Consider the following 72,089-nt stretch of genomic DNA (forward strand, 5'->3'; position numbering starts at 1 on the left):
GTGTTTTGGAAACAGATGCAACTCGGATGGGGCCAAGTCAGGACTGTATGTGAGATGATCAATGACAGTGAACCAAACGCGTCTGATTTTTGCAGATGTCGCAACACTCGTGTGTGACTGGTATGTCATGGTGAAGGAGAGATTGCTCCATGTATGGACGACTTCGTGTTTTCAGTTTTCTAAGAGCCTTCCAGTAGCTTTTAGAGTTCATGGTGGTGCCTTCCAAACGAATAACACCTTAAACACCCCAAAACACTGTGAGCAGGACTTGGCCTGCTGATGACATGGATCTGAACTTATATCGTTCAGGTGATACCTTGTGGCCCGACTCCATTGATGCTTTCTTGTTTTAGGGGTCAAAATGGTGAACTCAGCTATCATCAGTGGTTACAATGTCGTTAAGAAACCCATCAAACTCTCGCTTAAAACGTAAAGGAAATTGTTGACAAAGGTCCAGTATCATCCGTTTCATGTCGGCAGTGAGAATTGGAAGCATCAACTATGCGCAGTTTCCTGTACCGCAGTTCGGCAATGATGATCTGTACACGCCCTCGTGATATGCCACACTTATCTAAGGGCTGTGTCTGTTCTATCCGAAGGTTTCTCTGATGAGTTCGTCAGTTCTATTCCAATGAGTTACGTCGGCTGTCGTACGTGGTCGCCCACTCCGACCTCTCCCACACACACTGAGGTTAAAACCACCGTTTCCTTCATTACGAGCTTTATCAACCCCCCGTCGCGTTTTATTGCCCGATACAAGCATCGTTGTACACAACTTTCATTCTTCTATTGGAGGCACGATTTCTGCGGTTGTTGTTGTTGTTGTTGTTGTGGTCTTCAGTCCTGAGACTGGTTTGATGCAGCTCTCCATGCTACTCTATCCTGTGCAAGTTTCTTCATCTCCCAGTACCTACTGCAACCTACATCCCTCTGAATCTGCTTAGTGTATTCATCTCTTGGTCTCCCTCTACGATTTTTACCCTCCACTACTAAACTGGTGATCCCTTGATGCCTCAGAACATGTCCTACCAACCGATCCCTTCTTCTAGTCAATTTGTGCCACAACCTCCTCTTCTCCCCAATTCTGTTCAATACCTCCTCATTAGTTATGTGATCTACCCACCTACTTTTCAGCATTCTTCTGTAGCACCACATTTCGATAGCTTCTATTCTCTTCTTGTCCAAACTATTTATCGTACATGGCTACACTCCACACAAATACTTCCAGAAATGACTTCCTGACTCTTAAATCTATACTCGATGTTAAGAAATTTCTCTTCTTCAGAAACGCTTTCCTTGCCATTGCCAGTCTACATTTTATATCCTCTCTACTTCGAGCATCATCAGTTGTTTTGCACCCCAAATAGCAAAACTCGTTTACTACTTTAAGTGTCTCATTTCCTAATTTAATTCCCTCAGCATCACCCGACTTAATTCGACTACATTGCATTATCCTCGTTTTGCTATAGTTGATGTTCATCTTATATCCTCCTTTCAAGACACTATCCATTCCGTTCAACTGCTCTTCCAAGTCCTTTGCTGTCTCTGACAGAATTACAATGTCATCAGCAAACCTTACAGTTTTTATTTCTTCTCCATGGATTTTAATACCTAATCCGAATTTTTCTTTTGTTTCTTTCACTGCATGCTTAATATACAGATTGAATAACATCGGGGAGGGGCTACAACCCTGTCTCACTCCCTTCCCAACCACTGCTTCCCTTTCATCCACCTCGACTCTTATAATTGCCATCTGGCTTCTGTACAAATTGTAAATAGCATTTCGCTCCCTGTATTTTACCCCTGCCACCTTCAGAATTTGAAAGAGAGTATTCCAGTCAACATTGCCAAAAACTTTCTCTAAGTCTACAAATACTAGAAACGTAGGTTTGTCTTTCCTTAATCTAGCTTCTAAGATACGTCGTAGGGTCAGTATTACTTCTCGTGTTCCAATATTTCTACGGCATCCAAACTGATCTTCCCCGAGGTCAGCTTCTACCAGTTTTTCCATTCATCTGTAAAGAATTCGCGTTAATATTTTGCAGCCGTGACTTATTAAGCTGATAGTTCGGTAATTTTCACATCTGTCAACACTTGCTTTTTTGGGATTGAAATTATTATATTCTTCTTGAAATCTGAGGGTATTTCTCCTGTCTCATACATCTTGCTCACCAGATGGTAGAGTTTTGTCAGGACTGGCTCTCCCAAAGCTGTCAGTAGTTCTAATGGAATGTTGTCTACTGCTGGGGCCTTGTTTCGACATAGGTCTTTCAGTGCTCTGTCAAACTCTTCATGCAGTATTATATTTCCTATTTCATCTTCATCTACATTCTCTTCCATTTCCATAATATTGTCCTCAAGTACATCGCCCTTGTATAGACCCTCTATATACTCCTTCGGCCTTTCTGCTTTTCCTTCTTTGCTTAGAACTGGGTTTCCATCTGAGCTCTTGATATTCATGGAAGTGGTTCTCTTTTCTCCAAAGGTCTCTTTAATTTTCCTGTAGGCAGTATCTATCTTACCCCTAGTCATATGCTCCTCTACATCCTTACATTTGTCCACTAGCCATCCCCGCTTAGCCATTTTGCACTTCCTGTCGATCTCATTTTTGAGACGTTTGTATTCCTTTTTGCCTCCTTCATTTACTGCATTTTTATATTTTCTTCTTTCATCAATTAAATTCAGTGTCTCTGTCCACTAGCCATCCCCGCTTAGCCATTTTGCACTTCCTGTCGATCTCATTTTTGAGACGTTTGTATTCCTTTTTGCCTCCTTCATTTACTGCATTTTTATATTTTCTTCTTTCATCAATTAAATTCAGTATCTCTTCTGTTACCCATGGATTTCTATTAGCCCTCGTCTTTTTACCTACTTGATTCTCTGCTGCCTTCACTATGTCATCTCTGAAAGCTACCCATGCTTCTTCTACTCTATTTCTTTCCCCCATTCTGGTCAATCGTTCGCTAATACTTTCCTTGAAGCTCTATACAACCCCTGGTTCTGTCAGTTTATCCAGGTCCCATCTCTTTAAATTCCCACCTTTTTGCAGTTTCTTCAGATTTAATCTACAGTTCATAACCAATAGATTGTGATCAGAGTCCACATCTGCCCCTGGAAATGTCTTAAAGTTTAAAACCTGGTTCCTGAATCTCTATCTTACCATTGTATAATCTATCTGAGACCTTCCAATATCTCCAGGCTTCTTCCATGTATACAACCTTCTTTTATGATTCTTGAACCAAGTGTTAGCTATGATTAAGTTATGCTCTGTGCAAAATTCTACCAGGTGGCTTCGTCTTTCATTCCTTAATCCCATTCCATATTCACCTACTACGTTACTATCTCTTCCTTTTCCTGCTATCGAGTTCCAGTCACCCATGACAATTAAATCTTCGTCTCCCGTCACTATCTGAATAATTTCTTTCATCTCATCATACATTTCATCAATCTCCTTGTCATCTGCGGAGCTAGTTGGTATATTAACGTGTACTACTGTGGTAGACGTGGGCTTCGTATCTATAATGCGTTCACTATGGTGTTTGTAGTAGCTTACCCGCATTCCTATTTTCCTATTCATTATTAAACCCACTCCTGCATTACCCCTATTTGATTTTGTATTTATAACCCTGTATTCACCTGACCAAAAGTCTTGTTCCTCCTGCCACCGAAATTCACCAGTTCCCACTATAACTAACTTTAACCCATCCATTTCAGGTTTTAAATTTTCTAACCTACCTGCCCGATTAGGTGATCTGACATTCAACCTTCCAATACGTAGAACACCAGTTTTCTTTCTCCTGATAACGACGTCCTCCTGAGTAGTACCCGCCCAGAGATCCAAATGGGGGACTATTTTACCTCCGGACGATTATGGATGGCAGTAACTTGTAAGGATTTTCTGGTCCATTTGGACATGCGATTCACTGATTAACATAAAACTAATTACCTTTTTTCAGTCGGAAAGCGAAGTAATGTCAATATGTCTATCATGCCTAACCGCGTATAGGAAAACAAGCACATCCTACACGAATGCAGCCGACGGGTTGCTTAACCATGTGTCATATAGCGATCTCACTAGTAGATGTGCAGTAGCGTGATTGTGGCAGCAACACGTGATCGCGTGACAGAGCAGAGGCAAGACCAGAACACGTACTAGAAGTAACTCACTTAGCAACTCGGGCAACTGCAAATTGGGCCCACACTATGTCGAGTTCGCCACGAATTCTCGCCGCAAGCCGTCTGATTGGCCGTTACAGACCAAGAGCCTCGCGCGAGACACGCCAAGCGTCCACACAGGGCTAAGCTAGGCGGTACCATTTTTGAGGCCTGTGATCATTTGTGGCTCGCTGTCAGGTGTCAAGGACTGACTGTACACCGTGGCAATATGTACCTGAAATTTGATACCTACTAGCTAATCTGTGATGAAAAGTGCAGAAATGCCAACTCATGGTTGAATTTACTTTAACTGACAGCAGGTGAAGTGACCTTCAACTGTATCAGATGTACTGACATGAAGTTGATGGCAATGCTAAGGGTGAATTGAATGCGTTGCAGTGATATGTCACTGTGGTAGAACAGGGCCTGTAGCTCTTACGTTTGTGTTGGGAATAACGAAAATTTGTCGTCGAAGTCTGAGACGGATGAAGACCTTTTCCTGATTCTAGCAGTCTCCAGCATCCCCGGATCTCAGTAGTGTAGTTGCACTATTTCACAACGCATTGTGACACTTCAGATTCGTAAACCATGTCCACGTACTCCTCTATAGCTCAGTAATTTACCAGAATACAATTTTCATTCTGCAGAGGAGTATGCACCGATATGAAACTTCCAGGCAGATTAAACCTTTGTGGTGGACATGGACTCGAACTCGGGACCTTTTCCTCACGGGGGCAAGTGCTCTACCGACTGAGCTACCCAAGCACTACTCACGATCCCCCACCACAGCTGTACTTCCGCCATTACCGCATCTCCTATCTTCCAAACTTCACAGAAGCTCTCCTGCGACACTTGCAGGACTATCACTCCTGGAAAATAGGATACTGCGCAGACATTTATTAACCAGAGCCTGGGGGATGTTTGCAGAAATTTTCGCTCTGCAGCTGAATGTGCACTGATATGAAACTTCCTGGCAGATTAAAACTGTGTGTTGTATCGAGAGTCGAACTCGAGACCTTTGCCTTTCCTTTGCAAGCGCTTGTAATAGAACACTTGCCCGCGACAGGCAAAGGTCCCGAGTTCGAGTTCCGGACCGGCACACAGTTTTAATCTGACAGGAAGTTTCGGTAATTTTCTGTTGCCGCGAACATGTGTTGTGATACGGACTACAAACTTAAAATGTATGTTTGTTACGAAATTATTGTCTCTGTAATTATTGTAAGAGTTTGCGATTCTTTTAATTAACATTACTGAGGAAAATAAAAGTCCACGTTGGAAATATTCGTTGTGTGGAATGAACGTTTAATGTTCGATCTTAAGACGGCGGGACACATTTCATATGCGGACTATATATCATTTATCGTCTATTATAAACTTATAAATGAGGTTAAATGGTTCAATTGGCTCTAAGCACTATGGGACTTAACATCTGAGGTCATGAGTCCACTAGACTTAGAACTACTTAAACCTAACTAACCTAAGAACTTCACACACATCCATGCCCGAGGCAGGATTGGAACCGGCGAGCGTAGCAGCAGCGCGGTTCCAGACCGAAGCGCCTAGAACCGTTCGGCCACAGCGGCCGGCGATTAATAATAAATAACAAACAACTATTAAATCACGATATAGTGATTAGACGTCGTGGGGCACACACTGAAGAACGACATAGTTTCAAAAGTCTAATCACAAACAAAGCCGACTGTATACTTCACAGACTAGCGACATTAATTCGACGCGATGCTGGCTACCACTCACACACATAAGAATGTACCACTGGGCAGTTTTCGAGACGGCATTGAGCTTTGCAGCTAGTACATGGGCACATACACTAGCTCTCGTCATGAACAGGTTCACTAGAGAGGAGTGAGCTAGTTAGACTCTCTGGGGCGTTCAGTACCACATCAGTGGATTCGCTGTATGTGGTACTATACCCGATCAATATAACCATCAGATGTCGGGCTGCAACATACTGGCTGTGGATGGGTAGGCCTGAGAGAGAGTTGCAGGTCACTGGGCAGCACATATAAGATAGGCGCCAGTTAAAAAAAATTGGCACGTGGGTTCTTGGCAAAAGGAGTCGCACTAGAGTGGTAAGGGTCGTCGAGTATTCATTTTTACTCAATGTCAGGGAGCGGTTACGGTTGCGCCATGTCAATCCCGGCCGAGGCATGGTTCATTTTGTGACTGGACATGGCCCTTATCCCATGCATTTACAGCGCATGTTGCTTTCAGAAAGTAGTCGTTTCATGTGCGGGGAAATCAGGTCCGCAGAACACTACATCTTGAAATGCATTACATATAGACACTTGTGTAATAACATAGAACACATAACTGAAACAACACTATACAGGGTGATTCAAAAAGAATACCACAACTTTAAAAATGTGTATTTAATGAAAGAAACATAATATAACCTTCTGTTATACATCATTACAAAGAGTATTTAAAAAGGTTTTTTTTCACTCAAAAACAAGTTCAGAGATGTTCAATATGGCCCCCTCCAGACACTCGAGCAATATCAACTCGATACTCCAACTCGTTCCACACTCTCTGTAGCATATCAGGCGTAACAGTTTGGATAGCTGCTGTTATTTCTCGTTTCAAATCATCAATGGTGGCTGGGAGAGTTGGCCGAAACACCATATCCTTAACATACCCCCATAAGAAAGAATCGCAGGGGGTAGTATCAGGGCTTCTTGGAGGCCAATGATGAAGTGCTCTCGGCCGTCCAGAACTTTTCCCTTTGCACAAACACCCATTCTCTGTAAACTGTTTATACCAACGTTTAATACATCACCTATCAGGAGGTTTAACACCATACTTCGTTCGAAATGCACGCTGAACAACTGTCGTCGATTCACTTCTGCCGTACTCAATAACACAAAAAGCTTTCTGTTGAGCGGTCGCCATCTTAGCATCAACTGACGCTGACGCCTAGTCAACAGCGCCTCAAGCGAACAAATGTACAACTAAATGAAACTTTATAGCTCCCTTAATTCGCCGACAGATAGTGCTTAGCTCTGCCTTTTGTCGTTGCAGAGTTTTAAATTCCTAAAGTTGTGGTATTCTTTTTGAATCACCCTGTACTACGCACTGAGGAACTCAGATACACGGACGCAGCTGAACGCAATCGCCAACAACATCTTAAAAACAGAACATGACGTATACAACCTTAATCATCAATACAGAAGGCGCAGAAGACAAAGAGAGTCGGACACAGATAGCTCGAGTAGCTCCAGTACTGACGATGAAACGAGTGACAGTGACAACAATGACACAACATAGACACACAAAACATACATACAAGGACAAGGCCTGTTTAAATAATTCCGCAATATTCTTAATTTCGCGCCAATACTGTGCTTGAGGGAAATGCGGTTGGTATCCCTGCACACGCCTGTATTTAATGTCTGACAGCCGGAAATTTCATTGTTGTAAGTCTGTTACATACTGTTGAGTTCTGTTTTGAGAAAAACGCTGTGTCGCACAGTTCGCGAATTTCGACATGGCGGAGTTAGAGGAGCTACGGGTCTGCATTAAATTTTGCGTGAAACCCAAGAAAACTTTACACAGACACACCAAATGATGCAAGAAGCTTACGGTGATGAGTGCTTAAGCCGTGCGTAATGTTGCGAATGGTTTACACAGTATAAAAGTGGTCGGACGGATGTTAAAGATGACCCCCGTTCACGACGCCCTTCGACGTCTACCACGACGCTCGTGTCAGAAACGCCATCGAATTTGTGCGTGCCAATCGAAGACGGATTGTCCAAGAGATTGCAGAAGAATGTTATGTTTCAGGCGGATCATATCATGAAATCCTGACGCAGCATCTTCGAATGCATCGTGTTGCCGCACATTCATCCCTTTTTTGCACAAAAAACGTAATATTTGTGCTGCCTCATCCTCTGTACTCTCCTGACCTGGTCCTTGCTAGCGTTTTTTCTATTTCCAGAGTTTTCCAGAGCTGAGAACTCCGTTGAAAGGATGAAAATTTGCGACGATAGACGAGATGAAAGAAAATCGCTGACGACGCTTCGCGCGGTCCAAGAAGAGGCGTACCAAGATTGCTTCCGGAAGTGGAGACGGCGTTGGGAGCTGTGTATCAGTTGTGGAGGGCAGTATTTAGTGCAGTGAGTAAAAGGTAAGTGTAGAAAAAGTTTGTGGATACATTTTTCGATTTTTTTCAACATACCTCGTAACATAAAACACCTTTAACATTCACAACTACTCAACTGAACATTAATCGGAGATTGCAATTTATATAAGTTATGAATGAATCTAATTAAAAGCAGAAGTAATTTGAATAGACCATGGATAGATATTGTTCTAAAATCCACGTTAAACCTATACCCAATATTATTTAGTAGTTCCATAAATGAACACATTATTGTAAATGTAATAACACGAATATAATAGCCGGCCGTAGTGGCCGAGTGGTTCTAGGCACTACAGTCTCGTACCGCGCGACCACAACGGTCGCAGGTTCGAATCCTGCCTCGGGCATGGATGTGTGTGATATGTTAGTTAGGTTCAGTAGTTCTGAGTTCTAGGGGACTGATGACCTCAGACGTGAAGTCCCATAGTGCTCAGAGCCATTTGAACCATTTTGAATATAATACAAATTTAATATGAAGTAACAATGCAATACCAAACAGCGTAAATATACAACAGAAACAGATCATAACTATTATGCAGTTATACAAAATTAATGGGTCCACAACTCAAAAACGTCTCGTTTTATTCTACAAAAATGTTTTTGCAAGATTAATAATAGGTTAGTGATGGTTTGTTATTTCTCCTACAGCTGTGTAGAAACAGTATATAACTTGAAACTTCCTGGCAGATTAAAACTGTGTGCCCGACCGAGACTCGAACTCGGGACCTATGCCTTTCGCGGGCAAGTGCTCTACCAGGAGACGAGGTACTGGCAGAAGTAAAGCTGTGAGGACTGGTCCTGAGTCGTGCTTCGGCAGCTCAGATGGTAGAGAACTTGCCCGCGAAAGGCAAAGGTCCCGAGTTCAAGTCTCGGTCGGGCACACAGTTTTAATCTGCCAGGAAGTTTCATATCAGCGCACACTCCGCTGCGGAGTGAAAGTCTCATTGCAGTATATAACTTAATTATTTTACATTGAGGCAGGACATTTTTCCAGAGAATTTTTCGTTAACTAACGTAGTAGTAGAAGTTGTTATGTAACCTAACAAACATCAACTCACACGGCACTCTGACAAACAACACAGATACAAATTAGTTCCACAGGTATCGATTTTTCTCGGAGAGGGATGTTCGTGTGGATAATACTAAAATGGGCAGCACCACATGTGAACGCTGGACATTAAGTTCAACACCAGATCCCCTTCCCCAGGAGATGTTGGTGAACGGATGTCTGTATCTACTCTTTCCTGTCTTCTTTTACCGTCTTCTTAAATTATACCATAAGTTTACAATTTCCTACTTCCAAATTCCTGTATTTTTCGTTAGAAAATAAGTGTAGCTGTAAGTAAATAAAAGATAACATCAAAGTGCAGACAAAAGAATTCCACGCAATTCCAGGTCTGCGTGGTGCTGCAGCAAGGCCCACAGGCCCGTGGCCTTAACTGCACAGCACAATTTTGCTGCGCGATGGTGGTAATGGGTACTGGCTAAGAGGACAACGACCTTCATAAAGTAAACAGATGGCAGGCCCTAGTAGTCATAATGCATCTTGAAAAGAAAATGCAGCTTATTAAAAGGTTACAATAGGTACTCATGTAAAACGAACTTATATGAAAACGCTGACGTTCCTACAGCAAGAGCAGAAGTGGCCGCTTTTAAACACGTAGCTGCACAAAACTATAAGAGTTTCTGGCAAGGACAACTGAAGCACGTGTTCACAAAGAATGGCTATGGTGATAAAGATACTGAGTGAGCGTTGTCCAAGGAATAGAAGCGCGAACGCTCAATAAGCGGAAGACGATCGACCTTCATTGCTTATTTCATTCCTGTAGGGCTGTCTGGAGTGCGTGGAAATGAAACTGGGAAAATCAGCAGTTCATACAAGAATGGAAAGTTTTGGAATGAGGAGCCTCAGAAGAATGCTGCAGATTAAGTGGGTATGTCGAATAACAAACGAGGATGTACTAAGTCGGAGCATCGGTTAAAATTCTTGTGCCTGCCATTGGTGGGCCATCGTCATAGGCTAATGTTCCCACGCTGATGGAGAAGAAGGGGCGTTATTAAAATTATTGCAGATGAATAGGAAAAAGAATCCTGTAATGTTTGAATACTCCATTAATAGTGTAGCGCTTGACACAGTCACGTCGATTAAATATTTGGGCGTAACATTGCAGAGTGATATGAAGTGGAACAAGCATGTAATGGCAGTTGTGGGGAAGGCGGATGGTCGTCTCCGGTTCATTGGTAGAATTTTGGGAAGATGTGGTTCATCTGTAAAGGAGACCGCTTATAAAACACTAATACGACCTATTCTTGAGTACTGCTCGAGCGTTTGGGATCCCTATCAGGTCGGATTGAGGAAGGACATAAAAGCAATTCAGAGGCAGGCTGCTAGATTTGTTACTGGTAGATTTGATCATCACGCGAGTGTTACGGAAATGCTTCAGGAACTCGGGTGGGAGTCTCTGGAGGAAAGGAGGCGTTCTTTTCGTGAATTGCTACTGAGGAAATTTAGAGAACCAGCATTTGAGGCTGACTGCAGTACAATTTTACTGCCGCCAACATACATTTCGCGGAAAGACCACAAGGATAAGATAAGAGAGATTAGGGCTCGTACAGAGGCATATGGGCAGTCATTTTTCCCTCGTTCTATTTGGGAGTGGAGCAGGGAGAGAAGATGCTAGTTGTGGAACGAGGTACCCTCCGCCACGCACCGTATGGTGGATTGCGTAGTATGTATGTAGATGTAGATGTAGATGCCGTACAGAGCTCTTGCACGTCACTATACTTCAGCCCGGATACTAGCATTGTTACCAAGCTCTACGGCGAGTAATTGCAAAGTCCCGTTCGTTTTTTTACTTCCCCTCGTATTTGAAGAAGAAGAGTAATTCACAGGATAGACTAGACCAATTCATAGGAGCTAGATCAGGCAAAAATACATAGGATCCTGGGCAGACAATCCATATGAAACGTTTTCTAGAAGACAAAAGAAATGTCTCAGCCACTTAATGGCGATCTGGCCTCAGAGCCCCTGGAACTTATCAGATCTCTTACGAGTGTGGAGGCAACTATAGAGGTCAATCAACCTGCACAGTTTCCAGACTCTGTGCTCACCAGTGGCAAACTGTAAATTGTGATTTAGAACGATGAGAGGTTACTTAATATAAAATCGTGTTTAGTGCAAAAGGATCTTGTCCCACGCATATACAGTATTTGATCAACAGTAACCGGACACCCCCAAAACACGTTTTTCATATTAGGTGCATTGTGCTGCCACCTACTGTCAGGTACTCCATATCCGCGACCTCAGTAGTCATTAGACATCGTGAGCGAGCAGAATGCGGCTCTCCGTGGAACTCACGGGCTAAGAACGTGGTCAGGTGATTGGGTGTCACTTGTGACATACGTCTGTACACAAGTTTTCCACACTCCTAAAGATCCCTAGGTCCACTGTTTCCGATGTGATAGTGAAGTGGAAACGTGAAGAGACACGTACAGCACAAAAGCGTAAAGGCCGATCTCGTCTGTTGACTGACAGGGACCGCCGACAGTTCAAGAGGATCGTAAAGTGTAATAGGCAGACAACTATCCAGGCCATCACACAGGAATTCCAAACTGCATGAGAATCCACTGCAAGTATAATGAGAGTAAGGCGGGAGGTGAGAAAACTTGGATTTCATGATCGAGCGGCTGCTCATAAACCACACATCACGCCGATAAATCACGCCGATAAATACCAAACGACGCCTCGCCTGGTGTATGGAGCGTAAACATGGACGATTAAACAGTGGAAAAACGGTGTGTGGAGTGACGAATCACGGTAGATAATGTGGCGGTCCGATGGCAGGGTGTGGGTATGGTGAATGCCTGGTGAACGTCATCTGTCATAGCGTGGCGCTATCAGAGCACATACCTACATTGCCGTTTTAAGCACCTTCCCAATGTTGAACAGCTATTCGGGGATGAAGATTGCATCTTTCGACACGATCGAGCACCTGTTCATAATGCACGGCCTGTGGCGGAGTGGTTATACGGCAATAACATCCCTGTAATGGACTGGCCTGCACAGAGTCCTGACCTGAATCCTGTAGAACACCTTTGAAATGTTTTGGAACGTCGACTTCGTGACAGGTCTCACCGACCGGCATCAATATCTCTCCTCAGTGCAGAACTCCGTGAAGAATGGGCTGCCATTGTCCAAGAAACCTTCCAGCATCGGACTGAACGTATGCCTGCGAGAGTGGAAGCTGTCATCAAGGCTAAGAGTGGGCCAATGGAAATCCAGCATTACCGATGGAGGGCGCCACGAACTTGTAAGTCATTTTCAACCAGGAGTCCAGATACTTTTGATCACATAGTGTATTTATTGGGACTCTTGTCACGAAAGGGGCCGTAGAGATCTAAAGATGCAGTAAAATCTTTAACTGGGTTGGTGACTGTGCTTCATCAATAGGTCTGACAGATTGGCCACAAAATTTACATCCTGCTAGTAGATGGAGAAAGCAGTTTCTCGACGATATATCGAAAATTTAATCTTTACTCTGGAATGCTTTTATGTTTCGAAAAAATGCGTTACTAAAGAGCAACAAATGTTGATGAATAATAATTCGATTGGTAGGATGGAGAAACCTCTTCCCGGACATCAATCTCCACTCCTTTACTGCTCGATCAGAGTACAGATTAGATTATACTAGCGAACGGCTACAAATATGTCTCATTCCCTTCTCAGCCACTATTCCGATTTCATGTCCTCCTGATTCTGCAAAGGACTTGTTTCTCTGGTATTTTATTCCTGCTAGCTCCATAATTTCAATTTTATGTTAACAATTAAATAGCTGAGTACCTGGCGTTACCTAGATGTGTATTTATCCTAGTCTTCTCCGAGACCATCTTCTCCTCTCCGTTCTCTCTGTCCATCTCTTCCGCTAGCCTCACTCTGTCCATATTCTTCTCCCCACTCTCTCTGTCAATTTCCTCCTCATTCCTTTCTCTGTCCATCTGCTTCCTCCCCCTCTGTTTGCCTGCCCCTTTTCCCTGACCCCTCTAAATCCTTAACTTCCCCTCCCTCTCAGTATATCCTCCTCAGCCACTCTTCAGTCCATCTCTTCCTTCCCCTCAGTTCATCTTCTCCTCGCCCCCTCCCCTTTCATTTCCTCCTCCCCATCTCTCTGCCCATCTCTTTCTTCCCCCTCTCTCTGTCTATCTTTTTCTTCCCTATCTCTGTCCACCTCTTTCTGCTCATCTGTCAATCTCCCTCTTTCATTTCTGTCAATCTCCTCCTCTCCCCTCTCTCTGCCCAACTCATCTTCTCTCTGTTCATCTCCTCGCCTTCCCTTTCCGCCATATCCCTCTCTCCTTCTCTCATTCCTTCTCCTCCTCACCTCTGAACGTCTACCTCTCATCATTCCCCCTTTCCGTGTGTTCATCTCCTCCTACTCCTTTCTGTCTCTGTACTATCGCCACTACCTCAATAGAAGGTTGCTGGTTCTTACCCCCACGGCATTCCCAGATGATAACCAAATTTGGTTGAAATCGATCCAGGCGTTTAGGCCGGGCATTTTACACGTGGCTTTGCCATCTATACACCTCACAAATATTTAACGTATTTCACACATATTTGTACACTTAATTCACCCATATTTCTAGCGCATTTCACCCTGCAGTTTCGTTTCATTGCAGCACGAAGACTTTGACGTCATATGATCTGAACTATGTTTCTTACAGTGATATAATTTTGTAGGTGCATCCATCGAAGTATGTGGATACTACCTGCGAAATGCGTTGCGAATAGAGTTAGAAGCAAAGAAGTAATAAATTTAATCATCATGCACGATGCCGCAGTTTTTCACCTATCGCTGTGTTTACGGTGCCATATCTTCTGAACTGTGTTGTAAAATCATATAATTTAGCAGGCACATTTAGTGGTGTGTGTAAATAGTGTCTGCAGAATTTTTCACGCATATAGGTTGTAGTAAATAAGGCAATACATTAAAACGTCATGCATGATGCGACAGTTTCCTGCCTGAATAACGACAGTATGGTAAGCGATAAAGGTTTTTTTTTCAGTATTTTGTGGGGGTCATCAACGAGATTAAGTTTCGTAATGGTTTGAAAATACGTATAAAGTTTGTTTGCAGTTACTAAGTCCTCTCATTCTCACATGCAGGATGAATAAAGTATGGGTATCACGCGTAATGGGCTACAGTACTTTTTCAAACCCACCCCACCTCCTTGATACGTAGGTGATTCTTACTCCCACAGTAACACTTTCCAGACAGTAAGCAATATGTAAGTTTTTGACAATGCTGACTGGAATACTCTCTTTCAAATTCTGAAGGTGGCAGGGGTAAAATACAGGGAGCGAAGGGCTATTTACACCTTGTACAGAAACCAGATGGCGATTATAAGAGCCGAAGGGCATGAAAGGGTAGCAGTGGTTGGGAAGGGAGTGAGACAGGGTTGTAGCCTCTCCCCTTCGTTATTCAGTCTTTATATTGAGCAAGCAGTAAGGAAAACAAAAAAAAAAAATCGGAGTAGGAATTAAAGTCGATGGAGAAGAAATAAAAACTCTGAAGTTCGCCGATGACATTGTAATTCTGTCAGAGACAGAGCAGCTGAATGTAATGGACAGTGTCTTGACAGGAGGATATAAGATGAACATCAACTATAGCAAAACGAGGATAATGGAATGTAGTCGAATTAAGTCGGGTGATGCTGAGGGAATTAGATTAGGAAATGAGACACTTAAAGTAGTAAAGGAGTTTTGCTATTTGGGGTGCAAAACAACTGATGAGGCTCGAAGTAGAGAGGATATAAAATGTAGTCTGGCAATGACAAGGAAAGCGTTTCTGAAGAAGAGAAATTTCTTAACATCGAGTATAGATTTAAGTGTCAGGACGTCGTTTCTGAAAGTATTTGTATGGAGTGTGGCCATGTATGGAAGTGAAACAGAAGAATACTGAAGATTAGATGGGTAGATCGCATACTAATGAGGAGGTATTGAATAGAATTGGAAAGAAGAGAAATTTGTGGCAAAACTTGACTAGAAGAAGGGATCGGTTGGTAGGGCATATTCTGAGGCATCAAGGGATCACCAATTTAGTATTGGAGGGCAGCGTGGAGGGCAAAAATCGTAGAGGGAGACCAAAAGATGAATACACTAAACAGATTCAGAGGGATGTAGGTTGCAGTAGGTACTGGGAGATGAAGAAGCTTGCACAGGATACAGTAGCATGGAGAACTGCATGAAAACAGTCTCTGGACTGAAGACCACAACAACAACAACAAGCGATATGTTTAACAAGTTTTGGTTTAAATCGGTCCTGTGGTTTAGTAGGGGGTGTGGGACGTAAACAGAAACGTAAACAGAAACGTACAATGCCGGCCCCTGGTGGCCGAGCGGTTCTAGGCGCTTCAGTCTGGAACCGAGCTACCGCTACGGTCGCAGATTCGAATCCTGCCTCGGGCATGGATATGTGTGATGTCCTTAGGTTAGTTAGGTTTAAGTTGTTCTAAGTTCTAGGGGACTGAGATAAACTTTTTTTACTACATCAGTGACACATGTTTACACAATTACGCAGTTGGATAACTTCACACTTACGAAATTGTATTTTGTCTGTACTTTGTGAACTGTTCATATTTTTTCGGACCCATTGTGATATTATGAGAGCTTTGAATGATATATTTGGTGTGGGATCACGATTTTTAAAGTACGTTTGAGGCAGATGACACTTTTGACATGAGCAGAGAATTTTTTTAGGTTTTGAAATTATTGGTGGAAGCTACGATGATTTTGAGAGTTGACTGAGGTGTTATGATGTTATTATTACGATGACTATGTGTATTATGCTGTTGCGGTATGTTTATGATCGATAAGCTGATGCTATATGAGGAGATGTTAAATCCCATAGTGCTCAGAGCCATCTGAACCAGAAACGTACAATTGTCTAATACGTATGGACGTAAATAAGCTTTTAAGGCTTTAGGCCTACTATATAATAGATTGATCGTTATGAACAACAGAATTTTCATTGAAGAGCTAAGAATTATATCACTACAACTTTAAGATCTCAGTTCTCAGAATGGTGACAGCAATTGGATGTACATGGCTGCTGACCAAGGACGGGCTTAATATAATTTGGCCAACTAAAGGGGCCTACTTTAGTGCCACGATTGTTATCGGAAAATGAAGTTTTTAATCATTTTCATTTAACTGTGTAAGACGCTTGTCTGTACATATGTTAGTTTAGAACATGTAACACAATGAAATTGGGGCATTAGGGCTGAGACACTTTTTTCCTCTCAGTAGAAGGCTGCTCTTTTGGTGGAAGTAAGTGGTCAAGGTACATTCTTTGGGAGCCTTTCCACGTTTTATTCGAAATTTCTTGATCTACATTTGAGAGGTTTTCGCTCTGTCGTACAAACCATTTAATTTGAATAAATGTTTGCTCGAGTGATATAGTTGCCTTTCCTTTAACAAAGACACCAGCGATTAGCAGATGCGATGGGTGAAAAGTCCTTTTCCTTCGGCCCACCAAACGAGAACGGAAAACAAGCAAACTAGCAAACCTAGTTGGAGAGGCAGTTACTTATAACGAAGATTTATAAAACACGTCGAGAGATCGTAAAAAGAGCCAGCTGGAAGTGATGTCCTGGCATTGTATCAGCATTTACACCAGAATGTCATCTCTTACAGCAAGTACAAACTTTGGCCTTTACGGTTTTGTTGGTGACATATATACCAATAAAACAGGAGTATTTTAAGGGCCTCTTCTAGCCGCATTTACCACAATGACGGTCGCTGCGAGGCGGCCACCCCGTACCTCACAGTGCCGTCCCATCCCGCCTGGGAAATAAAGCAATACGGGCCAACGGGAGTGAAATATACGCCGCAATATGCGCGGCCTTATTTATGCGTAATTCTGCAGCAGTTGGCAGCACGCGGCTTGCGCAGTACATCACGGGCTCGGGATCTTATGAGGGCCGCAGCTGACGTCGTGGCCGGCGGAAAGGAACACGCGGGGAAAGTGGGCGGGGTAATGTTGCCCGGCCTGGCGCTTGTTTACGCCCTGAGGAATGGGGGCGCCATTAAGATTATGGCCCTGTGATAGCGACTTCGCAGTTCATATCTCATGCGAGGATTCAAGCGGCAGTAATTGCCTTAGAGATGCCGGGACTGGCCCCGTTTTCTTTTTTTTTTTCCACCGCAGTGCTTCCATGAACACATCCGCCGATTCCATCATGGGGTTGGTAGCACTTGCTGCACACTCGACTAGCTCCGAGAGTTATGTTGATAACAGCGGCTGTAGTAGATAGGACAGAATATTACAGCGAAATTGTTGTAAACGGCGTTATTAATGCGCGCGCTGAAGCTGTTAATGCAGTGGTAATTTTGCTGCTGTTTTAGACGCGAGAGGCCAACGGCAGGTGCAAAAAATGTAAGTAAACTGGTAGTTACTTCGAAAGTAATCGGTGTAACTGTTAATACATTTATCCTACTGGGAGCCAAGATAGTCAATGCAATCATGTAAAAATGTTTCCAGTTGCCTACGGAACCATAATTGTATCCAGGTCTACACTTCTTCGTGTGAAGCGAATCAACAGCAACGAACGTCTTTCTTCAGTGCTCCAAAAATATGGAAGTCGCAGGGGGTGAGAGTGGGGAATGTTGTAAGATGTCGTGGTCTCCTGACCTTCATTGTATACTTATTCCGCCCTCACAATCATATTCCGCACATCAAGACGCTTCATTCGAACCCAAACTCGATAAGATAAAGTCAATGTTGTATGAATTCATGTAAACGATAGGCAAATAACTAGTAAATCGCAAATGCGCACCGAGATTGAAATGCTCGAGGCTGTTCTACACACACGCACACATTCCAGACACGACGGTCACAGAAGCTTTTAGTTCTGGAGAGGCAGACCACAGGCCAGGAGGCCGGTCCCTTCAGAGGAGGAGTCGGCCTATCTACGTCGGACAGCGACCGCCCGTAAAGCAGACAACATTTGCCCGAGTGAAAGGAGGAACGCCCCCATGTTCGGCTTAAAAGCAAATTCCGCTACATTGTGTGGGAGCGCCCGCCCTACGCATTCTTTACAAACACAGCACGCAGTTTCACAGATTTTCACAGGGAGGCAGTAAACGCCAAACGCCGATGCTACAGATTTCCGGATTGGTCGCCGTAAACGAAACGTCATTCTCCCGTTTTAGAAGAGCAATGCTGATTGGCAGACGATATTCCTGACGCCTTGAGCTGAAGGAGTAATAGAAGAGACAGAAAGATATACCCCTTCACATCTGGTGTGAAGAGGGGCCGTTCTGTTGTCGCTCTTGGAGCGAGAACACGTAGCGAGAGCGTGTGCGCTCGTACGTGTACTCAAAGAGCGAGGAACAAGTGTCTCCTCAGTACTTCACTAGGAGAGCACCTCCGTCGAGAGTGAATCGGAGTGCGACTCTGTATTGAGTCCTTGCGATTAAGCGTTGTTCGCTGTGTTGGCCGTCACACTTATTGTGCAGTGTGAACAGACAGAGTTATAGTTAAACGCCTGCGAACGAATTTTTGAGTGGCATTGCGGTGGACTGGTTATCTGACCGGTTGTACCACGCCAATAGTTAGACTAGGGGCGAATAGGAATCCTTGACTTCATCAAGGGGTAGGGAGAGTTTGATTGGCGAAGGTCAATCCAGATAGAACGAGAGTTATTTTATTTGTCAGCAGCGAGCGGCGCAGACAGTAGTCATTGCAGCTTACGGTATTGTGCGCTACAGCTCTTGTGAGCCCCACATTTCCTCCACAACAGTACACTTCACTGCAACTGCATTTCACACGCGACAGCCTCGACCAAACCTAGCGACATTCTAGCGGATACTTATTCAAGTTGAGTAGGCGCGGCTCTCAGCCATTCTGCCAAGTCAATAACAATCTTAAACTTTGTATAGAAATTTCATTAGCGAATCCCATCCTTAAAAGTTAACTTCACATTCAGAAAAGAACCCGGAAATAACTTGATCAGTTCATAACTAAAAGTGCTATTGTGATTCCTCAGAATTTTTTCAAAATAAATAATAATTTTCGTTACTTTCATGTTTTTCTTACACTAACTAGCACTACTCCAGTACCCAAGTATCCCACTAGTTACGTAAGAAATTTTGTGAATTTTTGTATCATTTCCTTACAGCAGACGGCTCCAGAAGATATTTATTGCTGAAAGTTTTTCAGGCATTTCTCTTTAGAACGTTAGGAGCGTCTGTCTGACTTCTGTATTAGTGTGTGGGTGGAAATCGCATCTTGCAGGAGCCACAGGGTAAAGGGTATGTCTCAGATTAATCCGTTGCACAGAATGACAGAATAGCACCCACACGCTCACAGAATGTGTACGGGCTTCCCATGGTGGCTGACTCAGATTCTGTGATGCTTGTTTCGATTACAATGCGGAAGTTCCCCTGGGAATCTCTTACACATCATCCATACAATCCTGATCTCTCTCCATCCAATTTCCATATATTTGGAGTCCTGAAGAAAGAATTTCATGACCATCAATTGCTTCAGACGAAGAGGTGCGCGTTGGAGTTCAAAAATTCAAATGGCTCTGACCACTATGGGACTCAACTGCCGTGGTCATAAGTCCCCTAGAACTTAGGACTACTTAAACCTAACTAACCTAAAGACATCACACACATCCATGCCCGAGGCAGGATTCGAACCTGCGACCGTAGCGGTCGTGCGGTTCCAGATCGTAGCGCCTTTAACCGCTCGGCCACTCCGGCCGGCCCGCGTTGGAGTACAGCCGTGGTTCTGTAGGCAACCGCGAACATTATTTCATGAAGGTTCTGACCAACTTATGTGTGGTATCGTCGAAACATCGAAGTGCCACACCGAAGTCGACAAGCACATCGATACCGCAGACGTTAGCAAGGTCTCGCTGCAATCCGAAACGACGAATGGGAGGACCTCCGCTCTGAGCACAGCAGCGCCCTCACACGGAGGTCAACATAAAGCCAAGCATGGTGGCACTCATTTCCAGTTAGCGACCTCAGCTGAAGCAGTCAACATCATCAAGTGGGACTAAAGAATTATTCAAGTCTCAGACGTATTGTTGTAAATGTTGAACATTATGTAAGAGAGAGGTCCATGATTAAGGAATTTATTGCTAGCGCACTCGAGCAGATGTAATTTCGATGGATTGCTCATGCGCTGCCTGCGATATGTAAGCTATAAGAGAATCTCAGACCAGAGAGCAGTGTTGGCTACAGTAAGAGCAGTGTCTGTAGCAGTTGTAGTAGTAGTAGTAGCTGTCAGTCGTGAGTATCGAGATGGCTGGGCCGGTCGTGTGGAGCGATGGCGGTGCCTGAGCGTTGTAGTATAAGGTAAAAGCAGGATCGCGCATATGTAGTATTGTTATATCAAGTCCCATGTAAATGTTTTAAAAAATCTCTTAATAATAATCTTTTTTATAAAAATCAACTTTTGACAATCATTCATCTCAATTTAAATAATTTACTAATTTCCCCAATCCATGGTCATCCCGATTAATTTAAAGAAAAATTAGTTGTTTCTGTTTATACATGACAAATCTGTCGGCCAGCATTGCTCAGGGCTGTGCCAGAAAAGTTTAGTTTCATGTAGGAGCAGATATATACGCGTTATCCGGCGACTTTATTGAGGTAAGAATTTTCAATTTATTCAATATGGCCTTTCAGTGCCATGACGCATGACTGCTGAGGTCGAAAATTTACCAGTTTATATTCACAGTCAATTATTGAAAGGTTATAAGTGAGTCACATTCTTTATTGAGAGATTAGTCTCATTGTATTATTGGTAGGTTACGGAATTCAATTATTGGGAGGTTACGCTGTATGAGAATTATATACTTATATTTTTTACTATTGGGAGGTTTCGGAACTTTTCTGTTGGGAGGTTACACTAAGTGTGAATATTATACATATTATTTTATTGTGGGGAGGTTACAATTATACTTCAAGAAAAAAGTTTGTTAATTGGGTCATCAAGTGGTGTTTCAGTAGTCAGTGCCAGATGTAAATTATCACGCACTCCTGTTGCAAGGGATTGTATCAATTTAAGTAAATCTTTTTGTCATTCATGTAATAGGCGGCCGGGGTGGCCGAGCGGTTCTAGGCACTACTGTCTGGAACCGCGCGACCGCTACGGTCGCAGGTTCGAATCCTGCCTCGGGCATGGATGTGTCTGATGTCCGTAGGTTAGTTAGGTTTAAGTAGTTCTGAGTTCTCGGGACTGATGACCTCAGAAATTAAGTCCCATAGTGCTCGGAGCCATTTGGACCATTCATGCAATAAAGTGAACTAATATCTTATGTTGTAGTTCCAATGAATCATCTCCCAGAGCCATAGTCATGGCCAGACGATTGTGATATTTTCTGGTCGTAACATTCTCTCACGTTGGGTTAAATGTATTAACAGTAATGGCGATTACTTTTAATATAATGAACAAGTTATTTACCTTTTTCCACCTGTCTCTTTTCGATTGATTACCCCTTTTGCGTTCATTCTTGAGCAGTTTCACTCAGGCCGCTAAAAGCTTATCTGAATTCAGCTCTTAGAATTTACCAGTAAACCAGCAATTTTTTGAAGAATACATCTCCCACGCATCAAACTGCTCCATTCTTCTGATTACTTGAAGAAGAATTTGTGTGTTAAATACACTCCTGGAAATTGAAATAAGAACACCGTGAATTCATTGTCCCAGGAAGGGGAAACTTTATTGACACATTCCTGGGGTCAGATACATCACATGATCACACTGACAGAACCACAGGCACATAGACACAGGCAACAGAGCATGCACAATGTCGGCACTAGTACAGTGTATTTCCACCTTTTGCAGCAATGCAGGCTGCTATTCTCCCATGGAGACGATCGTAGAGATGCTGGATGTAGTCCTGTGGAACGGCTTGCCATGCCATTTCCACCTGGCGCCTCAGTTGGACCAGCGTTCGTGCTGGACATGCAGACCGCGTGAGACGACGCTTCATCCAGTCCCAAACATGCTCGATGGGGGACAGATCCGGAGATCTTGCTGGCCAGGGTAGTTGACTTACACCTTCTAGAGCACGTTGGGTGGCACGGGATACATGCGGACGTGCATTGTCCTGTTGGAACAACAAGTTCCCTTGCCGGTCTAGGAATGGTAGAACGATGGGTTCGATGACGGTTTGGATGTACCGTGCACTATTCAGTGTCCCCTCGACGATCACCAGTGGTGTACGGCCAGTGTAGGAGATCGCTCCCCACACCATGATGCCGGGTGTTGGCCCTGTGTGCCTCGGTCATATGGAGTCCTGATTGTGGCGCTCACCTGCACGGCGCCAAACACGCATACGACCATCATTGGCACCAAGGCAGAAGCGACTCTCATCGCTGAAGACGACACGTCTCCATTCGTCCCTCCATTCACGCCTGTCGCGACACCACTGGAGGCGGGCTGCACGATGTTGGGGCGTGAGCGGAAGACGGCCTAAAGGTGTGCGGGACCGTAGCCCAGCTTCATGGAGACAGTTGCGAATGGTCCTCACCGATACCCCAGGAGCAACAGTGTCCCTAATTTGCTGGGAAGTGGCGGTGCGGTCCCCTACGGCACTGCGTAGGATCCTACAGTCTTGGCGTGCATTCGTGCGTCGCTGCGGTCCGGTCCCAGGTCGACGGGCACGTGCACCTTCCGCCGACCACTGGCGACAACATCGATGTACTGTGGAGGCCTCACGCCCCACGTGTTGAGCAATTCGGCGGTACGTCCACCCGGCCTCCCGCATGCCCACTATACGACCTCGCTCAAAGTCCGTCAACTGCACATACGGTTCACGTCCACGCTGTCGCGGCATGCTACCAGTGTTAAAGACTGCGATGGAGCTCCGTATGCCACGGCAAACTGGCTGACACTGACGGCGGCGGTGCACAAATGCTGCGCAGCTAGCGCCATTCGACGGCCAACACCGCGGTTCCTGGTGTGTCCGCTGTGCCGTGCGTGTGATCATTGCTTGTACAGCCCTCTCGCAGTGTCCGGAGCAAGTATGGTGGGTCTGACACACCGGTGTCAATGTGTTCTTTTTTCCATTTCCAGGGGTGTATTTGACGTTAAGCATGTAAGCGAGAAAAAGCTTAGAAAAGATTTGAAATTATGTTTATAGTCTGTTAGAAGTTGCTAAGTGCTATCATTATGAAACACAGGACGAATATAGGCCTTGTAATATGCGCTCCGCTTTGAGCTAAATCTAATCTATCACACATCTCAGTGTTTGTGACGTCCTATCTTCTGAACTGTGTGTTTCGCAATGATATAATTTGCTGGTACATTCATTGGTATATGCGGATACCGTCTGCAAACTGTACTGAAGATTTACACTGTATCTCCGCAATGGCAACACGGGTTCCCATCATGTCGCCGAAGTTAAGCGCTGTCGGGCTGGGCTAGTACTTGGATGGATGACCGATCGATCTGCCGAGCGCCGTTGGCAAGCGAGGTACACTCAGCCCTTTTGAAGCTAGCTGAGGAACTACTTGATTGAGAAGTAGCGGCTCCGGTCTTGTAAACTCACATACGGTCGGAATCACATACGGTGGGAAGAACGGTGTGCTAACCACATGCCCTCCGTTATCCACATCCACTGACGACTGTGGCCTGAGGATGACGTGGCAGCCGGTCGGTACCGTTGGGCCTTCGTGGTCTGTCTGGACGAAGTTTAGTTTTGTTGTGTTGGTAGGAGAGCCAACACCGTGTTACTAGAGGAGGCCGAAATGCACGCGTTTAGCTCACGCAGGCTGGCGTGAAGAGGGAAGAACTGTACTGACGTGAGGTCTGGAACATGGCAAGGAATGAGAATTCAGAAAGCGGACGTAATTAGTTTCATACTTAACTTTAATCCATTAATGATGAACGTCGCTCTTGACGCTACATGATTCACAATATTATCTGTTCAGAATAGTAACTAAATATGGCGCCTTGCTAGGTCGTAGCTATGCTAAAATGTCGTCTCGGCAAATGAGAGCGCCTGTAGACAGTGAACCATCGCTAGCAAAGTCGGCTGTACAACTGTGGCGAGTGCTAGGGAGTCTCTCTAGACTTGACCTGCCGTGTGGCGGCGCTCGGTCTGCAATCACTGATAGTGGCGACACGCGGGTCCGACGTATACTAACGGACCGCGTCCAATTTAAAGGCTACCACCTAGCAAGTGGTGTCTGGCGGTGACACCACAAGTTTAATATATTTTACTAACGAAGTTATAAACTATAACATAATAGCTGACTGAAGTTTCATGAACAGCGGAAACATCGTAAGAGTCAAAAGTTCTTTCTTTTCAGCATTGTTCCTTTCAGCAATGTTTTGAAAAGATTTCAAATTACGTACAGAGTTTGCTCGAAGTCACTTAGTGCTCTCATTCTCAAATACTGGGTGACTACACTTCCTGCCGGCCGTTGTGGCCGAGTGGTTCTAGGAGCTTCAGTCGGAACCGCGCTGCTGCTGCGGTCGCAGGTTCGAATCCTGCCTCGGGCATGGATATGTGTGATGTCCTTAGGTTAGTTAGCTTAAAGTAGTTCTAAGTCTAGGAGACTGATGGCCTCAGATGTTAAGTCCCATAGTGCTCAGAGCCATTTGGACCATTTGAACTACACTTCCGGTAATTTGTGCGCCTAGAGTTATACTTTCTCAAGACACAAACATAAGTTATAACTATAATAGTTGACTTCTGTGCTCAACTTTTAACGTGAAATTAAGCTTCTTAATGAGTAGATTGTGATAGCATTTTTATTTTTTGAACTCGATCAATGATTATGTGAAATACTGAAAGCTATATCTTTCTTGTTCCTGGAAGCTGTTTGATGGTAATTTGCAATTGCAACCGGATGGCTGAATGATCATTTTGACAATATACATTCTGTGATCAAAAGAATCCAGACACCTGTTAGTGTTTACTTATATGGAGAGTGTCGACCCTTCGCCTTTACCACGGATTGATTTCGCTAGGGACATTTTCAATGACGTGTCGGAACATCGGTGGATGAACTGCAGCCCATTTTCCCCCAAAAGCCTAAAGCAGACGGGGTAGTGATGTTGGAAGCTGGAGTCTGGAGCGAAATCGACCTTCTGCGATATCCAAAACGTGTTACATTGGGTTCAGGTGGAGATCAGGGCAGGCCAGACCATTTCATGCACGTTATCGTCCACAAACTATTGTCCCACACGTACTGCTTTATGACTTGGTGCACTGCCATGCTGAAGCTGTTGTGGACTGGGGGCGTCCACTTTGATGAAAATCTCGCTGCCGCTGAAAAAGAGTAATACAGATGTCTTGGTAGGACGGATGCGTAGGTTCTAGGACGCCACACACAATGAAAGTAACACAGAATAGTGAATAGTAAAAAAATATTACTCTACTTTGGTAACGCTCGTTATAATAAATGTGGAATGCAGGTTTATGGCCTTTCTGTCCGGCGCCGACTACAGTACCATGAACACGAACTAAATAATGTCCTGTGAACTGAAGTTGGACGAAAGCTGCTCTTCAGTCTTGATGTGTTGTTCGAAGGACAATTCTAAACTAATACACTCCTGGAAATGGAAAAAAGAACACATTGACACCGGTGTGTCAGACCCACCATACTTGCTCCGGACACTGCGAGAGGGCTGTACAAGCAATGATCACACGCACGGCACAGCGGACACACCAAGAACCGCGGTGTTGGCCGTCGAATGGCGCTAGCTGCGCAGCATTTGTGCACCGCCGCCGTCAGTGTCAGCCAGTTTGCCGTGGCATACGGAGCTCCATCGCAGTCTTTAACACTGGTAGCATGCCGTGACAGCGTGGACGTGAACCGTATGTGCAGTTGACGGACTTTGAGCGAGGGCGTATAGTGGGCATGCGGGAGGCCGGGTGGACGTACCGCCGAATTGCTCAACACGTGGGGCGTGAGGTCTCCACAGTACATCGATGTTATCGCCAGTGGTCGGCGGAAGGTGCACGTGCCCGTCGACCTGGGACCGGACCGCAGCGACGCACGGATGCACGCCAAGACCGTAGGATCCTACGCAGTGCCGTAGGGGACCGCACCGCCACTTCCCAGCAAATTAGGGACACTGTTGCTCCTGGGGTATCGGCGAGGACCATTCGCAACCGTCTCCATGAAGCTGGGCTACGGTCCCGCACACCGTTAGGCCGTCTTCCGCTCACGCCCCAACATCGTGCAGCCCGCCTGCAGTGGTGTCGCGACAGGCGTGAATGGAGGGACGAATGGAGACGTGTCGTCTTCAGCGATGAGAGTCGCTTCTGCCTTGGTGCCAATGATGGTCGTATGCGTGTTTGGCGCCGTGCAGGTGAGCGCCACAATCAGGACTGCATACGACCGAGGCACACAGGGCCAACACGCGGCATCATGGTGTGGGGAGCCATCTCCTACACTGGCCGTACACCACTGGTGATCGTCGAGGGGACACTGAATAGTGCACGGTACATCCAAACCGTCATCGAACCCATCGTTCTACCATTCCTAGACCGGCAAGGGAACTTGCTGTTCCAACAGGACAATGCACGTCCGCATGTATCCCGTGCCACCCAACGTGCTCTAGAAGGTGTAAGTCAACTACCCTGGCCAGCAAGATCTCCGGATCTGTCCCCCATTGAGCATGTTTGGGACTGGATGAAGCGTCGTCTCACGCGGTCTGCACGTCCAGCACGAACGCTGGTCCAACTGAGGCGCCAGGTGGAAATGGCATGGCAAGCCGTTCCATAGGACTACATCCAGCATCTCTACGATCGTCTCCATGGGAGAATAGCAGCCTGCATTGCTGCGAAAGGTGGATATACACTGTACTAGTGCCGACATTGTGCATGCTCTGTTGCCTGTGTCTATGTGCCTGTGGTTCTGTCAGTGTGATCATGTGATGTATCTGACCCCAGGAATGTGTCAATAAAGTTTCCCCTTCCTGGGACAATGAATTCACGGTGTTCTTATTTCAATTTCCAGGAGTGTAGTATCATTTAAATCTCTAGGTGGATTCTCTTTGTCCTCCCACAATAATTCTGTACACTGTTCTGTTTCTAATGAAGACTAAACACTGTTTCTGTCTTACTCGACGACTACAAGACACGACAGAGGTTCTGCAGGAACTCCCTAGCAAGAGTCGTTGCAACTGACAACTTCTGCTGGTGCATGGTTACTTGAATGCCCGTCTCTCCTCTTGGTAGCACTGCCGCTCTAAGAGGCGTGATCATTGCGGGCGGCATGGATGGTTTGCGCGCAGCGATACTCCTCCAGCGAAACGCACGTCAACGGTGCTATTGTTACCAACTGTTGCAAACTCTTCTTGTGTGGTACCTCAGTACACCTCAGCGATTCGATGTCTCTGAACTGCTCCTACGCTGTACGCAGTACACAGTATTGAAAAAATGTTCCAAGATGCTACTCCAGGAGCGTGTAAAATACATGTGCGCAACGGAAAATATTGAACTCTAAAATGATGATTTGGCCCTGTCTGACTACCCCCTGAAGCAGATCTTAGGATCTCTGAATATTCTTTAACATATAACTTAGAACCTCAACTTCAATGAATCATTAAAGCAACTAACACTACTCAATGATAAACGACGTTTCTTATTATACACATATTTTAGATTAAAAAATAACCCCTTATTAGAAAAGTCTATATTTCCTAACAAAAATTTCTGATAAATTGCCCAACTCTGCCCCTTTTTATGGCCACACGATCTAACGTAAATAACGCGAAATGACTGACATCATCTACGTACTAAACACTAGAAGACACTACTTTCAAAGATAATCGGCGTTGTGTGGAACCTCAGTGTTTAGCTTTATAGCCCTAATAAGACGAAGCAATTAGCAGTATCACGGTATGTAATGCGTCCGGTTCGTCGGAGTGATGGTTCTCGTACATGTCTGCGACGATGGAAGAACTCCAGCCGCCAAATAAAACTCTTTCAAACACTAGGACGGCCGAAGGCGGTCCTCTGATATACTGCAGTGCTGTTTTTTCCTCTCTGTGTTCTATAGACGAGAAACGCGAACTCCCAGCCACAAGGATGGAGTTCGAATAACGTCTCAACGTAAGTATAGGCAGAAGAAGTGCTCTCAATTACTGAATGCTGCGTACTCAATGGCGATTTCCGATCCGGAGGTGAAGTCCAGAACCGTATAGGTTCGCAACAGTACAGTGCCTAACTGTTCTAACTATAAACTCTTCTGAGAGCAGAGACAGCAAGTCCGCCTGCACCAACAAAGCTGATACTGAGCGACCGTCACGGAGCACTCGAACCTCCACCGGGACCAGCCGCACAGTACGCCATTTAGATAATAAAGATACTCCGTCACCTTTCATGCAATAAACGTTAACAAATATTTACAGGTGTACGTCACAATGTCAGTTTTCTTTAAATATTCTTGTATACGATGTACAACCTATGAAATGATATCTAATTGCGATTGTAGATCACGGCGAAGTGTGTTGATGAATGCTTGTAAGGTGCGAAATTATAGCCACCTTACAATGTTGTCATATCGAACCGCATGTGCGGTTTTCCTAAGTGCAAAAAAGGGGCCATGTCCTAACAACGAAAAACACCCCCACACATCACCTCTTCTGCTCTTCACAGACGTCACTTCACATGGCGGCAGGTAAAGCTTCCCATACATTCGCCAAACACCTCTATCGGATTGCCAAAGGCTATAGCGTGATTCATCACTCAAAATCGCTCATTCCTAGTCATCCACTGTTAAGTGCTACCGCTTCTTACACTACCTCAAGTGTCGCTTTGCAGTGCCTACGGAAATGTGTGGCTTATGAGGAGCTGCTCGATCACATTACTCCATTCTTTATAACTCCCTACGCCCTGTGTGCCAGCTGGACTGCTGGTAGAATTGTGGAGTTTACGCGTAATCCCTCCCGCTGACTTCATGCGAGTTTTTAGAACCACCCTCCGCATTGTTCGACGATCCCTGTCCGCCAGTGCTTGAGGTCTGCTTGGACTAGGCTTAAGCCGTCGGCACACGGACCGTGCATCCGAACGTTGAGCGTTGAGCGTGCCGAGTTTCTGACGTCATAGCGTGGAACAGCACGTTCGGGAGTCTTTCCGGACGTGCAGAGCAATATCTGGCATGACAGATATTGTCAGCGTGCGTCTGAGCGTTGACCAATGAGATGGCACAACGCCACCTACGTCACACGCACGCCGTCTCCCTTCCGTACAGAGTTGTGAGGCGCCATATTGGCGTTCATTTCAAGCCTATATGTATATATGGATTGGGGGGAAGGAATGAAAGAGGAAGTCGCCTTGTAGAATTTTGCACAGAGCATAACTTAATCATAGCCAACACTTGGTTCAAGAATCATAAAAGAAGGTTGTATACCTGGAAGAATCCTGGAGATACTAGTAGGTATCAGATAGATTATATAATGGTAAGACAGAGATTTAGGAACCAGGTTTTAAATTGTAAGACATTTCCTGGGGCAGATGTGGATTCTGACCACAATCTATTGGTTATGAACTGCAGATTGAAACTGAAGAAACTGCAAAAAGGTGGGAATTTAAGGAGATGGGACCTGGATAAACTGAAAGAACCAGAGGTTGTAGAAACTTTCAGGGAGAGCATAAGGGAACAATTGACAGGAATGGGGGAAAGAAATACAGTAGAAGAAGAATGGGTAGCTCTGAGGGATGAAGTAGTGAAGGCAGCTGAGGATCAAGTAGGTAAAAAGACGAGGGCTAATAGAAATCCTTGGGTAACAGAAGAAATATTGAATTTAATTGATGAAAGGAGAAAATACAAAAATGCAGTAAATGAAGCAGGCAAAAAGGAATACAGACGTCTCAAAAATGATATCGACAGGAAGTGCAAAATGGCTAAGCAGGGATGGCTAGAGGACAAATGTAAGGATGTAGAGGCTTGTCTCACTAGAGGTAAGATAGATACTGCCTACAGGAAAATTAAAGAGACCTTTGGAGAGAAGAGAACCACTTGTATGAATATCAAGAGCTCAGATGGCAACCCAGTTCTAAGCAAAGAAGGGAAGGCAGAAAGGTGGAAGGAGTATAAAGAGGGTTTATACAAGGGCGATGTACTTGAGGACAATATTATGGAAATGGAAGAGGATGTAGATGAAGACGAAATGGGAGATAAGATACTGCGTGAAGAGTTTGACAGAGCACTGAAAGACCTGAGTCGAAACAAGGCCACGGGAGTAGACAACATTCCATTTGAACTACTGATGGCCTCGGGAGAGCCAGTCATGACAAAACTCTACCATCTGGTGAGCACGATGTATGAGACAGGCGAAATACCCTCAGACTTCAAGAAGAATATAATAATTCCAATCCCAAAGAAAGCAGGTGTTGACAGATGTGAAAATTACCGAACTATCAGTTTAATAAGTCACAGCTGCAAAATACTAACGCGAATTCTTTACAGACGAATGGAAAAACTGGTAGAAGCCGACCTCGGGGAAGATCAGTTTGGATTCCGTAGAAATGTTGGAACACGTGAGGCAATACTGACCTTACGACTTATCTTAGAAGAAAGATTAAGAAAAGGCAAACCTACGTTTCTAGCATTTGTAGACTTAGAGAAAGCTTTTGACAATGTTGACTGGAATACTCTCTTTCAAATTCTAAAGGTGGCAGGGGTAAAATACAGGGAACGAAAGGCTATTTACAGTTTGTACAGAAACCAGATGGCAGTTATAAGAGTCGAGGGGCATGAAAGGGAAGCAGTGGTTGGGAAAGGAGTAAGACAGGGTTGTAGCCTCTCCCCGATGTTATTCAATCTGTATATTGAGCAAGCAGTAAAGGAAACAAAAGAAAAATTCGGAGTAGGTATTAAAATTCATGGAGAAGAAGTAAAAACTTTGAGGTTCGCCGATGACATTGTAATTCTGTCAGAGACAGCAAAGGACTTGGAAGAGCAGTTGAACGGAATGGACAGTGTCTTGAAAGGAGGATATAAGATGAACATCAACAAAAGCAAAACGAGGGTACTGGAATGTAGTCAAATTAAGTCGGGTGATGCTGAGGGAATTAGATTAGGAAATGAGACACTTAAAGTAGTAAAGGAGTTTTGCTATTTAGGGAGTAAAATAACCGATGATGGTCGAAGTAGAGAGGATATAAAATGTAGACTGGCAATGGCAAGGAAAGCGTTTCTCAAGAAGAGGAATTTGTTAACATCGAGTATAGATTTAAGTGTCAGGAAGTCGTTTCTGAAAGTATTTGTATGGAGTGTAGCCATGTATGGAAGTGAAACATGGACGATAACTAGTTTGGACAAGAAGAGAATAGAAGCTTTCGAAATGTGGTGCTACAGAAGAATGCTGAAGATAAGGTGGGTAGATCACGTAACTAATGAGGAGGTATTGAATAGGATTGGGGAGAAGAGAAGTTTGTGGCACAACTTGACTAGAAGAAGGGATCGGTTGGTAGGACATGTTTTGAGGCATCAAGGGATCACAAATTTAGCATTGGAGGGCAGTGTGGAGGGTAAAAATCGTAGAGGGAGACCAAGAGATGAATACACTAAGCAGATTCAGAAGGATGTAGGTTGCAGTAGATACTGGGAGATGAAGAAGCTTGCACAGGATAGAGTAGCATGGAGAGCTGCATCAAACCAGTCTCAGGACTGAAGACCACAACAACAACATGTATATATGCCGTTTCTGAGCACCACCAAATTGGGAATCACTGGAAAACCCGTTGTTAGTCGTGTGATTCGTTCCAATAAAATAATGAGAAACATCATATTCGTGTCAAAAGAATTATTGTAACTTGCGTATTTTGAGAGTAGGCTATTTGAAGGCAGCGACACATTGAAGATCCACCCAAAACGCATTGTTCTTGGTACAATTTGTTATAATTAAATTTCAGTTAGTAACATAATTATCTACGATTAACGTTTTTAGCTCGAGGCAACACAATGTGGTTAGGCAGTGTGAGTGTGCTTTTTGTATAGCGTAATGAGTAGAGTCTCTGTCTCACAATCAGTTTTTGTTGGGCCGGTGGTTCGCGTCCTAACACTTGCAAATTTTTTTCCTAACATTCGCTTTTTTATTAGGTTCTGATACTTTATTATTAGTTTAATATAACTATATGCTATAATATTTGATGTTATATAAATATAAGTTAACGTTTTTTTGAGGGGTGACTTTGTTCGATTGGCTTAATCTACAGGACAGCTTGCGCAACTTGTAAAAAGATATTTTGCTTCGTAATTCACATGTTGCAAAGATTCTGCTACTGGTTAGGAACAGTGATTAAGTAAGACTGACCTTGGGGTTTTACTAAAATGTGGGAATGATGAAACAATGTTTATCTTATGCAGAGAAGTATTCCAAATTTGTAACGCACTGTTTGTAATGGAATTTTTATAAGCCTGTGTCCTTATTGATTGGACATGGCACTTTCCTTTTCATGGACGATGGAGGAAATGTGCCTTTTAATAGAGCTAACGTGGGAATTTTACGCACGCCCGTTGAGTAAACAGTGTGATTTATGAACTAGAAACATCCCTCAACTGCCGCTGGAGTGCGTTGCGATCGTATATACCACGTTGGGGCCCACGTACCGTATGCACAAGTGGCATCGTTTCTGAGCGTTCTGCAGCACGTTGACGCTCGGCAGCACGGTCCGTGTGCCGACGGCTTTAGCCGTGGTTGTCCCTTCGCGTTTCCACTTCACCGTCACATCGCTGACAGCCGACTTGGTAAGTTTTAGATACGTTGCAATGCCTGTGATAGATTTGTGAATCAGGTGATATCTAATGAATAGCTCACGTCCGAAGCGACAGTGCCCTTCACAGCTGTTGCTGTTACTGCTTCACTGCTGACAACACAGTGCTCAAAATGGCTCTGAGCACTATGGGACTTAACTTCTATGGTCATCAGTCCCCTAGAACTAAGAACTACTTAAACCTAACTAACCTAAGGACATCACACACATCCATGCCCGAGGCAGGATTCGAACCTGCGACCGTAGCGGTCGCGCGGTTCCAGACTGTAGCGCCTAGAACCGCACGGCCACTAAGGTCGGCAACACAGTGCTCCCCGCATTCTCTTATACTGACGGGTCTCGCCTGTTATGAAGTCTAGGAGTCGATTCTGCGTTTATAGAAGTGACATACTTTCCGTAAGACAGCGTTTATAGTAATCGGTTGGCAACGCTTAGTAGAATGTTGGGCAAGTCAGTTCTTGATCAACTGTCCCATGAGGCATTTAGTATGGATTGATGAAATCAATAGAAATCTATTATTTATCACAGAGATTCTTGCAGATGATCAGTTCCTGGTGAAGTGGTCCGCATCCGACCACAACATTAATAAATATAATGTAGATGAAAGTATACAATAAACCCACCAGGTTAGGCCAGAGCGCTAATACGCTTCTTCCTGGTCTCAGGTAGGCGCACCGGGCCGGATCGAATCTGCCCGGCAGATTAACGACGAAGGCCTGTGTGCCGGCCAGCCTGGATGTGGTTTTTAAGCGGTTTTCCACATAGCACTAGGTGAATACTGGGCTGGTCCCCACGTTCTGCGTCAGTTACACGACTTGCAGGCATTTGAAACACATTCGCACTATTCCATGATTTACACTGGATGCAGACAGCTGGGGTACACTCATTCCGTCCCTGGGGGGTATGGGGAGGCGGCAGGAAGGGCTTCCGGCCACCCCTTAAAAAAATTAACCATGCCAAATCCGTACTTAACCTTTTTGACCCTGTACACGATGCGGGACAATGGTAGTAGCAAGAAAGATGAAAGAATCCCACAACTTCTGACTGTGCAATCAGTGATAGGTAACTGCACTTACAATCCTCGGTCGCGAAATTCCTGGTCGAATCGGTTTAAGGTGAAAGGGCGTGTTGAAGGCAGACACAAGAGTGGGGAACGACTTCAAGAATCCTGTGGAAGAATAATTCACGCACAAAAGAGGTCGAGCAGACCTGTCCGATCTCCCGAGCGCCAGCCGGCCGCACACACCCTCAGGAAATTGAAGAAACAACTTCGTGCGATCTTCGTCAAAAAAAATGCAAAAGAAATTCTCCTTCTCCGCGACAACGCAAGGCCTCAGACAAGTCTGCGCATCCGAGAGGAGCTCACAGAACTTCACAGGACCCTTCACTCTTATCCATCGTACAGTCCAAAACTCGCACCTTCCGGCGTCCACCTGTTTGGCCCAGTGAAGGATGCATTCCGCGGGACGCAGTACCTGGATGATGAGGAGCTTACTGATGCAGCAGGGCGTGGGGACCGACGTCTCTCTATAGAGTGGTACCGCGAGGGCACGGAGAGCCTCCGGTAAGGTGACGTAATGCCGTCGCATTGAAAGGAGGTTATGTTGAAAAATGGGGATTATCAGCCAAAGGAGTGGGGAATAATATGGTGTACTGGAATCCTGAATAAAACCAAATTGCTTTCAGAAAAAAAAAATTTTGCATTACTTGTTGAACACCTGCACGTAATTTACACAGGTTCTACAATACCTTGTCCTCATCTGTAGCTCAGTGCTCTGCGTGTTCTGCTGCTACACTCCTGGAAATGGAAAAAAGAACACATTGACACCGGTGTGTCAGACCGACCATACTTGCTCCGGACACTGCGAGAGGGCTGTACCAGCAATGATCACACGCACGGCACAGCGGACACACCAGGAACCGCGGTGTTGGCCGTCGAATGGCGCTAGCTGCGCAGCATTTGTGCACCGCCGCCGTCAGTGGCAGCCAGTTTGCCGTGGCATACGGAGCTCCATCGCAGTCTTTAACACTGGTAGCATGCCGCGACAGCGTAGACGTGAACCGTATGTGCAGTTGACGGACTTTGAGCGAGGGCGTATAGTGGGCATGCGGGAGGCCGGGTGGACGTACCGCCGAATTGCTCAACACGTGGGGCGTGAGGTCTCCACAGTACATCGATGTTGTCGCCAGTGGTCGGCGGAAGGTGCACGTGCCCGTCGACCTGGGACCGGACCGCAGCGACGCACGGATGCACGCCAAGACCGTAGGATCCTACGCAGTGCCGTAGAGGACCGCACCGCCACTTCCCAGCAAATTAGGGACACTGTCGCTCCTGGGGTATCGGCGAGGACCATTCGCAACCGTCTCCATGAAGCTGGGCTACGGTCCCGCACACCGTTAGGCCGTCTTCCGCTCACGCCCCAACATCGTGCAGCCCGCCTCCAGTGGTGTCGCGACAGGCGTGAATGGATGGACGAATGGAGACGTGTCGTCTTCAGCGATGAGAGTCGCTTCTGCCTTGGTGCCAATGATGGTCGTATGCGTGTTTGGCGCCGTGCAGGTGAGCGCCACAATCAGGACTGCATACGACCGAGGCACACAGGGCCAACACCCGGCATCATGGTGTGGGGAGCGATCTCCTACACTAGCCGTACACCACTGGTGATCGTCGAGGGGACACTGAATAGTGCACGGTACATCCAAACCGTCATCGAACCCATCGTTCTACCATTCCTAGACCGGCCAGGGAACTTGCTGTTCCAACAGGACAATGCACGTCCGCGTGTATCCCGTGCCACCCAACGTGCTCTAGAAGGTGTAAGTCAACTACCCTGGCCAGCAAGATCTCCGGATCTGTCCCCCATTGAGCATGTTTGGGACTGGATCAAGCGCCGTCTCACGCGGTCTGCACGTCCAGCACGAACGCTGGTCCAACTGAGGCGCCAGATGGAAATGGCATGGCAAGCCGTTCCACAGGACTACATCCAGCATCTCTACGATCGTCTCCATGGGAGAATAGCAGCCTGCATTGCTGCGAAAGGTGGATATACACTGTACTAGTGCCGACATTGTGCATGCTCTGTTGCCTGTGTCTATATGCCTGTGGTTCTGTCAGTGTGATCATGTGATGTATCTGACCCCAGGAATGTGTCAATAAAGTTTCCCCTTCCTGGGACAATGAATTCACGGTGTTCTTATTTCAATTTCCAGGAGTGTATATAGAGGAACCGTGTACAAATCCCATAATGATACGGACATTTCCTTGGTGGGAAGACTGAAACGGTGTGTATTAAGTCAAATGCGGCGAATCGAAAGGCTGTTTGATTGAGAAGTAACTGCTCCAAGGACAAGAGGTCCAACAACGAAGAGGAAAGTGGTGCGCTCCCCCCATGGTCCTCATACCGTAATCCATATCACGCCACTGGCAGGGGATAACGCTTCTGGCCGGTAGGTTCCGAATAGCATATCTGGGCCAGAAGACGGAGATTTGCTCCGTGCATTGCGTTACCATCCTTTTGTGGTTATTGCAACCAACTAGGACGCATCAGCTTTCAGATCGACTGTACGTTAGTTCTTGCATATATCTGCTCAGCGATCTTTGGGAGTGTTTGAATCACGAAAGCCAATGGTATTTCTCCAGTCTCATAGATTTTGCACACTAGTTGAAAGCAAGTGCTGACAGGAGTGAATATTAAACTACTAGCTGTGTAATAAGTAATTACTCCAAATTAATGAGGCGAATTATTCACAGAACTGTGGAAAATGTGGTAGAAGCCGACCTCTGGAAAGACCAGTTTGAGTTCTGGAGAAATGCGTGGCAGTCCTGACCCTGTGATTTACATCAAACGATTGATTTAGAGAAAGCTACTCACAAATACAGGAAGCAAAAGGAAATCTGCACCTTATATAGGGGACAGAATGCAGTTACAAAATTGGAAGTACATGGGAGGACAGGAGCAGTGACCCTGAGGTTGTAGCCTGACCACGTTGTTAAGCAGCACAGGGAACCGAGGAGAAATTTGGAAAGGGAAATACAGTTCAGGAAGAAGAAATAAAATCTCTGAGGTTCGCCAGCGACGTAATTCTGTCAGAGACAGCAAAGAACTTGGAAGAGCAGGTGAACTAAATGGATAGTCTCTCGGAAAGAGGTATATGGTGAACGTCATCAAAAGTAAAAGAAGGATAGTGTCCAGAGAATTCGGTTACAAAATGGGACACTGAAAACATTACGTGAATTTTGCTGTTTAGCAAGCGACATAACTGGTGATGGTCGAAGTAGAGAGGATGTAAAAGGCAGAGTGGCAGTAGTAAGAAAAGCAGGGAATTAGTTAACATCGATACATGTTATAAAATTGGGTGTAAGTGTATATGTAGGTTTGCATGTATGTTCATTTCCTGGACCAATTTCGGCCAAACTTGGTACATACATCACTTGCTGTCTCGAGATAAGCACTATGGAGGAAAGGACCATCTACCTATCAAAAGGCTGGGGATGGTGGTGGTGGTGTAAAAACAGTGTAGCCAATGACGCACAAATAACCTCACTTTAGTCATCCAGTATTTGACAATAAGAACACTTAGTAATTTGCAACAAATTTTAAATACAATTTCAAATCGTTAAGACACTTTTCTCGCTGACAAACCCCATAAAATGATGAAACGAAAAATGTTCATCACTTACTATATTTTCGGTGTTCGTGCTGTAAAACTGACACATAAAGCATGATATTTTAACTCATTAACTCTTCAGTTCTAACTACTTAAACCTAACTAACCTAAGGACATCACACACATCCATGCCCGAGGCAGGATTCGAACCTCATCATGCATGACGTTTTAATTTATTACTTCTTTACTACTAACACTATTTACAAAACATTTCCCTGACAGTACCTTTCCATGCCACTGGATGTAGCTGCAAAATTATATCATTGTACGACATACAGTTCAGGATTGTTAAAATTCATGCTGAAACCTACAGCTGTCCTTTATTTTGCACAGTTCGCCACAAGTTTCTGTCAACGACCATTATCAAGCTTAGCTGGGATGAATGGCAGAAAAGTTATACCATAATTTAAACAAAAGTAATTTTCTCTTTTGAGCCCGCCATAGTTCGTAAAATTTTTTCACGAAAGTAACTGTGTACAATAGTTTTCGTCAAGGAGCAAGACCACATCGACAGCTAGTAACACACTGCTGCCAGCTACGCTTGATAATGGTCACGGACCGAAAATAGTACCGAACTGTGCAAAATGAAGTACAGCTGTAGGTTTCCCCATACATTTTAACAATTATTTGGCGGCTGAATATACCCACCTGCAAACATACGCAAAGATACAGTTCAGGAGATATGACGTTATAAACATTTAGCTGTTTGAAAATGGGCCGTGCGGTTTTAGGCGCTTCAGTTTGAAACCGCGTGACCGCTACGGTCGCAGGTTCGAATCCTGCCTCGGGCATGGATGAGTGTGATGTTCTTGGGTTAGTTACGTCTAAGTAGTTCTAAGTTCTAGGGGACTGATGACCTCAGATGTTGAGACCCAATGTGCTCAGAGCCATTTGAACAATTTTGTTTGAAAATGAAACTGTACAGCTAAACTTGTTAGACATTTAGGTGAAATGTATGTACAGTGTGTTAAATATATGTGAAGTATATCTGACATGTGCATACATGGGCAAAGGTACGGGTAAAATTCTCATTCTAAACGATTTCAATAAAATTTGATACACATATAGTTACGATCTCGAAAGAAATACTGGCGGGGGGAGGGAGGTTTAAAATCACCAGCCTTCTATTCGGGAGAGGTTGATAACGTGAGAACGAAGATATGGACAAACACAGAGAGGGAAGGAGGAAAAGTGGGGATGGGGTGGGGGGGGGGGGAAGGAGCATATGTACACAGAGCCGAGGAGCAGGAGCAGGAGATGGACAGAGAGGGGGTGTAGGAGGAGACGAACAGAGAGAGGGCAGGATGTGATGGACTAAGAGAAGACTGGAATGTACACATACCCAGGCAATGCCGTGTACTCCGCTAGCCTGCTAAAAATGTAAGTGTTTCGAAGTCCGTTCTGAAGATATTTGAGTAGAGTGTGTCGTCGTAACTGCCGTCTGCTTCACGTCTGCTGTGCAGCGAGCTACCTTAATTTAAGTATTAACTGTATTTTTCTTACTTGTCACTTCTTCTTCCGTGTGTATTTGCTTTTAGGAAGCTTTAATTGTCGGGTGCTATTAATAGTGTTCAATAGATTTCGTGTTTGTTTTGAATACAGTCAGAGAGAGTCCCTTTAGTCAACCATAGTGCCAGTAGTGCTAGTGTTTGTTTTCAATACAGTCCAGAGACAGGTAGTGCTATTTTCATTGTTTTATACAAGAAGTGGCTAGCAACCACAGTTTAGTGAATAAACAGCCGCCTTTAGTGAATTAGCAGTCTAGTTAAAGGTTGATTAACTCTCTTCAGTAAATTGATTCCTTAGGATGGATAGGATGTGTGACTGCTGTGTACGGACGCAGGAGGAGCTGGCCACTGTTCGCCAACAGCTGAGCGTGTTGATGGCCGCAGTCAGCCGTCTTCAGGCTGCTGCCTCGGAGTGTAGCGGCAGTGGGGAGTCTGGTGCGTCGCAAGGTACACCCCAGGTGTTACATGCTTCACCCACTGTCCCTGCTGTCGAGACATCTTCGCGGGTACTGGGCGCATTTGGGCCACCCTCTCCCCAAGGTGAGTGGCTGGTTCAGCGGCGTTCGCGGCGCACGAGGCGGAGGGTCAATGTGGAGGCTGGCCGTGTGGCATCGCCCGCTCTGCCAGTGGGTGAACAAGTGGCTGCTCCTTCAGCAAGGTCCGAGCAGGCACACGGGGGGAGGGGTTTATTAGTTATTGGGAGCTCCAACGTTAGGCGGGTGATGGAGCCCCTTAGGGACATAGCGGGAAGGTCGGGGAAGAAGGCCAGTGTTCACTCTGTCTGCTTGCCGGTGGGACTCATCCGAGGTGTGGAGGAGGCCCTACCGGCGGCGATAGAGAGCACTGGGTGCACCCGACTGCAAATTGTTGCTCATGTCGGCACCAATGACTCCTGCCGTCTGGGTTCAGAGGTCATCCTCAGTTCGTACAGGCGGTTGGCGGAATTGGTGAAGGCGGAAAGCCTCGCTCGCGGGGTGAAATCAGAGCTAACTACACTCCTGGAAATGGAAAAAAGAACACATTGACACCGGTGTGTCAGACCCACCATACTTGCTCCGGACACTGCGAGAGGGCTGTACAAGCAATGATCACACGCACGGCACAGCGGACACACCAAGAACCGCGGTGTTGGCCGTCGAATGGCGCTAGCTGCGCAGCATTTGTGCACCGCCGCCGTCAGTGTCAGCCAGTTTGCCGTGGCATACGGAGCTCCATCGCAGTCTTTAACACTGGTAGCATGCCGTGACAGCGTGGACGTGAACCGTATGTGCAGTTGACGGACTTTGAGAGAGGGCGTATAGTGGGCATGCGGGAGGCCGGGTGGACGTACCGCCGAATTGCTCAACACGTGGGGCGTGAGGTCTCCACAGTACATCGATGTTATCGCCAGTGGTCGGCGGAAGGTGCACGTGCCCGTCGACCTGGGACCGGACCGCAGCGACGCACGGATGCACGCCAAGACCGTAGGATCCTACGCAGTGCCGTAGGGGACCGCACCGCCACTTCCCAGCAAATTAGGGACACTGTTGCTCCTGGGGTATCGGCGAGGACCATTCGCAACCGTCTCCATGAAGCTGGGCTACGGTCCCGCACACCGTTAGGCCGTCTTCCGCTCACGCCCCAACATCGTGCAGCCCGCCTGCAGTGGTGTCGCGACAGGCGTGAATGGAGGGACGAATGGAGACGTGTCGTCTTCAGCGATGAGAGTCGCTTCTGCCTTGGTGCCAATGATGGTCGTATGCGTGTTTGGCGCCGTGCAGGTGAGCGCCACAATCAGGACTGCATACGACCGAGGCACACAGGGCCAACACGCGGCATCATGGTGTGGGGAGCGATCTCCTACACTGGCCGTACACCACTGGTGATCGTCGAGGGGACACTGAATAGTGCACGGTACATCCAAACCGTCATCGAACCCATCGTTCTACCATTCCTAGACCGGCAAGGGAACTTGCTGTTCCAACAGGACAATGCACGTCCGCATGTATCCCGTGCCACCCAACGTGCTCTAGAAGGTGTAAGTCAACTACCCTGGCCAGCAAGATCTCCGGATCTGTCCCCCATTGAGCATGTTTGGGACTGGATGAAGCGTCGTCTCACGCGGTCTGCACGTCCAGCACGAACGCTGGTCCAACTGAGGCGCCAGGTGGAAATGGCATGGCAAGCCGTTCCATAGGACTACATCCAGCATCTCTACGATCGTCTCCATGGGAGAATAGCAGCCTGCATTGCTGCGAAAGGTGGATATACACTGTACTAGTGCCGACATTGTGCATGCTCTGTTGCCTGTGTCTATGTGCCTGTGGTTCTGTCAGTGTGATCATGTGATGTATCTGACCCCAGGAATGTGTCAATAAAGTTTCCCCTTCCTGGGACAATGAATTCACGGTGTTCTTATTTCAATTTCCAGGAGTGTATTTGTAGTATCGTTCCCAGAACCGATCGCGGTCCTCTGGTTTGGAGCCAAGTGGAAGGCTTAAACCAGAGGCTCAGACGATTCTGCGGAGATCTGGGGTGAAAATTTCTCGACCTCCGCTATCGGGTGGAGAAATGTAGGGTCCCCCTGAATAGGTCAGGCGTGCACTACACGCCGGAAGCGGCTACAAGGGTAGCGGAGTACGCGTGGAGTGCACATGGGGGTTTTTTAGGGTAGAGAATCCCCTCCCTAGGCCCGACAAGACGCCTCCTGAGACGCGGCAAGGTAGGAGTAGGCAAAATGCAACAGGGAATAACAATATTAATGTGCTAATAGTAAACTGCAGGAGCGTCTACAGAAAGGTCCCAGAACTGCTCTCATTAATAAACGGTCACAACGCCCATATAGTACTAGGGACAGAAAGTTGGCTGAAACCAGACGTAAACAGTAATGAAATCCTAAACTCAGATTGGAATGTATACCGCAGAGACAGGCTGGACAGTGAAGGGGGAGGCGTGTTTATAGCGATAAGAAGTGCAATAGTATCGAAGGAAGTTGACGGAGATCCGAAATGTGAAATGATTTGGGTGAAGGTCATGGTTAAAGCAGGCTCAGACATGGTAATTGGATGTCTCTATAGGCCCCCTGGCTCAGCAGCTGTTGTGGCTGAGCACCTGAAGGATAATTTGGAAAATATTTCGAGTATATTTCCCCACCATGTTATAGTTCTGGGTGGAGATTTTAATTTGCCGGATATAGACTGGGAGACTCAGACGTTCATAACGGGTGGCAGGGACAAAGAATCCAGTGAAATATTTTTTAAGTGCCTTATCTGAAAACTACCTTGAGCAGTTAAACAGAGAACCGACTCGTGGCGATAACATATTAGACCTTCTGGTGACAAACAGACCCGAACTATTTGAAAAAGTTAACGCAGAACAGGGAATCAGCGATCATAAAGCGGTTACGGCATCGATGATTTCAGCCGTAAATAGGAATATTAAAAAGGGTAGGAAGATTTTTCTGTTTAGAAAAAGTGACAAAAAGCAGATTTCAGAGTACCTGTTGGCTCAACACGAAAGCTTTGTCTCAAGTACAGATAGTGTTGAGGATCAGTGGACAAAGTTCAAAACCGTCGTACATAATGCGTTAGATGAGTATGTGCCAAGCAAGATCGTAAGAGATGGAAAAGAGCCACCGTGGTACAACAACCGAGTTAGAAAACTGCTGCGGAAGCAAAGGGAACTTCACAGCAAACATAAACATAGCCAAAGCCTTGCAGACAAACAAAAATTACGCGAAGCGAAATGTAGTGTGAGGAGGGCTATGCGAGAGGCGTTCAATTAATTCGAAAGTAAAGTTCTATGTACTGACTTGGCAGAAAATCCTAAGAAATTTTGGTCTTATGTCAAAGCGGTAGGTGGATCAAAACAAAATGTCCAGACACTCTGTGATCAAAACGGTACTGAAACAGAGGATGACACACTAAAGGCCGAAATACTAAATGTCTTTTTCCAAAGTTGTTTCACAGAGGAAGATTGCACTGTAGTTCCTTCTCTAGATTGTCGCACAGATGACAAAATGGTAGATATCGAAATAGACGACAAAGGGATAGAGAAACAATTAAAATCCCTCAAAAGAGGAAAGGCCGCTGTACCTGATGGGATACCAATTCGATTTTACACACATTACGCGAAGGAACTTGCCCCCCTTCTTGCAGCGGTGTACCGTAGGTCTCTCGAAGAGCGTAGCGTTCCAAAGGATTGGAAAACTACACAGGTCATCCCCATTTTCAAGAGGGGGCGTCGAACAGATGTGCAGAACTATAGACCTATATCTCTAACGTCGATCAGTTGTAGAATTTTGGAACACGTATTGTGTTCGAGTATAATGACATTTCTGGAGACTAGAAATCTACTCTGTATGAATCTGCATGGGTTTCGAAAAAGACGGTCATGTGAAACCCAGCTCGCGCTTTTCGTCCACGAGACTCAGAGGGCCATAGACACGGGTTCACAGGTAGATGCCGTGTTTCTTGACTTCCGCAAGGCGTTCGATACAGTTCCCCACAGTCGTTTAATGAATAAAGTAAGAGCATATGGACTATCAGACCAATTGTGTGATTGGATTGAGGAGTTCCTAGATAACAGGACGCAGCATGTTATTCTCAATGGAGAGAAGTCTTCCGAAGTAAGAGTGATTTCAGGTGTGCCGCAGGGGAGTGTCATAGGACCGTTGCTATTCACAATATACATAAATGACCTGGTGGAAGACATCGGAAGTTCACTGAGGCTTTTTGCAGATGATGCTGTGGTGTATCGAGAGGTTGTAACAATGGAAAATTGTACTGAAATGCAGGAGTATCTGCAGCGAATTGACGCATGGTGCAGGGAATGGCAATTGAATCTCAATGTAGACAAGTGTAATGTGCTGAGAATACAGAGAAAGATAGATCCTTTATCATTTAGCTACAAAATAGCAGGTCAGCAACTGGAAGCAGTTAATACCATAAATTATCTGGGAGTACACATTAGGAGTGATTTAAAATGGAATGATCATATAAAGTTGATCGTCGGTAAAGCAGATGCCAGACTGAGATTCATTGGAAAAATCCTAAGGAAATGCAATCCGAAAACAAAGGAAGTACGTTACAGTACGCTTGTTCGCTCACTGCTTGAATACTGCTCAGCAGTGCAGGATCCGTACCAGATAGGGTTGATAGAAGATATAGAGAAGATCCAACGGAGAGCAGCGCGCTTCGTTACAGGATCATTTAGTAATCGCGAAAGCGTTACGGAGATGATAAACTCCAGTGGAAGACTCTGCAGGAGAGACGCTCAGTAGCTCGGTACGGGCTTTTGTCAAAGTTTCGAGAACATACCTTCACCGAAGAGTCAAGCAGTATATTGCTCCCTCCTACGTATATGTCGCGAAGAGACCATGGGGATAAAATCAGAGAGATTAGAGCCCACACAGAGGCATACCGACAATCCTTCTTTCCACGAACAATACGAGACTGGAATAGAAGGGAGAACCGATAGAGGTACTCAAGGTACCCTCCGCCACACACCGTCAGGTGGCTTGTGGAGTATGGATGTAGATGTAGATGTAGAGTGTATCCTTGTACAGGGGTGAAACGTAGAAAATAGTCACTTCAGACAAGAGAAATGAAGGTATCAAATGTGGTGCTGTAAAAGAATGCTGAAGATTAGTCGGGTGTATGTAGTAACCAATGAGAAAGTACTGAATCGAATTGTGTAAATAGGAAGCACAACTTGACTAAAGGAACAGATTCGTTGACAGGATACATCGTAAGGCATCAAGGATTTCTCAGTTTGATAATAAAAAATGAGTGACGGGGGCCAAAATTATAGACGGAGGACAAGGCTTGAATACAGTTGAGAAGGTTTAAATAGACGTTGGTTGTAGCTGCTGTGCTGAGATCAAGAGTCTTGCAAACGTGGAGAGGTACATCAGACCAGTCCTCGTACTGACGACCGCAAAGACAACTTCAACATTCTTTTGTTAGTACCTGTTTTACGTGTTGAGGATGTAGGAGAAGGAGTTGTGTGAATATGGGAGGGGGGAGGTGGTGTGGAGGGAGAAATGTGGGAGGATGCTGGCAGATTGCTGGCTGGGGGAGGCCGGCTCGGGGAAAATTGATGGCGCACATGACAGCAAAAATGTCTCGTGCCCGGAGACCACACTGGGAATCCTGTTAAGGGTGTGTCTGCATGGAAATTGCGTGCCAGTAACGGGATTCCCTGAAAGCTGCGACGCATAAAGTCATATAAATGGGCTGGCCCGCCCCTGTCACAGCACGCCGAGGGATGGTGGCGAGTTTCAGGGCCTGCGCTCACAAGCTATGCAGCGCGTTTCAGGGCGAAAAGTGAGTATTTTGGGAGGTCGCCATGTAGATTAATTGAAATAAAACAGTCCGTACGCCATGAGACCAGTTTTTATTGACTGCAGAGATACAGCTGATCACAAAGTTTTCATTTCACGTGTCGATACTCCAGCAGCTACATGCTTACTTACGGACTGTAATTATTCTTTTGAATTTCAAGTTGTGAATTTGTGTTTTTGTCAGTTTTTCGACTGAAGTTCTGATATCTTGGGTAATCCTACTGTATCGTTTAACCATACTGTACAGATTTACTAGTGCTCAATATATCAATGCGGTATTTATTCTAATGATGTTTGTCTACATCTGTACTCCGTAAACCACTGTGAAGTGCATGGCAGAGGGTAGGTTCCATTGCACCAGTTAAGGCTTCTTTCGCGTTCCATTCACACATAGAGCGCTGGAAGAATGTTTAAATGCCTCTGTGCGTTCTTTAATAAATCTAAACTTGTTCTCACAACATCAACGAGAGCGATGGGTTAGAGGTTATAGTATATTCCTATAGTCATCATTTAAAGCCTGTTCTTGAAACTGTAAGCAGTCTTTCTCTGGATAGTTTACGTCTATCTTCGAGCGTCTGTCAGTTCCATTTCTTCAGCATCTCTGTGATGCTGTCCCATGGATCAAACGTACATGTGCCTTTCTCTGTATACGCCCAATACCCCCTGTTAGTCCTACTTCGTACAGGTCCCACACACATTAGCAGCATTCTAGGAGGTGTCACATGAGTGATTTGTAAGCCATCTCTTTTGTAGACTGACTGCATTTCCACAGTACTCTACCAGTAAACCGAAGACTAGCACCTGAAATGGCATGAGCCAATGTGCTCATTCGATTTCACATCCCTACAGAGTGTTACACCCAGCTATCTGTGAGTTAACCGATTCAAATTCTGACTGCTTGACATCGCAGTCATAGGATACTATGTTTTTTTTTTTTTCTTTTTGTGAAGTGCGCAATTTTACATTATAAAGATTACCTATTTTTGCAATACTTTGAAATCTTATCAAGATCTGACCGAATATCTATGCAGCTTCTTTCACAGAGTACCTTTTTATAGATAGCTGCATCATCTGCAAAAAGTCAGCGGTTACTGTGCTGTCACCGCCAGACACCACACTTGCTAGGTGGTAGCCTTTAAATAGGCCGCGGTCCGTTAGTATACGTCGGACCCGCGTGTCGCCACTATCAGTGATTGCAGACCGAGCGCCGCCACACGGCAGGTCTAGAGAGACTTCCTAGCACTCGCCCCAGTTGGACAACCAACTTTGCTAGCGATGGTTCACTGACAAGATACGCTCTCAGTTGCCGAGACGATAGTTAGCGTAGCCTTCAGCTACGTCATTTGCTACGACCTAGCAAGGCGCCATTACCAGTTACTATTGATACTGTAAAACATGTACCGTCAAGAGCGACGCTCATCATTAATGGATTAAAGTTAAGTATTCCACCAGCTACGTCCGTTTTTCTAAAGTCTAATTTCCTTGTCCTGTTCCAGACCTCACGCCAGCCTGCATGAGCTAAAACGCGTGCCTTTCGGCTTCCTTTAATAATACGGTGTTGGCTCGCATGCCAACCCACAACAGTTACTATTAATGTTTTCCGCAATTTGACAAAAAGGGTCCCAGCACACTTCCCTGGGGCACACCAGAAGTTCCTTCTACATCTGTCGATGACTCTCCGATCACGATACTGCTGCGTCCTCCCTTCCAAAAAATCCTCAGTCCAGTCTCAAAATTTCTCTTGATACCTGCACAATCATACCTTTAATAACAAGCGTAAATGTGTGACAGAGTCAAATGCTTTTAGAAAATCAAGAAATAATGCATCCTTACTGCCTTGTTCCAAAACTATCAATATGCCATGTGACAAACGGACGAGTTCGATTTCACATGACCCATATCTTCGGAATCCATGCTGGTTGGAGGTCATTTTGTTAGATATACATTATGTTTGAGCCTAGAATATGTTCCAAGATTCTACAACAAATCGGTATCAAGGATCTGGATAGTAGTTTTCTGAATCACTTCTAGTACCCATCTCGTAATTGGATGTGACACGTACTTCCTTCCAGTTACTTGGCACAGTTTTTTGTTCGATAGATCTACGAGAGATTGCAGTTAACAGAGGAGCTAACTAAGCCCTCAGCCGCTAGTTCAGAATAGAACTTGATAGAGAACCTATTGGGCCATGGAGATTTGTTCAGTTTTAATGACGTCTGTTGTTTCTCAACGCCGCTGATACTAAAACATACACTCCTGGAAATTGAAATAAGAACACCGTGAATTCATTGTCCCAGGAAGGGGAAACTTTATTGACACATTCCTGGGGTCAGATACATCACATGATCACACTGACAGAACCACAGGCACATAAACACAGGCAACAGAGCATGCACAATGTCGGCACTAGTACAGTGTATATCCACCTTTCGCAGCAATGCAGGCTGCTATTCTCCTATGGAGACGATCGTAGAGATGCTGGATGTAGTCCTGTGGAACGGCTTGCCATGCCATTTCCACCTGGCGCCTCAGTTGGACCAGCGTTCGTGCTGGACGTGCAGACCGCGTGAGACGACGCTTCATCCAGTCCCAAACATGCTCAATGGGGGATAGATCCGGAGATCTTGCTGGCCAGGGTAGTTGACTTACACCTTCTAGAGCACGTTGGGTGGCACGGGATACATGCGGACGTGCATTGTCCTGTTGGAACAGCAAGTTCCCTCGCCGGTCTAGGAATGGTAGAACGATGGGTTCGATGACGGTTTGGATGTACCGTGCACTATTCAGTGTCCCCTCGACGATCACCAGTGGTGTACGGCCAGTGTAGGAGATGGCTCCCCACACCATGATGCCGGGTGTTGGCCCTGTGTGCCTCGGTCGTATGCAGTCCTGATTGTGGCGCTCACCTGCACGGCGCCAAACACGCATACGACCATCATTGGCACCAAGGCAGAAGCGACTCTCATCGCTGAAGACGACACGTCTCCATTCGTCCCTCCATTCACGCCTGTCGCGACACCACTGGAGGCGGGCTGCACGATGTTGGGGCGTGAGCGGAAGACGGCCTAACGGTGTGCGGGACCGTAGCCCAGCTTCATGGAGACGGTTGCGAATGGTCCTCGCCGATACCCCAGGAGCAACAGTGTCCCTAATTTGCTGGGAAGTGGCTGTGCGGTCCCCTACGGCACTGCGTAGGATCCTATGGTCTTGGCGTGCATCCGTGCGTCGCTGCGGTCCGGTCCCAGGTCGACGGGCACGTGCACCTTCCGCCGACCACTGGCGACAACATCGATGTACTGTGGAGACCTCACGCCCCACGTGTTGAGCAATTCGGCGGTACGTCCACCCGGCCTCCCGCATGCCCACTATACGCCCTCGCTCAAAGTCCGTCAACTGCACATACGGTTCACGTCCACGCTGTCGCGGCATGCTACCAGTGTTAAAGACTGCGATGGAGCTTCGCATGCCACGGCAAACTGGCTGACACTGACGGCGGCGGTGCACAAATGCTGCGCAGCTAGCGCCATTCGACGGCCAACACCGCGGTTCCTGGTGTGTCCGCTGTGCCGTGCGTGTGATCATTGCTTGTACAGCCCTCTCGCAGTGTCCGGAGCAAGTATGGTGGGTCTGACACACCGGTGTCAATGTGTTCTTTTTTTTCCATTTCCAGGAGTGTATTTGACTCATCTGTTCAGTGGTAAGAGGGTCAAACTGGGGCGGTTCACCTGGATCTTCCTTTGTAGAGGAATATTTGAAGTCTTAATCTCAAGATTTTGCTTCCTTCCAGAATCGTGCTTCAGACCTGTTATTTGGAAGTCGTTATAGGAACGTTATTCCTAAACTAGTACATAACCTAAATAACAAATCATTATTCAGGATACCCAGTCCATTTGAATTTTCACGCTGTGTGAACGCACGCACACTTTTAAATCTAATTCCAATTGTTTCAGATATAAACAGTAATCTTTTCTCTAACTCTGTACGCTGATAGGTCATTGCAGTATTCCTCTGCCACTTTAGACAGCCAGTTGGCGATTTGAATGACAAAAATTTCTGTCTTCTGCCTCTCTGTAAGAGAGAACTGAGTAGGACTGGTAACTGGTTGAACACGGCAGTTTCGTTAGGAGTAGGGAGGTTTTTGCGACTGTTGTAAATTTTTCATTGGCCGGAACTTCAACTTCGTCATAGGGCATGAAAGAGTACACTTCTTCATCGCAATGCATGAGGAAGAGAACAGGGATGTCTTCACTTTAGGGCTCATCACAGATAATGGGGCAGACGCGACTACCGGGAGTGCTAAGCGTGGGCCGTATTTAGGTCGTGACGAGGGGACCGTGAAGTGCTTCGAGTCAGAGTTTCATTCTCCTTGTTAACACACAGTTTCACTCAGTGTGGGTATACGTGGGAGGACTGGTGCTTGTTCTTAAATTTCTCGATCTTTTCTTTGGGTTAGATCCTTAATAAATCGGCAATCATGGCGATTTTCATGGGCACCACGTTTGTATCATTGTATCTCAAAGCCACCTTTCATGTATGTCTTTGCATCTTCGCGCCCTTTTGTAATTATTTGTGTTGTTCCTTCAGTGATCATAACCGTCGAAATACGTCTAGCAATAAATCTGATTATTATAGTGATCTTTAGTTTTATTCAGTAGCTTGATGGGAACCCTTATCAATATTTATATTGAGTTGTGGTACCCACATATCATTTTCAATTGAGTCATCGCTGTTTACTTCAGACAGCCAGTATTTATCTGTAGTGTGACTTTGCTCTTCCGTTTCCAGTGATCTCATGGGGATCCATCGGTTCACCCTACAGGGCACAGAGTTCCGATTTCGCAGCATCTCAGTAGTGTGCCAAATACTCAACTGACACCTCACAATGTCCCCTTGGTCTCTAACCTTGTGGCATAAATGAAGTGATCGTATGTCACTGATGGCAGGGAGTCCAGTACCTTTGGAATTTCGGTCGCTGCGTTGCAAGTCTCTTCAGCTGACGCGTGACGCTGATGATGATTCTGAAGACGCAACATCCAGTCCCCGAGCGGAGAAAATCTCCGACCCGGCCAAGAATCGAACCTGGACCCGCTACATGGTTGTCAGACGCTACGAGCACTTAGCTAAGGGGCGGACCCTTGTGGCACATATTTTTATTTTTTGGGTCATCAGCCTTCAGACGGGTTTGAAGCGACCCGCCACGAATTCGTCTCCTGTGCAAACCTCTTCATCTTAGGGTAGCACTTGCAACCTACGACCTCAGTCATTTGTGGTGTACACCGAATTCTAAATCTCTTGATTTGCTTTCGCAGATTATTTCCATCATTAAATGATCCGGGACAATGTCAATAAGCTATGGTTATCCGATATTCATTTATCCATCACTTGGGTTTCCCGATAATCTGTGAGTTTGGCTTCTCTAACTCTGGAAGGGACAATCGATGAAATTCTACGCACTGCCGTCTGGGTTGGTCCAGAGCACGAAGAACGCCCCGCCGATGCTTCTCATCTCGCGAATCGACCAAATATTCAGTCCATCTATAGATTTTTCCCACAGAAACAAAACCAAAGTACCAGGTAAGTGAATTTCGGGAAACCGTATGTTAAATGTCAAACTTTAGACGTCAGACTGTCAGCTGTTAAATTGTTTGTGTGTCTGTTGAATCGTACACTTTCTTAAATCCCACAAACGTCAAGATCGTTTGCTTGTTTCTTAGCTCCCCGATTTTTATGATCAACATCAGATTGGGCATCTGTTCGGCACATGAGCTTCCTTTCTCTAAATTCTATATGATATTAACAGATCTGTCTTTCTGCGTGTTTCTCTACCCTGTTTTGAAGAGATTTGCGTAGGATATTGTAGGTACTTTCCTCTGTAGCTATTCTGACCTTTGGGCTCTCTTTCCTTATGTGATGGACATGTGATCATAATTTCTTAATCCTTTTCCAGATATGTTTCAGGAACCTAGTGATATTTCTTAGCCGGCCTTTGTGGCCAAGCGGTTCTAGGCGCTTTAGTCTGGAACCGCGCGACCGCTACGGTCGCAGGTTCGAATCCTGCCTCGGGCATGGATGTGTGTGATGTCCTTAGGTTAGTTAGGTTTAAGTAGTTCTAAGTCTAGGGGACTGATGACCTCAGATGTTAAGTCCCATAGTGCTCAGAGCCCTTTGAACCATTTTTGGATATTTCTTATATTATTATTGGCCCATTGTATCGTCGCAGAAGCTGTCTGATCATATATACTACCCTTGTTTTTCAGTCCATTGATTTCTCTTTCCATCCCTTCATGTCTTCTCTGCCCGTTAACATTCTTCAGACGCGTTTCTTCTTCGTCTCTTATGGTACTCCGCAGTTCAGTAGCTTCTTGAGGTTCTTAGTTAATCTCTCTCTCTCTCTCTCTGTCTCTCTCTCTCTCTCTCTCTCTCTCTCTATATATATATATATATATATATATATATATAGTTTCTCTCTCTCTCTCTCTCTCTCTCTCTATATATATATATATATATATAATTTTTGTTTTACCAAATCGCCAACTGGCTATATACGTTTGCAGAAGAACACTGCAATGGCCTATGGTTGGAATATATATATATATATATATATATATATATATATATATATATATATATATATATTCCAATGGTTGCAATGGGCGCGTACCACTGCGGCCTCTGTTCACGAGGGGACGACGGCTCCTGCAGCCCAAGTCAAACGCCGGCGGACTGAGGACGGTACAGATTCGAGGACGCCCCACTCCAGTCTCGTTCTTCTGACACGGCGTTGACAGAGGGTGCACCTTCTGGCTGTAATGCGTTGTCTACTGATGTTAATTATGATTCCAATATTAGCGGAGAGGATGTAGCTGCTTCTGTTGATGCTGAAATGTGCGTTTAATCTGCGTCCCCCACTTCACCCGTCGACGTGACGGTTAACGTGGGTTCCGTTGTCCCCCCCACAGACGTCGCCTGCTGGCCAGTCTTTACAGTGTTCCAGTGCAGTACCACCCCTCCTTTACGCTGAGACGGTAGAGCAACAGGATTCTACGTGTTCTCTTCCTGATGTTCAGGAGATGCCATCCGACACCGGCACTGCATTTACCTGTCTCTTCTGTACCTGATGTTGCTGTTGGTCGTTCTGAGTTGTGTTCCCCGATTTCCGATAAGTGCGGTGACGATGGTTCCTCTGTCAAATCGGAGCTTGACGTGCCCCCAACACCTCCACATCAAGAGTGTATGTTCTGACGGAGTGATGTGAAACAGCGTTTTCAACCTGCCCGTGCCGCGGCGCGTCGTAAAAAGAAAAGCGAGGATTTCTCGGCGTCAGGTGGGGTGGACTAGCATTATACCTCCTTTTCCCCACCTCCGGACGTTGAGGAGAGACGGATGTGATAGTGCTTCTTCCTTAGTGTTGTTTTATTGACATTACATGTGTTAACGGATGCCGGCCTATACATTTTAACCCGCAATGTTAATAGAATAGGTTCCCAAATACGGCTTGCTGCGTTACGCCAGTTTATTTACGACTCCCGAGCTGATATCGTGTGTTTACAAGACGTATTATTTGATGTGTTTTGTCTTCCTGGATACTCTATGTTTCTCAATGTCACGCCTGAAGATTCTACCGGTATGGCTTTGCTTTATCGAGATGGAATTCCGCTGACGGACTTTGAAACGCTAGATGATGGTCGCGGTATAGGCTGTAGTTCTTATGACCTCACCTTAATTTTTCTTTGCGCTCCGTCTGGATCCGGTCGTTCATCCGACCGCGCGCGGTTTTATAAGGAAGAAGTTGTTAATTTACTGCGACGGATCTCGCGCAAGGTTTTGTTGGGGGGCCATTTTAACTGCGTCTTACGTCGTGAAGTTAATGATATGGTGACGCCTTTGCATTTCCAAGGTGCTTGGGTTTGCAGATATCCTACATTGGTGCGGTTTACGGTTTTTACAGCTACTTCAAGTAGCCGACTGGACCGCTTTTATTTATCTGCCCCCATCTGTAGTCAGCTTCTATCGATTGACGTAATTCCTACCAGTTTCGCTGATCACTGTGCTGTTTCAATGACTTTTAACCACGTCCCGCAGCGGGTCCATCTTTCGCGCCCTTTATGGAAGCTAAACACTGTACATCTCACGGACCCCTCTCTGGAAGGCATCATCGCAGACGTATGGCGGCGGACAATCCAGTCCCCGGCGCGTTATCCCTCAGTTCTAGAATGGTGCGTTGTTGTTGTTGTTGTTGTTGTTGTGGTCTTTAGTCTTGAGACTGGTTTGATGCAGCTGTCCATGCTACTCTAACCTGTGCAAGCTTCTTCATCTCCCAGTACCTACTGCAACCTACATCCTTCTGAATCTTCCTAGTGTATTCATTTCTTGGTCTCCCTCTACGATTTTTACCCTCCACGCTGCCCTCCAATACTAAATTGGTGATCCCTTGATGCCTCAGAACATGTCCTACCAACCGATCCCTTCTTCTGGTCAAATTGTGCCACAACCTTCTCTTTTCCCCAATCCTATTCAATACTTCCTCATTAGTTATGTGATCTACCCATCTAATTTTTAGCATTCTTCTGTGGTACCACATTTCGAAAGCTTCTATTCTCTTCTTGTCCGAACTATTTATCGTCCATGTTTCACTTCCATACTTGGGAACACTCCATACAAATACTTTCAGAAATGACTTCCTGACACTTAAATCTATACTCGATGTTAACAAATTTCTCTTCTTCAGAAACGCTTTCCTTCCCATTGCCAGTCTACATATTCTATCCTCTCTACTTCGACCATCATCAGTTATTTTGCTCCCCAAATAGCAAAACTCCTTTACTACTTTAAGTGTCACCCGACTTAATTCGACTACATTCCATTATCCTTGTTTTGCTTTTGTTGATGTTCATCTTATATCCTCCTTTCAAGACACTGTCCATTCCATTCAACTGCTCTTCCAAATCCTTTGCTGTCTCTGACAGATTTACAATGTCATCGGCGAACCTCAAAGTTTATATTTCTTCTCCATGGATTTTAATACCTACTCCGAATTTTTCTTTTGTTTCCTTTACTGCTTGCTCAGTATACAGATTGAATAACATCGGGGAGAAGCTACAACCCTGTCTTACTCCCTTCCCAACCACTGCTTCCCTTTCATATCCCTCGACTCTTATAACTGCCATCTGGTTTCTGTACAAATTGTTAATAGTCTTCCGCTCCCTGTATTTTACCCCTGCCACCTTTAGAATTTGAAAGAGAGTATTCCAGTCAACATTGTCAAAAGCTTTCTCTAAGTCTACAAATGCTAGCAACGTAGGTTTGCCTTTCCTTAATATAGCTTCTAAGATAAGTCGTAAGGTCAGTATTGCCTCACGTATTCCAGTGCTTCTACGGAATCCAAACTGATCTTCCCCGAGGTCGGCTTCTACTAGTTTTTCCATTCGTCTGTAAAGAATTCTTGTTAGTATTTTGCAGCTGTGGTTTATTAAACTGGTTGTTCCGTAATTTTCACATCTCTCAACACCTGCTTTCTTTGGGATTGGAATTATTATATTCTTCTTGAAGTCTGAGGGTATTTCGCCTGTTTTATACATCTTGTCAGGAGTGGCTCTCCCAAGGCCGTCAGTAGTTCCAATGGAATGTTGTCTACTGCTGGGGCCTTGTTTCGACATAGGTCGTTCAGTGCTCTGTCAAACTCTTCATGCAGTATTAAATTTCCTATTTCATCTTCATCTACATTCTCTTCCACTTCCATAATATTGTCCTCAAGAACATCGCCCTTGTATAGACCCTCTATATACTCCTTCCACCTTTCTGTTTTCCCTTCTTTGCTTAGAACTGGGTTTCCATCTGAGCTCTTGATGTTCATACAAGTGGTTCTCTTATCTCCAAAGGTCTCTTTAATTTTCCTGTAGGCAGTATCTATCTTGCCCCTAGTGAGATAAGCCTCTACATCCTTACATTTTAGCCATCCCTGCTTAGCCATTTTGCACTTCCTGTCGATCTCATTTTTGAGACGTTTGTACTCCTTTTTGCCTGCTTCATTTATTGCATTTTTATATTTTCTCCTTTAATCAATTAAATTCAATATTTCTCCTGTTACCCAAGGATTTCTACTAGCCCTTGTCTTTTTACCTGCTCGATCCTCTGCTGCCTTCACTACTTCATTCCTCAAAGCTACCCATTCTTCTTCTACTGTATTTCTTTCCCCCATTCCTGTCAACTGTTCCTTTATGCTCTCCCTGAAACTCTGTACAACCTCTGATTCTTTCAGTTTATCCAGGTCCCATCTCCTTAAATTCCCAACTTTTTGCAGTTTCTTCAGTTTTAATCTACACGTCATAACCAATAGATTGTGGTCAGAGTCCACATCTGCCCCTGGAAATGTCTTACAATTTAAAACCTCGTTCCTAAATCTCTGTCTTACCATTATATAATCTATCTAATACCTTTTAGTATCTCCAGGGTTCTTCCATGTATACAACCTTCGTTCATGATTCTTAAACCAAGTGTTAGCCATGATTATGTTGTTCTCTGTGCAAAATTCTACCAGGCGGCTTTCTCTTTCATTTCTTAGCCCCAATCCATATTCACCTACTACATTTCCTTCTCTCCTTTTTCCTACACTCGAATTCCAGTCACCCATGACTATTAAATGTTCGTCTCCCTTCACTATCTGAATAATTTATTTTATTTCATCATACATTTCTTCAATTTCTTCGTTCTCTGCAGAGCTAGTTGGCATATAAACTTGTACTACTGTAGTAGGTGTGGGCTTCGTATCTATCTTGGCCACAACAATGCGTTCGCTGTGCTGTTTGTAGTAGCTTACCCGCATTCCTATTTTCCTATTCATTATTAAACCTACACCTGCATTACCCCTATTTGATTTTGTGTTTATAACCCTGTAGTCACCTGACCAGAAGTCTTGTTCCTCCTGCCACCGAACTTCACTAATTCCCACTATATCTAACTTTAACCTATCCATTTCCCGTTTTAAATTTTCTAACCTACCTGCCCGATTAAGGGATCTGACATTCCACGCTCCGATCCGTAGAACGTCAGTTTTCTTTCTCCTGATAACGACATCCTCTTGAGTAGTCCCCGCCCGGAGATCCAAATGGGGGACTATTTTACCTCCGGAATATTTTACCCAACAGGACGCCATCATAATTTAATCATACAGAAAACCTGGATGCCCTCGGGAAAAATTGCGGCTGTAGTTTCCCCTTGCTTTCAGCCGTTCGCAGTACCAGCACAGCAAGGCCGTTTTGGTTATTGTTACAAGGCCAGATCAGTCAATCATCCTGACTGTTGTCCCTGCAACTACTGAAAAGGCTGCTGCCCCTCTTCAGGAACCACACGTTTGTCTGGCCTCTCAACAGATACCCCTCCATTGTGGTTGTACCTACGGTACGGCTATCTGTATCGCTGAGGCACGCAAGCCTGCCCACCAACGGCAAGGCCCATGGTTCATGGGGGGGAATGGTGGGTTACCTTTGCTAAACCTCGGATTCGAAATACACTCAAGCATTTTAGCGCTGAAAAATCTGCTGAAGTAAGGCGAACTAGGGAATTTTATTATTCTGTTCTTCGCGATCTTTACGATAATGCTCGTGATGCCCCCTTGAGAGTCGTAGACGTCCACCGTTTGAAGGCAAAACCTCTACAACTCAAACATAGGAAAATGTATGGTGTCCGATTGCGTTCCTAGCCTTGTTCAATCGTACGGGATGAGTTGGCCTCTCTCTATCATCTTCTTCGGCTTCACAAGCGATCTCAAAGGACGTGTCTTATTACCATTCGTTTTCTAGATGTGCGTGAGTGGTCCTCCCAATATGATATCGTGCGTGAACTTGAACAGTACTTTTCCGTACTTTATACTGAAGTGGATACTGATGGTCTACCGTCTGCTGATTTTACCTCCCTCCTTGATCGTGTTGTTACGCCAGATCTTCAGGAAGAGTTTTTCTCTGTATTTCATCGCTATGATATACTTGATATTGTGGCTCGTTCTCCCTCCCACAAATCGCCTAGCTTCGATGGCCTTCTCAAAGAATTTTATATTCGATTTTGGAGATACGATAACTTCTGTGGTGAATGGACTATTCCACGGAGGCCTTATCCCGCTCAGCTTTAAGGTTGCTAAAATTGTCCTGATCCCCCCCCCCCCCCAAAAAAAATGGTTCAAATGGCTCTGAGCACTATGGGACTTAACTTCTGAGGTCATCAGTCCCCTAGAACTTAGAACTGCTTAAACCTAACTAAGCTAAGGACATCACACACATCCATGCCCGAGGCAGGATTCGAACCTGCGACCGCAGCGGTCGCGCGGTTCCAGACAGTAGCGCCTAGAACCGATCGGCCACCCCGGCCGGCGATCCCCAAAAAGCCGGGACGTTTGCTTGTTGGTCAGGTCCGTCCGATAACCCTCGAAGTATGATTATATAGTGGTGGCGCAAGTGGTAAATATCAGACTATCGATGTTGTTGGCTACCACCACCGCGAGCCATCAAAGTTGCCTTCCGGGTCGTACTCTCCTATCTCCCGTTGCTGAATGTCATGATTTAATTTCGACTGCTTCCACCACTCCCGTGCCAAGCGCTTTGCTTTTCATTGACTTTCACCAAGCGTTCGACCGCGTTAATCATGGATTTCTTATGCGAGTATTGACGACTGTTGGTTTTAACGATGCTGCGCGACGGCTGTTTAGCTCTGTAATCACTGGTAGTCGCACAGCTATTGACGTAAATGGCCGTCTTACTTCCCCCATCGCGATGTTTCTGGGCGTCCTTCAAGGAAGTCCATTATAAATGTTGCTCTACGTTCTGTTTCTGGAACTCTTATTGAGATCTGTAGCTGCTCCTTCGGGTGGCTGGTCGCTGTTGGGAGAAAGGTTTACCGTTCGTACATATGCTGACGACGTTATGGTACTTCTCCGTACCGATGATGATATACCACTGCTGAAGGAAGTTTTGGATGCTTTTTGTCGTCTTACGGGAGCGCGGGCTAATGACCAGAAATGTCGCTTACTCAGTTTGCGAGGATTTGACGCTGTTGAAATTCCATGGGCTTTGAAGGTCACTCGATATCAATCGTTAGGTGTTATAACTGACAGTTGCCCGCTAAAAATGGCTACGATAAACTGGAAGTCTGTCGCGGATAAGATTCAGGGAGCAATCATTGAACATGATCGTCGCTCTTTCTCACTTCTTCAAAAGGTCCGGGCCATGGAAACGTATGTGTTAAGCAAGGGTAATTTTATTGCACAAATCTTTCCACTTCCTGCGATGATGCACCGCAAGTTGCGAAGTTTAACTGACAGGTTTATCTGGCGCAACTCTATATTTCGCGTGCGTTATGGGGTAATGGCGCGCCCCCGTCTGCTGCGAGGTTTGGGCCTCCCTGACATTCGAGTTACGGCATCTGCCTTATTCATCCGTCGCACTATTTTAACATGTGTACGCGCCCCCCAGTCACTTACAGCTCGCCTTATGACTTTACCCGACCGGTGAGTTTAACACCTCCAGTAGATATCGGTAGGATCAGTTATAAACTAAGGCACGTTAAGGTTTTTTTTCTTGAAGTCAGTTATTGAGGAGTAAATATCCTTTCCCAAGCGAATCTCTGCCTAAAAATGCTGTTGTGCTGCTGCCCAATTCCTCATAGTATTCCCTCTGTGAAATCCGTGTCGCCAGAAACGAACTGGAAGATTATTTGGTCTAACGTTAGCCTCCCGATTTTCCGATGGAAGTGGCGTCCTCGTGGTACCAAGTTGTTCATGGTATCGTACCTACCAACGTGCGACTTTTTCGTATTGGCCTCAGTGTGACGGATCGCTACAATCATTGCCGTGAAACTGATACATTATATCATCGGTTGATTTCCTGCTGTCATGGCCATTGGAGATGGCTTCGCCGACATCTGCCTTTTCTTCTCAGGACGTCGGAGGCGGCGGCTGTCTCGGGCGAGATTCTCGTGCGTCCCGATTCAAACTCCTTTTCCCGATCTAGGAACAATGCCATCATGTGGCTTGTTGGATATTATGTCAACTACGTGATGGTGAGTGGATATGACGCAGATCCGAGTGCCTTTTCCCAATATATGGCCACAGCTCATTGGACGTGGCTCAGGATGCCACGTTATCGAGAGCTTTTTTATAATATGCTGTATCTAGTTTTTCATCGACAAGGAGTTCGATGAGTTGAATCCCCTCTCTTTTGTGGACACTCTTATTTAGATTTAAATATAACACGATGTAGAAGTGACGGAGGAAAAAAGGTGTGGGTACGTTAAAATTAACGCCATATTCCTTCATATACGTTTTTTCTGATTTAACCCTTGTTTTGTCGAAATGACTTCTTTTTGTTTATTTTTAATTGATTGCCTTAAATAAATGCTTTGGAGGGAGAAAAAAGTAGTCAGCGTATTATATATATAAGAATAGTGGTTAGCGTTGCTACCTCTGGATCACAGGATCCCGGGATCGATTCCCGGCCGGGTTAGGGATTTTCATTGCCCGCGGAGTATTAAAAAAAATGCAGTGGATACAGTTTTGGGTTAGCATGCCGAAGGTCGATGGTTCGATCCTGGGTTGGGTCGCATTTTTTTATTTGCTAATTTCATTCTGACATTTCATACTGTAATATAAACCGTTTCTTAGGTCACATGTATTCTAAATTTACAACATTTTGTAACGTCATTATACAAATACGAAATAGACAGTTGAAACAAATGACCTGTCATAGGGCAGAATAACACCAAAAATAATATAAATTTCGAGATACTAAAGATGATAGCTTAGTACAATAGCACAACACCTACTTGTCATTTATACTACATGTAATAGGAACGCTCAAATGTCGCACATTAGCAACCAGTGACAATAATAATATCTATATTAATGACCGCATGACCTTCGCAACAGAATACATTGTCCTCAGAACAACAGATGCACAAAGCGACCTCCCTGCACATCCAAAAATTGCGCAACCCGCCGGATCATACAGCTTTGGACCCTTCGCAGCAAAGTACCGTCCACAGTAACAAGAGCAGCATGAACACGCGGTACCATTTCTTCCACATTCGTTGTTTGTCCAAATACTGTTGCACATTAATTCTAGAGTATGGAGGTGCACCATCGTGTTGGAACCGTGTCCTCTGCCGAACACGTACTGGAACATCTTCCGGCGCATCAGGCATATAGTTTGACAGGAATGCATGATACCTGCATGCAATCAATCGGTCAGGCAACATGTAGGGGCCCAAACACCTGTCACCCAATATTCCGGCCCAGACGTTGATACCAAAGTGAACTTGATATCCACTGTCGCGGCTGATATGCGGGTTAACCTCACATCAATGGTCGTCATTGTGCGTGTTGAAGACTCCCTCACGAGTGAACGCTGCTTCATTCCATCATATTACGATGTTCACGATGTCATCGTTGGCTTCTTGTTGTTGCTGGAACCAATCACAGAATTGCATCTGCTGATGGTGATCTGCAGGCTGCGGGTGTTGCGTGAAAGCATAATGATAGAGGTGCAGCCCATGCTCGTGCAGCACGTTAACGACCGTGCGTTTCGAGACACACAGCTGCCTTTCTACACTACGTGTACTTCGGTGAGGTTCTTGGTGTACGACCTCCAGAACAGTTTCCTCAGTAGCTGAAGTACAGTGAGTCCATGGACGACCTCTGTCACGCGATAGTGGAAGGAGAGAACTTCAGAAGGCACAGCTCTAGATGACGAAACACATTTTTATCTGGATGACGTTGACGAGGATATGTAGCAGCATATCTGCGAGCGGCAACACCAGTTCGGTTATTATGTGCATCAAGGACCATAAGTATATCCACATATTCATTGTTTGTGTATGCCATATGTCTGCCACACTGATTTGGCGGTTTGGAATGAGAAAATTTGACACGTGCACACATGTACATTTGAGCCTGTGAGGGGCTAGTTACTCCGCTCGCGAATAGTCCCTGTCTGGTGGAGAGGGCATACAGTATAAACACACCGTCAACACTGCACGCTGTTTCAAATACCGCGAATTACTCCTCTGACAGATATTGTTCTGCATGATTCATCCTGACAACACTAAATGTGAAATGTTCAGTTTCGAATTACACTGTTTCCCTAACGCTAATAGACATGATGTTCCCACAGTCCCATCGGTAGAATAATAATAATAATAATAATAATAATAATAATGCATTGAGATACACACTAAACAGCATGTGGTTACCAGACTCAATGTCGAAAAGCATAATTAGTGGGACCATGGTGATAACACATACAAATAGTAACTAAGTTTGGACATTATTTGCAAAGCACGTTGCAAGTCCTGCAGGACACGTGTGGCCCTAACGAAGTGTGATGGATCTGAACGAGGCAAGAATAATAGTTGGTACTAATCTATGGGACCATTGGAGGATGGTACTGAGAAAACAGGTTTCGCATCTAGTAGATGCAGTGGTGCGAATAAATTCACGCCCGCGAATTGGAAATGGCTTCCTTCAAAGCACACCAATCTTCTATTTCTACGATTGTGATATGTAAGTGCAAATGTTTCCTAAAGGACCCACCGCAATCGCTGTTGACGATTACGATGCCAGGTACCGTAGCATCTGGTCTACATTTACCAAATAAGAAACAATTGCCTCAACCCAGGAGCGAACCATCGACCTCCTGCAGTCTAACTTAAAACTCTATCCACTGCACCAATGTACAGCGTGCCCAAAATGTGCTGACAGAGGTACTTATCATACATGTGGTTACAGTGTTGCCAGATTGCCACTCTTTAACGTACTTTTTCTGCCGGATATACTCGCCGGACGAAATTTTGTAACAGACATATATATATATATATATATATATATATATATAGAGAGAGAGAGAGAGAGAGAGAGAGAGAACCAATGAGACACTCTGTGAGTTATCAGTTGACCTGGGATGCTACGAAATCGTAACTCTGTGACCTATAGGGTGCCGGCCGGAGGGGCTATGCGGTTCTAGGCGCTACAGTCTGGAACCGCGCGACCGCTACGGCCGCAGGTTCGAATCCTGCCTCGAACATGGATGTGTGTGATGTCCTTAGGTTACTTAGGTTTAAGAAGTTCTAAGTTCTAGGGGACTTATGAACTCAGAAGTTTAGTCCCATAGTGCTCAGAACCATTTGTACCATTTTGAACCTATAGGGTAAACTGTTGGCTCCTATATACACTTTATATAAATACTGGCTATCTGAAGTAAACAGGGGTGACTCAATTGAAAATGATATGAGGGTACCACAACTCAATAGAGATATTGATACTTTCGCTGTTGGATTTTTCCTTTCTTTGATCTCCCTAGTACTTTCTGACTTGTTCTGTTCCACATCCCCCTTGTATCTTGTCTGCTCACTTTCGCCTTTTCGTTCCGTCATCCACGCTGTTGACGATTACGATGCCACGTACCGTAGCATCTGGTCTACATTTACCAAATAAGAAACAATTGCCCAGTGCATCCCGCTTGCCAACAGTGCTGACAGAGGTACTTATCATACATGTCCACTTTGACGATTAACGAAGTCTCAGAATGTGTTGGAAACACGAAAGGAAAAACAAAAAATACTTTGGCAGCCAGCAGTATGCGATCCTATGCCCTTTGCCACAGCCGTTCGTCGCATTACCAACCACGATACTACAACTCCGTTACTAGCGCTTTCTGATCTTCGATGCGTTGCCTTCTTCCTGTATCTTCTCTTCTGTTTGACATCTTGTCATTTCTCTTTACTTACATATATCCTGATATCTCTTTTGAGTTGTTCCTTATCAGCATGCTTCTGGCTACACTGTTGTTTTTATTCAATTAAGAGTTTAAAGATCATTAAATGTCAAGACATCTGCTCAGCTTATGCATATTACATAAGTTTAGCTGAAATTACTAGTGACTGCGCGTACTCTATTCCGCAAATGCTTTACTTAGTTAAAAAAGTTTTAAACGTGTTTCGATAATTACTAACAATGCAAAGGAATTTTGTGAAAACTGATAGAGAAAACCTTCAAAAATTTCATGCTTACTCCCACATCAGTCGGCAACTAAGTCAAAAAATGGTTCAAAAGGCTCTGAGCACTATGGGACTTAACTTCTGAGGTCATCAGTGCCCTAGAACTTACAACTATTTAAACCTAACTAACGTAAGGACATCACACACATCTATGCCCGAGGCAGGACTCGAACCTGCGACCGTAGCGGTCGCGCGGTTCCGGACTGTAGCGCCTAGAACCGCTCGGCCACCCTGGCCGGCCAACTAAGTCAGTCGGCGTCTCTCTCGAAACGAATTACATAAACAAAGAGCTGCTAGTAACGGAGTTGTAGTATCGTGGTTGGTAATCCGACGAACGGCTGTGGCAAAGGGCATAGAATCGCATACTGCTGGCTGCGAAAGTATTTTTTGTTTTTCCTTTCGTGTTTCCAACACATTCTGAGACTTCGTCAATCGTCAAAGTGGACATGTATGATAAGTACCTCTGTCAGCACTGTTGGCAAGCGGGGTGCACTGGGCAATTGTTTCTTATTTGGTAAATGTAGACCAGATGCTACGGTACCTGGCATCGTAATCGTCAACAGCGATTGTAGTGGGATCTTTAGGAAACATTTGCACTTACATATCACAATCGTAGAAAAGGAAGATTGGTGTGCTTTGAAGGAAGCTGTTTCCAATTTGCGGGCGTGAATTTATTCGCACCACTGCATCTACTAGATGCGAAACCTGTTTTCTTAGTACCATCCTCCAGTGGTCCCATAGATTAGTACCAACTATTATTCTTGCCTCGTTCAGATCCATTACACTTCGTTAGGGCCATACGTTACCTGTAGGACTAGCAACGTGCTTTGCAAATAATGTCCAAACTCAGTTACTATTTGTATGTGTTATCACCATGGTCCCACTAATTATGCTTTTCATCCGCGACCGTGGATATCAAGTTCACTTTGGTATCAACGTCTGGGCCGGAATATTGGGTGACAGGTCTTTGGGCCCCTACATGTTGCCTGACCGATTGATTGCATGCAGCTATCATGCATTCCTCTCAAACTATCTGCCTTATGCGCTGGAAGATGTTCCAGTACGTGTTCGGCAGAGGACATGGTTCCAACACGATGGTGCACCTCCATACTCTAGAATTAGTGGCCTGTTCGGGAGGAGTTTTAGTTTAGTAGGGTCGTTTGGGATATCATATTTATAGCCTTACATGCTCATCAAAGTAGTTAGGTCCACGTAGTAGAACTGACCCAGTAATTGTAGTTATTTTGTTATATTTATGTGCAATGGGTAACTAGGATGATACTCACTCACTCTGTGACAGGAATCTGAAAGAGGAGCAAAGCGACACTGTGGAAAATACGTGAGTTATAGATTCGCTAAATTGCCTCTTATTTATTGATTCTTTCTCCATGCCCGGCTGCTTACCGGAGTGGTAATGTGTTTGCCTACGAAGCAGAGGCCCTGAGTTCGATTCCGAGCCTGGTTGGAGATTTTCTCCGCTTGTGGAATGGATTATGTGTTGTCCTCATCATCAACGACGCACAAGTCGCCCAATATGGCGTCACCTGAAATAAGATTTGCAACCCGGCAGCCGAACTTCCCCGGATGGAGCCTCCCAGCCATCAATGCCAAACGATCATTTCATTTCATTTCTTTCTCAATCTCTGAAACTCAGTTTGGTGCCGCGTACATCACATTTATAGGATCAAGAGGTACATTATTCAACAGGCTTCTGGATTCCACAGTTACTATTTACTATTATTCGAATTAACAGAGAGTCATCAAGAATGGCAGGAATTTGCATTGGACCTGAGGAAAAGTTAGCATGCTAAAAGGGATAAAATACCTATAAGAGCAATTTTTCAGTTCAAGTAGGTAATCATTTTGCTCAGGGTTACCTGCTTTATAAAGTTAAGGGGACATGGATCCGAATGGGTGGGACTCGTGGGGCGGGATGAGGGTTGAGATTGCTTTCTCTCCAAGGAATTCAAAAATGGGAAAAATAAGAGAAGTTCAGTTTGTGGATTCTTTATGATCTGCGGTTTGAGCAATACCATTTGAGCATAGAGGCTTAGTGGGATAAGATTTGCACAACGAGGCATGTTCACAAACAAAATGTCCTCTGACCATAATGAGCTTCCTTATCTTTTCTTTTTTTTTGTTGCTTGACAACACTGAGTGGTAGAGAGGAGAAGCGGATCGCCTCACCAGACCTAGCGTTGCAGGAACACTCTAAAACATAAACTTATGTTGCAGTGGTCAGATGCGTGAAAGATGACGGTAAGAAATCCCGTCAACTACGAACCATATGCTATAATACGCTTCCTACTAGCCGAAGAACTAACACCTTCCGAAATTTTTTCGCGAATCGGAACGGTTTACGGCGAAGATATTACGAAAAGAACGAGTTTAGTAGAGGTAGAACAAATGCTCATGACGAACAGAGGAGTGGAAGACCTTCCACTCTCATGAGTTGGTGCAAAAAATCAAGTAAACTGTTTGGGAAGACCGCCCATTGACAGTGGATGAAATTACTGCTGTATTTCCACAACTCTCCAGAACTCTCTTATACGAGGCACTCACAGAAACAACGGGGAACGGTAAACTATTCGGAAGATGGGCCTCAATACAGATGACAGATCAGTGCAAGAGAAATCGGGTTAACAGCGACCGCAAGTTTCTTGAGCAACTTGAACTGGAAGGTGAGCATTTTTTTAGCACTGTTGTGACTGGAGATGGGACGTGGGTGGCTCATTACACGCCTGAGACCAAAACACACTCGTCACAGTGACGTCACATCAGTTCCCCAACTGCCAAAATATTCGAAACCACAATTTCAGGCAAAAAAAAAATCGTGGTTTCAATGTTTTGGGAACAAAATGGCACCATTTCAGTCGAATTTCTGCCTCAGGGACTACATTTATCTGGGTATCGTAATTAAGTGATCAACACTGGAAGGTCACAGGTTAACACAAACTCAAGAGATACCTTTGCAACTTTGAAATGCTGGTACAATGGTAAACAGTGTAACTTCCAGAGTGCTGAATGTAAGCATGCGGACGAACATGCACTGTGTTGTGCAGGTGACGAATCTCAGTTTGTGGGATGGAGTTCCATGGCTCTTGCACTTGATCGGTCAGTACAGGGACGGTTAATGCTGTTTAAGGATGACGCTGGAGTTGTCGACTGATGATGTCCCACAAGTGCTGGACTGGAGACGTATCTGGTGATCGAGCAGGTCAAGGCAGTATGTCGACACTCTGTAGAGAGAGTTGGGTTAGAACACAGGTAAGTGGGCGAGGGTTAACCTGTTCGAAAATACCTACTGGAATGCTGTACATGAATGGCAGCAGGACAGGTCGAATCGCCAGACAGACATACAAATTAGCCGTCTCGGTGCGTGGGATAACTACGAGAATGAACCTGCTGTCATATGAAATCGCACCCCAAACCATAACTCCAGTTGTAAGTCCAGCGTGTCTAGCACGCAGACAGGTTGTTCGCAGCCCTTCAAGCGGCCCCCTTCTTACCAACACGCGGCCATCATTGACACGGAGGCAGAAACAGCTTTCACCGGAAAACACAACGTACCTTCACCCTCCTCTCCACGAACTATATCGCTTGACACCACTGAAGTCGCAAACGACGTTGGTCTCTGTTCAGTGGAATGCACGCTTCAGGGCGTCCGTCTCGCAGCTCTCCTTGAAGTAATCAATTTGTAACAGTTCGTTATGTCACTGTGGTGTCAATTCCTGCTCAAATTGCTCCTGCAGACGCAGTACGATCCGCCAGAGCCATACGCCGAACACGATGGTCTTCTCTCTCGGTAGCACCATGTGGCCATCCGGAGCCCGGTCTTCTTGCGACCATACATTCTTGTCACCACCGCTGCCAGCAATCGTGTACAGTGGCTAAATTCCCGTCAAGGCTTTCTACAGAATCGCAGAAGGAACGTTCAGCATCTTCTATCCCGATTACACGACCTCGTTCAAAGTCAGTGATGTGCTGATAATGACATTCTTGACCAACATCAACTCACCACTTCCAATCTCAAAGGCAACTAACGCCTACGACTCTTACAGCGCGTATTTAAAGCAAACTTGATTTGCATCCTTGGTCGTGCGGTAGCGTTCTCGCTTCCCACGCCCGGGTTCGATTACCGGCGGGGTCAGGGATTTCTTCTGCCTCGTGATGACTGGGTGTTGTGTGCTGTCCTTAGGTTAGTTAGGTTTAAGTAGTTCTAAGTTCTAGGGGACTGATGACCATAGCTGTTAAGTCCCATAGCGCTCAGAGCCATTTGCATCCTCGTAGTGACGTTAGTACCGGAGCTTTTATGCAACCGGCACGAAATCTGAGTAGACATCATCTTTCACATGGAGAAACACACCCACTAACTTTCGTTCATGTCGCCCAACTCCTACTCGGTGCTGCGATTTCTTTTTTTGTCAATGTAGTACACATACTTCCTGAACTTCCCTGGCACATCTAGTAAATTCAGGAAATAGGGAAACTAAAATAAGTTTAACATATACGTATAGGTGGTCATTTAACTCTATGCTATAGGAACACGATTTGACTCTAGTAGCATACTGGCATCTTAGGAAGTACGAGGTCTATTAATGAACAAGATTTCCGATTAAAACTATTCTTTCGGCTCTATGCTTTATGATATACTGTTTGAGTAATGTCATGAAGAATAGAGCAAACTTTCAAGCACATTGTCAAGTTAACACTCCAATGTTACCCCACCGTTGTGGTTGTGCCTACGGTACGGCTATCTGTATCGCTGAGGCACGCAAGCCTCCTCACCAACAGCAAGGTCCATAGTTCATGGGCGGGTAATTACACGTTATGGGCGGATAATCACACATTATTACATGAAGACACTAAACCAAAATGGAATCTATTAACATAACTCCAACCCTTGTCACAATAGTGAATCAAATTATTTCAATGCTTCTTTGTTTGTTTCACCTGCGAGAAAAAAAGGCGCTTCCCGTTCTCAGTCATGGGTGCAATGGTGAGATGATGGAACGCGTTTCATGAAGGCGGAACGGTGGAAGAAACGAAGCATCGTTCCCTATTAAATAAAACTGAACACTATTGAAAAACTATTTATCTTAATAAAAAAAAGTCCACTTTATAACAGGTACGTGCTGCTAGAGTATAACTATGACATCGTAGTTTTTTGTGGCGCCATTCTTGCGTAAATGCTCCACGGATTTCTTGACGTTGTACATAATCTCAAGCTTTCTATAGTTTCCTTCGATCGTCACGCTCAACAATTCGCAGCTCATGTGGTACTTTATTTCGTTCGCGCCTCACGAAGTCATCGAATTTTCATACATTACTGGAGATATGTCGGTTGTCCGTGACGGAGTAACACCTACAGCCATGGTGACTACGTTAGATGGTGGATTAATCAGATCATTTCTCTGTACCCTTTGAGAGTCAAGCAATCCGTTTCCATGCAAATATACTGACGCGAAAAATCGCAAAGCCAAAAAATAATTAATGTAGAGTAATGATATTTCGAGAATACATTTGTCTAGGTAACATATTTAAATGATTAATACCGGATCGCAGGTTAATGTAAGCGCGAGATAAGTCATTGCAAATGTGAAATGCTGGTTTGTTAATAATCGGTGTAACCGTCAGAATGATGAATGCCAACGTGCAAACATGCATGCATTGTGTTGTACTGGTGCCAGGTATCAGTTAGGGTCATGGCATTTCATGCCTGTTGCATTCGGTCGGTTAGTACAGGGACGGTTAATCCAGTTTGTGGATGACGGTGGAACTGTCGTCCTATGTTGTCCCACATGTGCTCGATTCGAGACAGATCTGGCCGTCAAGTTTGACGAGGCAACATGTCAATGCTCTGTAGAGCATGTTCGGTTACAACAGCGATGTGTGGGTGAGCGTTATCCTGTTCGAGAACACCCCCTGGAATGCTATTTATGAGTGGCAGCACAGCAGATCGTTTCAGGAGATTAACGTTCAATTTTGCAGTCGGGGTAAGTGGGATATGAAACCGCACCTCAGAGCATAAATCCAAGTGCACGTCCAGTGTGTCTCTCACATAGACAGGTTGTTCAGCAAGCCCTCTGCTAGCCTCCTTCTAACCAACACACAGCCTGCACTGGCACTGAGGCAGGAGAAGCTTTCATCAGAAAATGTCACAAGCGTCCATCCTGCTCTCCAATGAGTTTTAGTTTGACACCACTGAAGTAGCAAACGGTGGCGGCACAAGCTGCGACATCGTCGCGAAAAAACACAGTTACCCGTATATGTAATAAGTTTCCTTTAATTTACGTCCATGGTCACAATCTTTTTTGTTTAACGTATTACCGGTTTCGGTCTTTAATGTCCATCATCAGATCTGTTTCATAAAAATAAAGTCCTAATGTACTGCAGCCATAGTTGCATCGTCAAATGTTAAATGCGGAATCAGCACCAGCATCGTCAAATACATACACTCCTGGAAATGGAAAAAAGAACACATTGACACCGGTGTGTCAGACCCACCATACTTGCTCCGGACACTGCGAGAGGGCTGTACAAGCAATGATCACACGCACGGCACAGCGGACACACCAGGAACCGCGGTGTTGGCCGTCGAATGGCGCTAGCTGCGCAGCATTTGTGCACCGCCGCCGTCAGTGTCAGCCAGTTTGCCGTGGGATACGGAGCTCCATCGCAGTCTTTAACACTGGTAGCATGCCGCGACAGCGTGGACGTGAACCGTATGTGCAGTTGACGGACTTTGAGCGAGGGCGTATAGTGGGCATGCGGGAGGCCGGGTGGACGTACCGCCGAATTACTCAACACGTGGGGCGTGAGGTCTCCACAGTACATCGATGTTGTCGCCAGTGGTCGGCGGAAGGTGCACGTGCCCGTCGACCTGGGACCGGACCGCAGCGACGCACGGATGCACGCCAAGACCGTAGGATCCTACGCAGTGCCGTAGGGGACCGCACCGCCACTTCCCAGCAAATTAGGGACACTGTTGCTCCTGGGGTATCGGCGAGGACCATTCGCAACCGTCTCCATGAAGCTGGGCTACGGTCCCGCACACCGTTAGGCCGTCCTCCGCTCACGCCCCAACATCGTGCAGCCCGCCTCCAGTGGTGTCGCGACAGGCATGAATGGAAGGACGAATGGAGACGTGTCGTCTTCAGCGATGAGAGTCGCTCCTGCCTTGGTGCCAGTGATGGTCGTATGCGCGTTTGGCGCTGTGTAGGTGAGCGCCACAATCAGGACTGCATACAACCGAGGCACACAGGGCCAACACCCGGCATCATGGTGTGGGGAGCGATCTCCTACACTGGCCGTACACCACTGGTGATCGTCGAGGGGACACTGAATAGTGCACGGTACATCCAAACCGTCATCGAACCCATCGTTCTACCATTCCTAGACCGGCAAGGGAGCTTGCTGTTCCAACAGGACAATGCACGTCCGCATGTATCCCGTGCCACCCAACGTGCTCTAGAAGGTGTAAGTCAACTACCTTGGCCAGCAAGATCTCCGGATCTGTCCCCCATTGAGCATGTTTGGGGACAATGAATTCACGGTGTTCTTATTTCAATTTTCAGGAGTGTAATTCTGAACAAAAGCGTCCTCAGACTGAAAGAGGGTTTTAACACTACAGTCTACTACTAGCCATGGTAATGTTGGAGTTGGTGTGCCCTCTTCATTGCTGACCTTTGAACAAACGCCACTGATCACTTATAAGGGGACTTACAGTTTAACGAGAACTTCGAATGATTTGCTATTTTTCGTTAAAGAAAGAATTGGTGTATGTGAAAGAAACACTGAGACAAAGTATTGTAGGTCAAACCAGGAAGTGAACCTCAAACGTTTACAGATCTAGTTTAAAAATTAACTAATCACCCATACTACAACTGGAATATTGTACAAACGTTAACCGCTCACTTTCAATAGTAGATATTGTGTTACTAGAAAGTAGAGGCCTAATGTTAATGAAAATATCTGGTGCACAATCTTTTGGAAATAAAACACATCTACAGGGTGTAACAGGTTAAGTGCTGATATTTCTGTTGGTGACTGAGGACGGTTTACTAATCAGTATTATATCAGTATTTACGTGATTTGCAGACTAATAATTATAGGTGTTGCAAGTCGCATGTTTTGACATTGGTTAGTATCTCCAAGTGTATGTTGCTAGAGCGGACCATTAATGCTTATTTTACCCTAGGCAGTTGGTCGGGTGTTGAAGTGTGGAAGCAAAGAAGCAAAATGTTAAGTCTATACTGACAGTCGTAGTCCACTTAATGGTATAGTAAAGACAATGAACACATCGGGTATTAAGCTACACGACGTGTGTGGAGGAAAACTGTTAGACACAGAGAAAAAACAAGCAACACTCTGATGTGTGTGCATACTAAGGTATTACACAAAAATAGTATGTGAACTCATGGCCGTTACACACTATATAGGAAAACTAGAGTACATAAAAGTGAGAACAATTTAATAGTTA

The sequence above is a fragment of the Schistocerca cancellata genome, chromosome 1, assembly GCF_023864275.1.
Source record: "Schistocerca cancellata isolate TAMUIC-IGC-003103 chromosome 1, iqSchCanc2.1, whole genome shotgun sequence".
Classification (NCBI taxonomy): Eukaryota; Metazoa; Arthropoda; class Insecta; order Orthoptera; family Acrididae; genus Schistocerca; species Schistocerca cancellata.